Source organism: Oncorhynchus masou, chromosome 20, assembly GCF_036934945.1.
Source record: "Oncorhynchus masou masou isolate Uvic2021 chromosome 20, UVic_Omas_1.1, whole genome shotgun sequence".
Lineage (NCBI taxonomy): Eukaryota > Metazoa > Chordata > Actinopteri > Salmoniformes > Salmonidae > Oncorhynchus > Oncorhynchus masou.
In genome coordinates this window covers 574,621-635,568 of record NC_088231.1, presented here as the reverse complement: position 1 = coordinate 635,568, position 60,948 = coordinate 574,621, and the positions used below count along the sequence as shown (strand labels likewise).

At 42.0% G+C, this 60,948-nt stretch overlaps 1 protein-coding gene across 1 annotated transcript; it reads right to left on the bottom strand.

The window, feature by feature from the left end:
* Positions 1-327: 327 nt before the first annotated feature.
* LOC135506652 (storkhead-box protein 2-like) lies at positions 328-49,429 on the bottom strand. The gene is made up of 5 exons (XM_064925971.1): positions 48,039-49,429; positions 28,419-28,571; positions 16,575-18,007; positions 15,434-16,440; positions 328-6,571 (listed from the first exon to the last, which is right to left on the bottom strand). The coding sequence occupies exons 1-5, from the start codon at positions 48,220-48,222 to the stop codon at positions 6,367-6,369; spliced, it is 2,982 nt and encodes a 993-aa protein (XP_064782043.1). The 5' UTR covers positions 48,223-49,429; the 3' UTR covers positions 328-6,366.
* Between the last annotated feature and the right edge of the window lie 11,519 nt (positions 49,430-60,948).

The following is a 60,948-nucleotide window of genomic DNA, read 5'->3' as shown; positions in this document are numbered from 1 at the left end:
CATTCGCACCCCAGCCAACCACGCTCCTTTCATTTTTGCCTTAAGTACCCTTCTGTCTTATGTAACCCTACCAAATGTAACATACTGTTTCATATTTGAGTGTCTCGGATTTACCGTTTACTATGTAACGTCTAGTCTATGAGATCAGGCTGCACCAAAACACTTTTCAAGCATTATCCAATCATTGGACACAGGACCCCACCTGTTCTTTATTGTAATTCGAGCAGCAATAGCTGCACAGTTGAAACAGTGGGGAATATGCCCCTAAAATGCATTCATAGCACTGAATGCAAGCATAACTTTGGATCGGAGAATGAATAATCCATACGCGGTAGTGGGAGGTTTTATTGAAATGTATTTTACAAAGTTCGATATTGATGTCGTTATATAGGGTCACTCGATACAAGTCCATTACTTTGTACTGAAACATTGGCGAGGAGATTAAAACCTGTACCTTGTGTGTCCTCATAAACAAATAAACAAACATCACAGTAGAAGTGCAGTAGATGATGACCCGCACTGCAATGTCTGAAAGCAGAATTCCTCTTTGTCCCATTATCATCATCATCATCATCATCATCATCATCACACTACCCAATATGCACATTTAGATACATACTGCCATGTCTTCTGCAGTTGTATAATGTTTGTGCCAATTATTCACAAGGGTGTTTTTATTAAGGCAGCTTACTTCAATGCAAGGGGAAAAACAACACAAAAAAATGTAGTTAGTTGTATGATGTTTAGTCTGTACAGTAAAATAAGTAGTTTACGTTAACAATATAATTTCCATATAATGTTTTCATTGGAGGAAGTGTTGCATTCCTATTTTGTCTACTAAAACATTATAGTTTAGTGACAGTGCACAAAAGTCCAGGTCTACAAATGGAGACGGTAAAGCAGAGGAGCACTAAAACTTGTTTATTTATCACTGATGAAGGATTAGGTCACACTGCAGAAGAATGTTTGACCATAATAATGTAGTAGCTACATTATAGCTGGATTAACAAATGGTCCACTAACAATGAAAAAATTACTGTTGTAAGTGGTTTCAGTGTAATTAAATGCATTTGATTTCCCAATTTACTCATGTAAATGAGCTCTCGTGTAACAAGCCTACCATGTAGCCTAACTCCTTTGTCCATCTTACCACCTTCAACTCTACTGTTGAGTATGTAAAGGTTCATTACAATTCACTTTTATATGAATCCAACGGCGCCGTCAGTGAACTATTTGGTAATGCGCCACTAATGAGTTGTTGTCAGTCAATAATATACATTTTCCAGGAGGGTTGCCTTTAAATGTGCTTTAAAGTGCTGTGGTTTAAATTTAACTTAAGCCTTTTCTTACAACATGAAAATAATGTGGGAATCTGGATCCAGTCATCCTCTTTCTCCCATGACTTTCCTTTAGCAGATACTTCATAAGCTTTACTTGCCAGACATACAGTATACAGTCGTAGCCAAAAGTTTTGAGAATGACACTAATATAAATTTTCACAAAGTCTGCTGCCTCGGTTTGTATAATGGCAATTTGCATATACTCCAGAATGTTATGAAGAGTGATCAGATTAATTGCAATTAATTGCAAAGTCCCTCTTTGCCATGCAAATGAACTGAATCGCAAAAAACATTTCCACTATATTTCAGCCCTGCCACAAAAGAACCAGCTGACATGTCAGTGATTCTCTTGTTGAACAGGTGTGAGTGTTGACGAGGACAAGGCTGGAGATCAATCTGTCATGCTGATTGAGTTAGAATAACAGACTGGAAACTTCAAAAGGAGGGTGGTGCTTGGAATCATTGTTCTTCCTCTCTCAATCATGGTTACCTGCAAGGAAACACGTGCCGTCATCATTGCTTTGCACAAAAAGGGCTTCACAGGCAAGGATATTGCTGCTAGAGAGATTGCACCTAAATCAACCATTTATCGGATCATCAAGAACTTCAAGGAGAGCGGTTCAATTGTTGTGAAGAAGGCTTCAGGGCGCCAAAGAAAGTCCAGCAAGCACCAGGACCGTCTCCTAAAGTTGATTCAGCTGCGGGATCGGGGCACCACCAGTACAGAGCTTGCTCAGGAATGGCAGCAGGCAGGTGTGAATGCATCTGCACACACAGTGAGGCGAAGGAGTTTTGGATGATGGCCCGGTGTCAAGAAGGGCAGCAAAGAAGCTACTTCTCTCCAGGAAAAACATCAGGGACACACTGATATTCTGCAAAAGGTACATGGATTGGACTGCTAAGGACTGGGGTAAAGTCATTTTCTCTGATGAATCCCCTTTCCGATTGTTTGGGGCATCTGGAAAAAAGCTTGCCGGAGAAGACAAGGTGAGCGCTACCATCAGTCCTGTGTCATGCCAACAGTAAAGCATCCTGAGACCATTCATGTGTGGGGTTGCTTCTCAGCCAAGGGAGTGGGCTCACTCACAATTTTGCCTAAGAACATAGCCATGAATAAAGAATGGTACCAACACATTCTCCGAGAGCAACTTCTCCCAACCATCCAGGAACAGTTTGGTGACGAACAAAGCCTTTCCAGTATGATGGAATAGGGCAAAAGTGCCAACCAACTAAGTGGTTCGGGGAACAAAACATATATAGGACAAAACAGATATGTTGGGTCCATGGCCAGGAAACTCCCCAGACCTTAATCCCATTGAGAATTTGTGGTCAATCCTCAAGAGGCGGATGGACAAACAAAAACGCACAAATTCGGATAAATTCCAAGCATTGATTATGCAAGAATGGGCTGCCATCAGTCAGGATGTGGCCCAGAAGTTAATTGACAGCATGCCAGGGCGGATTGCAGAGGTCTTGAAAAAGAAGTGTCAACACTGCAAATATTGACTCTTTGCATCAACTTCATGTAATTGTCAATAAAAGCCTTTGACACTTATGAAATGCTAGTAATTATACTTAAGTATTCCATAGTAAAACCTGACAAAGATATCTAAAGACACTGAAGCAGCAAACTTTGTGGAAATTAATATTTGTGTCATTCTCAAAACTTTTGGCCATGACTGTAGCTCTCTAATATTCCTTGGCCAAAAACATAGCTTACCCCAAAATGGAGTATAGTAACATTTCCCGGAACCTTTGTCAATTGATTATAGTCAAATCACTCGAGGCACACATTCACTGAAAGAAATAACCCAATAATCATGAGGTACAGGTTCTTCAAACCTAGGTTTAAAATAATTTCAAATACCTTAATTGTGCTTGATTGAGTTTGCCTGTTGCAAAAGTCCCAAAAGTGCAAATAGCACCCTCCTGGTACACCAGGCAGGCTAATGCAAAACCTCAAAGTATTTGAGAGATTTCAAATGGTATTTGAACTCAGATCTGGTTCTTACTGACTTCAAAGATTTTCAACAATCCAATCCAGTTCTCTAGTACAGGCTATTGTAAATGTATTTTCATTGCTAAAATGTCTAACTTTGAACGTGGCATTGCATTCCCTTCTTTAAAAATAATTTAAATAAAAGGGCATACAGTATATTTCTTTCATGGACTTTGGCTAGTATAGCTTATTAGCCATGAAATAAATATCTTTAAACAAGTTACCAGCAGTTACACCTTAATGTTTTAATGAGATAAGATGCCCACTAGACCTTCAGGGCTAATCATCCTAAACTATGTCGGTAACGTTTAAACACTGTGGATTTTCTGATGATTGTTGCTCCCCTCACAACATTTATCTGTAAGCAGTTAGAAACAACTTTTACAAACAACCCTCATTATCTATAACTTTCTAAATGTTGCATCCTGCCTTTGGTGAGCAAGACTATCAATAAATGAGTATAGACTAAGGAAGACTCCTGCCAATCAAATAGGCTACCAAAAGGCCAGAAATTATTCCCGCACCATCTCTGATAGCAGACATCATGCTAAAGACACGTTAGGAAAACAAAACAAACTAACTACGGCCTCAGCAACTGGCTTGAATAGCAAGCTAGTTTTGTATGGAGGCTGCAAACAAAATCTATGCTTATATTGATTAATCTACATTATCCATTATTTAATCTTTCCCTTTGTCTCCACTCCGTCTCACTGTTACTAACTTGATCATAATCTAGGATTTCACAGAATCTTTTATCAAGTGTGATCATGATCATCCATTGGCCTATAGTTACCAGACATTGATTAAGTGATTGACATAGCATTTGTGATATATGACATTCACGAGCATGTTGATATGTCACTTGTTTTATAATGAACACCACTGTTTGTGTCATGACAAAAATGGAATCTTCTTGCCTTACAATCATCCCAGCGGGCAAAACCAGTTGTAGTGCCGTCAGGTTCACATTTTGTGATGTCATGGTCATATTTTGTTAGGTCATTAGCTAATGACTGTAAAATAATGTTTTTATATTTTTTTAACTACCATAAAAAGACGCCTTTACCTCGTTGTATTCAGGTTATGCAGTCTTTCCCAGGCATCTTGATGTTGTTATGAAAAAGGTATCTTTAACTGGTTGTAGTCAGGTTATATGACATAACTTTAATCACATTTCAACCAACATTTTTGCCCACTGGGAGGAGACTGTTGATAACTTTTTTTAAAGAGTTTCAAAGTAGAAGTGAATACAATAGTACAATTGGATGTGTAGTTCATTAATTGATCACTATCATGCAAGATTGATAAACTTACTGTGTTTTATGGGCATCATAAATATATCAATTCCTTCAATAATGCACATTGCAATTCTGCATGTGGGAGGTCATTAACTTAACCCCTAAAGTAGCTTTGATGCATGGACTTGTTTCAGGACAATTTACAATAAAGTTAAGTCCTTTCAAAACGTTGCCTTTAATTGTCAGTCACGCTATAAAGCAGATCTTCAGCGTTGCGGATTGAATAGAGCGTTTCATTATAGAAATCTTAGCACCTGTACAAGATAAACAAATTTCTAATACACGATACTTAGAGTATTGTGATACAAACAATATTGTGAATAAAGAGGCAAGACTGCAATAACTCTTCACTATTCTCTTGCAAGGTAGCCATCACTAGTCTGCATGCTCTAATATTTGGAGAGATTTTGCAATTTGCAAAACAATTTAGGAGCTGATCAATTTCATAAAACACTTCATTTCAGATAAACACTGCAGACATAAGTTGTATAAATGCCTTGATGGCTCTGGCAATGATAGTGATAAACATGTTAAGGGAAACAAGGTGTTTGTCTGTCCTATACCCCTGGGATATATAGTTACAATTTGCTCCCGCTGCAACCATTTATTTTATGGTCTATCTATGCATACTCTGGCAAACATGTTGTGAAAAGGCAAACACATCTGAAACAAACATAAAAGTAAAGGAGGAGTCAAACCAATTACAACACTCAGCAAGCCACTAATTAGCGAGGCCAACTCCTCACACACCTCCAACAAGATTACAGACAGAGTGTGTGTGCGTGTGTTCAAGAAAATATTCTTATGACCTGAGATTATATGTTGGATAAAGATTTTTTTTTTTAATTTAGTCTTAAATACCACAGAAAAGGCACATTAGTGCTTCAGGATGGAAACTTAATAATTCAACTAACAATGTAAAACAACTGTTTTCCATTACTAAATTGTCAATATTCGTTTTAACGATTTCATTTTGGTCATTTAAATATAAAAAAAAGATTTGAGTATACATTATTGTACTTATGAATAAATTATACTGTATGGATAGAACTACAATAGCCTATTTTGCTTTGCGCTACACAAATCGGAACCTCTGACATTTTGCCTTTCCACCTTCTCATCTCTTCCTTCATTATTTTTAATACTGTGCATCAACATACAAATATGATAATTCTCCTGATAAATTATTTCTAATTCTTGATAGAAAACATTTCATTGGACATGGATTGGAAATAACATGTAAAAGTATAGATTTTCCCAAATGTGACTCCAATCCTAAATGTATCAACATTTCTCTAATACCAACACTGAGGAATCTGGAAATCCCCCCCAAAAAAAATCAAAGTTGATATAATCCAAATCAAGATAATTCCTGATCGGCTCTCTTGCAATGGGAGACAAAATGAATCTGGCCAGGATAGTTTGTTATTTTGTGGTTGTCATTTTGTTTGTTTGTTTTTTGCAGTGAAGTTTTTGAAGCTGTGGGAACAGTCTCTGGAAGCCATGCCTGTGAGGTTAACAGTCCCAGTAGTAGTTGGATTTTCTGGGGGTTGGGTGAGGGAGGGTGGACATGTGTGTGTGGATGGGTGAGGAGAAGGTGGGGGCACAAAGTGACCCAACTTCTGCCTTCTACACCCCCCCGCCCATTACCCCCAATGGTCCCTACCATAACCTTAATAATCCACCTCCTCCATCTCAGGCCTTGATGTCTGTCAGTCTGTATATCAGGTCAGACGCTGGTGATGGACGCCAGGCAGGTTGAAGACTTCTGCAGTTTCTCAGGCTGTGCAGTACGGGGGGGTTCAGGAATGGCGCGAAAGCTGAACGGCGGACCGTTGCTGGTGGTGCCCATGTGGCCCGGACTCAATGCTGGATTCTGTCGTCTATTGCTCTCCATGATGCTCGACGTGTTGGAAGCCAGGCTTTCACGTGTCCTGCCACGACAGTAATAGGGAGACACGTCCGTGTAGTAAAGAGAAGGAGAGAGAAAGACAATTAGAGGATGGGGACAACGGAGACTTGCAATAAGTGGAAAGCAAACTAGCCACTGCCACCAACAGCTTCATTTTCTAACCAAAAATGGGATTGTGTAGCTCTATGACTAACTGAAGGTTTATTTGGGAGGATTTGGGCATGCAATTTACACCATACTAACTTGGGGACATTGTGTTTTGGTTAGAATAATATTAGCGGTTGGGTGCAAAGGCTTGTCCAAAGACTTCTTTCAAGGTAATGTGTAAAATTGTAATTTGGCTATCCAAAACCCCATGTGTCAAACACAAGGACCGCGGGCCGGAACCGGCCTGTGACACATTTCTATCTGGCCTGGGCAATGATTTGGGTTGTCAAATCATTTTGCCGTGAAGCATGCACAGCCAACATGCTGTGCTCCAAAGGCAGTACATTGCCACACATTTCTCTTCCTAGACACACACACACACAGCTCCTCCCAGACCCACAGACACCCATGAGCCAGCCAGCCCACTGTATCATATCATTACTAAACATTTGCAGCATCCCCAATTGTTCTCCTTAATGGCACTGATTGTGTTGTTGAAACTACGTTATTGCTGTACTACAGAAAGTGTTGTCAAAAAGTTGCATACATGAGTATAAATCAGGACACATGCAAGTATGATGAGTCAACCGTTTATGTCAACAGAAATTACAACCTGATACGCTCCCATATTGTGCTGGTTACAGTTGAAGTCAGAAGTTTACATACACTTAGGTTGGATTCATTAAAACTAATTTTTCTACCACTCCACAAATGTCTTGTCAACAAACTATAGTTTTGGCAATTTGGTTAGGACATCTACTTTGTGCATGACAAGTCATTTTTCCAACAATAAACAAAATATTATTTCACTTATCACAATTCCAGTCTGACGTTTACATACACTAGGTTCACTTGTGCCTTTAAAAAGCTTGGAAAATTCCAGAAAATTATGTCATGACTGTAGAAGCTTCTGATGGGCTAATTGACATCATTTGAGCCAATTGGAGGTGTACCTGTGGATGTATTTCAAGGCCTACCTTCAAACTCAGTGCTTCTTTGCTTGACATCATATGAAAATCAAAAGAAATCAGACAAAAACTTGTAGACCTCCACAAGTCTGGTTCATCCTTGGGAGCAATTCCCAAACGTCTGAAGGTACCACGATCATCTGTACAATCAATAGTACGCACGTACAAAAAAACATGGGACCACGCAGCTGTCATACCGCTCAGGAAGGAGACACGTTCTGTCTCCTAGAGATGAACGTACTTGTGCGAAAAGTGCAAATAAATCCCAGAACAATAGCAAAGGACCTTGTGAAGATGCTGGAGGAAACAGGTACAAAAATATCTATATCCACAGTAAAACGAGTCCTATATCGACATAACCTGACAGGCCGCTCAGCAAGGAAGAAGCTACTGCTCCAAAACCACCATAAAAAAAGCCAGACTACAGTTTGCAACTGCACATGGGGACAAAGATCGTAATTTTTTAGGAAATGTTCTCTGGTCCGATGAAACAAAAATAGAACTGTTTGGCCATAATGACAATCGTTGTGTTTGGAGGAAAAAAGGGGAGGCTTGCAAGCCAAAGAACACCATCCCAACTGGTGCACTTCACAAAATGAGGGAGGAAAATTATGAGGACATCAGTCAGGAAGTTAAAGCTTGATCGCAAATGGGTCTTCCAAATGGACAATGACCCCAAGAATACTTCCAAAGTTGTGGCAAAATGGCTTAACTTCTCTTGGGATAGGGGGCGGTATTTTTACATCCAGATTATATTGTTCCCAAAGTAAACTGCCTGCTACTCAGGCCCAGAAGCTAGGATATGCATATAGATGTGGCAGACAAAACCCAGAGGACAAACCATCCCCCCCAAAAAAATGTTCATCCTACCACTGATTTCAATGGCTGGCACTTTTATAATAGGGCAAAATCGTGCACGATTGCAGTTCCTAGGGCTTCCATTAGATGTCAACAGTCTTTAGAAAGAGTGTCAGACTGGTTTTTGTAAAAATGGCCCAGAAATTGTAGTTTTTCTAGGTGGCTCCCATTTTGGCTGTAGTGGGTCCAAGCGCATGAATGAGAGTGCGTTCTTTGGTATTTTTCTCCAGTAAAGACAATAACAATTCTCCGTCTTAAATTTGATTGTTTATTTGCGTATTAGGGTACCTAAGGGTTGATTATAAACGTTGATTGACTTGTTTGGAGTTTATTGGTAACGTTTGGGATTCATTTTGTATGCATGATGAAGGAGGGAAAACGAGTGGATTATTGACTGAAGTGCACCAGCTAAACTTTTATGGATATAAAGGAGTTTATCGAACAAAAGGACCATTTGTAATGTAACTGGGACATTTTGGAGTGCCAACAGAAGAAGATCTTCAAAGGTAAGGCATATATTATATCGCTATTTCTGACTTTCGTGTCGCAACTCCCTGGTTGAAAATGATTTGTTATGCATTTGTGTACTGGGTGCTGTCCTCAGATAATCGCATGGTTTGCTTTCACCGTGAAGGCTTTTTGAAATCTGACACGGTGGCTGGATTAACAACAAGTTAAACTTTATTTTGATGTATTGCACTTGTGATTTCATAAACGTTTAATAATTATCATAATTTAATTTGAATTGGCGCTCTGCAATTTCACCGGATGTTGGCCAGGTGGGACGGTAAACTGATCCACTGATCCGCAAGAAGTTAAGGACAACAAAGTCAAGGTATTGGAGTGGCCATCACAAATCCCTGACCTCAATCCCATAGAACATTTGTGGGAAGAACTGAAAAAGTGTGTGCGAGCAAGGAGGCCTACAAACCTGACTCAGTTACACCAGCTGTGTCAGGAGGAATGGGCCAAAATTCACCCAATTTATGGTGGGAAGCTTGTGGAAGGCTACCTGAAACATTTGACCCAAGTTAAACAATTTAAAGGCAATGCTACCAAATACTAATTAGGTGTATGTAAACTTCTGCCCGACTGGGAATGTTATGAAATAAATAAAAGTTTAAATAAATCATTCAATCTATTATTGTTCTGACATTTCACATTCTGAAAATGAAGTGGCAATCTTAACTGACCTAAGACAGGGAAATTTTACTAGGATTAAATGTCAGGAATTGTGAAAACTTAATTGAAATGTATTTGGCTAAGCTGTATATAAATTTCCGACTTCAACTGTAAGTGTTTCCCATTTATAGAGTGCAGCGGAGGAAACGCGCACAGACACATGCCACATCCTAGTCTATTAAAATGTTGCAGTCTGGCTTCTGTTTTTAAAGCTTTACAATGGATAACCAAAAAACGAAACCTGTACAAAGGGTAAATGTAGGCCTATTAAGGCAACATTTGAGCAGTAGCCTAGGCTGGCTACTCAACTACAATACATTTCCAGGGCACCATACAGCAGTGGTGTGAAGTACTTAAGTAAAAATACTTTAAAGTCCTACGTAAGTAGTTTATTGGGGTATCTGCACTACTTTACTATTTACATTTTTGGCAACTTTTACTTCACTACATTCCTAAAAAAATAATGTAATTTTTAGTCCATACATTTTCGCTGACACCCAAAAGTACTCGTTACATTGAGACAGAATTTTATTCCTTTGCTTCTATTGGTATGTAATTGACATTTAGTGGTAGTTGCAGGTGGAAATGCAACTACCACTAAATGTCAATTACATAACAATAGAAGCAAAGGAATAAGAATCAACAAGAGTAAAACATACTTTTTAAAATGCTGCTCAACACTGCTAGTGAGCATTTGTACCGCTAATTAGCATGGTCACCGCAACTAAAAGGTTTGGCTTAATTACGATTAGTTTGTGTTTACAAGGTTGACAACAATAGCAAAAAAAAATCTAAACATCCTTGCAACTGAAGTTTTTGGGTTTATGACAAAGTAAGAAACACTACTAAGCCATTTTATGCGTCCTTCAAAAAAACATTACTAAATCGAATATAGCTAAAATGTGACATATACAGTGGGGCAAAAAAGTATTTAGTCAGCTGCCAATTGTGCAAGTTCTCCCACCTAAAAAGATGAGAGAGGCCTGTAATTTTCATCATAGTTACACTTCAACTATGACAGACAAAATTAGAAAAAAAATCCAGAAAATCACATTGTAGGATTTATAAATTAATTTATTTGCAAATTATGGTAGAAAATAAGTATTTGGTCACCTACAAACAAGCAAGATTTCTGGCTCTCACAGACCTGTAACTTCTTCTTTAAGAGGCTCCTCTGTCCTCCACTCGTTACCTGTATTAATGGCATCTGTTTGAACTTGTTATCAGTATAAAAGACACCTGTCCACAACCTCAAACAGTCACACTCCAAACTCCACTATGGCCAAGAACAAAGAGCTGTCAAAGGACACCAGAAACAAAATTGTAGACCTGCACCAGGTTGGGAAGACTGAATCTGCAATAGGTAAGCAGCTTGGTTTGAAGAAATCAACAATTACTAGGAAATGGAAGATATACAAGACCACTGATCATCCCTAAAGCCAACACCTCATTTGGCCGCCTTTCGTTCCAGTACTCTGCTGCCTGTGACTGGAACGAATTGCAAAAAATCCCTGAAGTTGGAGACTTTTATCTCCCTCACCAACTTCAAACATGTGCTATCTGAGCAGCTAACCGATCAATGCAGCTGTACATAGTCTATTGGTAAATAGCCCACCCATTTTCACCTACCTCATCCCCAGACTGTTTTTATTTATTTACTTTTCTGCTCTTTTGCACACCAGTATCTCTACCTGTACATGACCATCTGATCATTTATCACTCCAGTGTTAATCTGCAAAATTGTAATTAATTGCCTACCTCCTCATGCCTTTTGCACACAATGTATATAGATTCCCCTTTTTTTCTACTGTGTTATTGACTTGTTAATTGTTTACTCCATGTGTAACTCTGTGTTGTCTGTTCACACTGCTATGCTTTATCTTGGCCAGGTCGCAGTTGCAAATGAGAACTTGTTCTCAACTAGCCTACCTGGTTAAATAAAAGGTGAAATAAAATAACAAATAAAAAAATAAAAAACTGATAATCTCCATCGATCTCGGGCTCCACGCAAGATCTCACCCCGTGGGGTCAAAATGATCACAAGAATGGTGAGCAAAAATCCCAGAACCACACGGGGGGACCTAGTGAATGACCTGCAGAGAGCTGGGACCAAAGTAACAAAGCCTACCATCAGTAACACACTATGCCGCCAGGGACTCAAATCCTGCAGTACCAGACGTGTCCCCCTACTTAAGCCAGTACATGTCCAGGCCCGTCTGACGTTTGCTAGAGAGCATTTGGATGATCCAGAAGAAGATTGGGAGAATGTCATATGGTCAGATGAAACCAAAATATAACTTTTTGGTAAAAACTCAACTCGTTGTGTTTGGAGAACAAAGAATGCTGAGTTGCATCCAAAGAACACCATACCTACTGTGAAGCATGGGGGTGGAAACATCATGCTTTGGGGCTGTTTGTCTCAAAGGGACCAGGACGACTGATCCGTGTAAAGGAAAGAATGAATGGGGCCATGTATCGTGAGATTTTGAGTAAAAACCTCCTTCCATCAGCAAGGGCATTGAAGATGAAACGTGGCTGGGTCTTTCAGCATGACAATGATCCCAAACACACTGCCCGGGCAACGAAGGAGTGGCTTCGTAAGAAGCATTTCAAGGTCCTGGAGTGGCCTAGCCAGTCTCCAGATCTCAACCCCATAGAAAATCTTTGGAGGGAGTTGAAAGTCCGTGTTGCCCAGCAACAGACCCCAAACATCATTGCTCTAGAGGAGACCTGCATGGAGGAATGGGCCAAAATACCAGCAACAGTGTGTGAAAACCTTGTGAAGACTTACAGAAATCATTTGACCTCTGTCATTGCTAACAAAGGGTATATAACAAAGTATTGAGATAGACTTTTGTTATTGACCAAATACTTATTTTCCACCATAATTTGCAAATAAATTCATTAGAAATCCTACAATGTGATTTTCTGGATTTTTCTCATTTTGTCTGTCTTAGTTGAAGTGTACCTATGATGAAAATTACAGGCCTCTCTCATATTTTTAAGTGGGAGAACTTGCACAATTGGTGGCTGACTAAATACTTTTTTGCCCCACTGTACAGTGCTATCATAAAGTATTAATACCCCTTGACTTTGTCCACATTTTGTTGTGTTACAAAGTGGGATTAAAATGGATTTAATTGTCCTTTTTTGTCAACGATCTATACCAAATACTCTAATGTCAAAGTGAAAGATAAATTCTGACATTTGTAAAAGATTCATTAAAGATACAACAGTAACATAAATGTTAGAATCACCTTTGGCAGCAATTACAGTTGTGAGTCATTCTGGGTTAGTCTCTACAAACTTTGAATACCTGGATTGCACAGCATTTGTCCACTAATACTTTCAAAATTCTTCAGGCTCTGTCAAATTGATCATTACTATTCAACCACTTTTAGGTCTTGCCATAGATTCTCAAGCAGATCTAAGTCAAAACTGTAACTCGGCCACTCAGGAACATTCACTGTCTTCTTGTTAAGAATCTCCAGTGGAAATTTGGCCTTGTATTTTAGGTTATTGTCCTCCTGAAAGGTGAATTAATCTCCCAGTGTCTGGTGGAAAGCAGACTGAGCCAGGTTTTTCTCTAGGATATTCTTTTTTATCCTGAAAAACTCCCCAGTCCTTAACAATTACAAGCATACCCATAACATGATGCCACCACTATGCTTGAAAATATGGAGAGTGGAACTCAGCAATGTGTTGTATTGGATTTCCCCCAAACACAACACTTTGTATTCAGGACAAAAATGTAATTGCTTTGCCACATTGTTTGCAATATAACTTTAGTGACTTATTGCAAACAGTGGATGCATATATTGGAATATTTTCTTATTCTGTACAGGCTTCCTTCTTTTGACTCTGTCAATTAGGTTAGTATTGTGGAGTAACTACAATATTGTTGTTCCATCGTCAGTTTCTCTTATCACAGCCATTAAACTTTAACTGTTTTAAAGTCACCATTGGCCTCATGATGAAATACCTGAGCGATTTCCTTCCTTCCTCTCAAAGATACAGGTCACCTGTATCTTTGTAGTGACTAGATGGGCGGCAGGGTAGCCTAGTGGTTAGAGTGTTGGACTAGTAACAGAAAGACAAGGTACAAATCTGTCGTTCTGCCCCTGAACAGGCAGTTAACCCACTGTTCCTAGGCCATCATTGAAAATAAGAATGTGTTCTTAACTGACTTGCCTAGTTAAATAAAGGTCAAATAAAAAAAAATGATAAACCATCCAAAATGTAAGGGATATTCAATGTCGTATTTTATTTACCCATCTACCAGGTGCCCTCCCTGGTCTTTCTGGTTGAATCTGTGTTTGAAATTCAGGGATCTTACAGATAATTGTATGTGTGGGGTACATAATGTAGATGAGGTAGTCATTCAAAAATCATAACTTATTTTGTGACTTAAGCAAATTTTTACTCCTGATCTTATTTAGACTTGCTATACCAAAGGGGTTGAATACTTATTGACTCAAGACATGTCAGCTTTTATAATTTTTTAGCCATTTGTAAAAATGTCGAAAAACAATTCCACTTTCACATTATGGTATATTGTGTGTAGGCCAGTGACAAAGAAAATCATAATTTTTACGTGTCTCTGTGTGCTAGCGTGATACCTATAGACCTCCAGTCATTATGCTAACGCTAGTTAGCTTACTTCATACTGGACTTACAGACATAAACATGGTATCCACGAGTTCATCTGACTCCAGGGAAGTAGATAAAGGACCTCATTGGAAAAATCTCGAAGTATCACTTTAATACCATTCTAAAGACAGCTGCTCTGAGCAAGTGTGTGTGGTAACATGATGCATGGATAGGATTGCCAAGCCACTGGCATGCTACTACTGTGTACATTGCTTAGAATAGGTATGTTCTACTAATGCTAATATGCTTGGAAAGCGGACACATCACAAACATCCAAATAAAACCTTAGTGGAGCCACCTTATCCCTTTGGGAGGCAACATTACGCTTGCTAGAAAATAGAGGTACACTACCTGGCTAACTAAGTAAGTGAAATGTTTTCCCCCACAGTTAGCGAGTTCTTTACAGTTAGTTAGCAACTGTTCCTACACTGTTTTGCCAGATAGGCAAAAGGCCATCAAGGTAAATATTAATTTGTTCTTAACTGACTTGCCTTAAAGGTTAAATACATTTTTTTTACAAGATACTGTAACAATGTTGTGCCAAAAACATACGTATTTATTTGGACAGTGATGCTAAAACTTTTAATTTGTCTCTATCCTCCAGCATTTTGGATTTGAGATCAACAAACTGCAAATGCGTCCAATGCGTTTGTAGAGTTGCAAGCTTATTGTAGTCATTGCATGCTAGGAATATGGGACCAAATACTAAACTTTTGACGAAATTTAACATAAATTAATTTGTCCAAATGACACCTTCAAATGGAGGGACTAGTTACATAAATTTCATTCATTATCTAAACAGTAAAACATGCATGAAAATACCCTCAGATAAAAGGTGACATTTTGTACTGTTGCCACATATAAAATATTTGATCTCAAATCCAAAATGCTGGTGTAAAGAGCCAAATTCAAATATTTAGTGTCACTGTGCAAATAAATACGAGTGTACAAAACATACCTCCAAAAGTTGTCTCCAGTTGTGTTTACATTTTACAGATTGTGATTATATCCACTTTCTATATGTATTCTTTGGTCATAACCCTCTGGTTGCCGTAGTGGACAGACTAGGTTCAGCTTACCTTGGGGAGTTGAATCCACTGTCTACAGTCACGCTGCTGCTGTCCATGCTATCCAGACGTGCTGAATGCGCTGACTTCTGGCTGCTACTGTTTTCTGTCTCCTTGGGGCTGAGCAGCGTGAGGTTAGTCTCAAACTTGCGCTGCAGATCATGCTCCTTCTCCCGCTCCAGAAGCCACTGCATGGTTCCAACTCCACCCCCACCCTCCCCGTGCCCTTTGCCCTCTGCCACCACTAACTCCTTCCGCGCGGTGTCCTCCGCCATCACCTCCTCGTCATCATCCGACACATTGTAGTAGTCAAAAGCGGCCTCGGAGGCTGACGGGACCACTGGCTCGGAGCCCTGGGGGACCAGGGCGGAAGCGGGGGAAGCTGCTGAATTCGAAGGCTGCTGGGCCTCTAGATTGTCAAGGACCTCGGCTGATTTGATGTGTGGGGTCTTTCGCAGGGTGCCCGACTTGGTGTAGGTGCCCTCCACGTAGCCTGCAGTCAATGTGTTGTGTGGAGGCTTGAACAAAGTGTCCTTGCTGAAGATCTCCTTCCTCTTGTCTGCCACGCCACCACCGCCTCCCCCTCCAGGGTCTACATTGTGTTGGTGTTGTGTCAAACGTCCGTTAGTCATGGGCTCTGGGGTCTGGCTTGGTGTTGATCGGTTTGAGCCGTTTTGCCCCTTTGCCAAAGAGTCCTCTTTGTATTCCATCGTGAGGGGAGAGGTAAGGTGAGGGATGTGGCGATCGGCTGGAGTGCCCTTCCGGATTCCCTCAGACGAGGTTAACGTGTCGTGGTCTGCTTTTGACAGAGGTGAAGGGGCGGTAAGGATTGTTTCGTTTGACGTATTGCACTGGAAGTAGTCGTCCGCCGAGGACTTGGGCGAGAGTCCCTTCAGATCACTGTAGGCCGGCAAGCTGTCTCTGCTCTTATTCCTTTCCAGTGGGCTTCGGATCCTAGACTCGTCCATGCTCCCCTTCCCTAGACTCCCCTTCCCTAGGCTCCCCTTCCCTAGGCTCCCCTTCCCTAGGCTCCCCTTCCCTAGGCTCCCCTTCCCTAGGCTCCCCTTCCCTAGGCTCCCCTTCCCCAGGCTCCCCCCCTTCCCCAGGCTCCCCCCTTCCCCAGGCTCCCCTTCCCCAGGCTCCCCTTCCCCACATCAGGCACACACATTTCAGAATTGAACTTAGCAGCTGAGAACATGATCCTTGAATAGTGGGGTGACTTCTGGGAGGCCCGCAAAGTCCCATCGTCTGTGTAGTAACGACTTCGTTCATCGGGACTACGCTCATAGTCCTCTGACATCCCCAAAGAGGAGGGGCCCATTCCATCCAGAGGGCTCAAAGCGTTATCCATGGAGCGGGACCTTTCCTTAGCCTGGTCGGTCAGCTCGTCGCGTGACTTCCTTCCTTCTTGAGTGTGACTGTGGCTTCGGTGCACTCTCCCGCTGGACGTCCCGCGCGAGGGCTCGGGGAAAGGCATCTCTGTCCTCCTTTTCGCCAACTCCCCGGACACGTCCCACTCCGGGGTGATGGGGAAGTGGGACTCTGTGATGTTAGGGTTGCTGTGGACTACGTAAGTCCCACCACTTCTTTTGCGCTCCAAGGTGTACATGGCCTCACGCGGGGAGCGCACCAGCGAGTGGCTGAAGAAGCGGCTGTAATCCCTGTCTACCATGGCCATGTCCAGGTTGGAACTATCGGAAGGGTCGCCCCGGGAGGCGCGCGTCTTGCTGTGTGAACGGGACTTGCCATGCGGCACCCGACGGTGACCACGACTCCTCCGGCTGCGTGCACTGTGCTCAGCCGAGCTGCCTGCTTTTCTCCTCTGGGCACGCTCCTCCTCCAGTCTCTTCATCACGGCCGTGTGGCGCGCCACATTTTCCACCGTCAGGTCCGGGTTGATCCGCCGGATGATCTCCATCTCCACAGTGCGGGGGATGGTGATGGCAGGCGCATCTTCATCGCGGAGGGGCCATTCCTCGGGAGGGAACTGGGCCGAGAACGTGGCCAGCTGCCTCAGCTTGTCCTTCTTGAAGCTCAACCTGAACAGCTTCAGCCCAAACTTCTTTGACTGCTTCTCGGCACTGCTACCGCCACCACCCTCCTTTTTTTTGGTCAGTGTGTCGGTCTTGTAGGGGAAGGGGGCATTACTCTTGCTCTTGTCCGTCAAAGGATCTTGCAACTGTGACGTCGGTATCTGAACGGGAGCCGGCGGGGGCTGAGGGTAGGAGGGGGGGTCTCCGCGAGGCTCCTTGGGAGACTTCCTCTGGTAAGTGGGGGCTTGAGGGATGGGCGTATCATCGCGGTACGTGTTGTAGGAGTCCCCGTGGTTCTTCTGGTTGGGCCTCTCCCTCACGCAGCCCGGGGTGGAGGGCGTGATGGTGCCCGACTGTGGGGAGGTACACTGCTGTTGCTGCTGCCAGTCGTCCAGGTGGTACCACTTGCTGTTGGATCGGATGAGGTTGGGGGTGATAAAGTAGGTCTGGGGAGTAACAATGAAGTAGCCTTCAGGTGTTGGGTAGATTTTCCTCTCTCGCACCAGCATGTTTAGGGTGTGTCGCAGAATCTCCGAGCTCGGTGTTGGAACACCTGAGAGAAACACAGACGGGGGAAAGACAAGTTTTACATTCAGCAGTTCAAAACCAGAGTTCTAGAACTTACATTTTAAGAGTAAAGTATTTTTAGGTGGGACTTGCAAAGCAAAAGTCCCAACTTTAAATCTTCGTCATACTTCTGACTTTTTATTATTATTATTTAGGTCGCTACTCCTCTTACACCGTTTAAGCTAGAAATGACATTCAAACTTTAAAATGAGTAGACTGTTCAGGACCAGTGTGCTGACCTACAACTTCTTGATATCTTTTATACTTTAAGTCCTCCAACCACTTTCATGGCATTTCCTCATAATTCTAAAGGCCCCATTGTGACATCATCACTTCAAACATTCCATTCACTGTAAATGCAACAATGTAACTTTTGAAACACATCCTCTACTTAGACCACTTGGCAAACAACTTAGACAAGTTAGAGGGTAAGACTTCTTTGTCTACTTCCCTGCTATTCAAATCTGAAAGCGGATAAGGAATAGCTTTTACCAATCAATAGATAGGTTACAGCTCTCTCTCTTTATAGGTTACAGCTCTCTCTCTTTATAGATACAGTAAGTAATGCCAAAAGCTAGCAGATGCATTGCTTACCAACAACAGCTGCAAATTCCAATAACAATACATAGCATTTTAAAGTTCACTTTCCTTGCTTTGTCTAACACTATCATGAATCTAGCAAATACATTTTGTAAGTCAGAGTGCAGTAATTTACTTAGTTTCAAAGCACACGTTCGTTCGCATGTTTCTCATACTGGCTTTAGCCAAGGGAACTGTTGCCTAGCAAAAACTGCCTTGGACAACAATTGCCAAGTTCACTCTAGATATTTCACCCGATCACTTCTTATTGCACTTCTTTCAGTTTTCAAACACAACATTTGTAGTTTAGACACTGACCACAACCATACAACTATTGACCACAACCACACAACTATTGCCCACAGCTACTGACCACTACTGACCACAACTAATGATCACAACCAACTACTACCCACAACCATAACATACCACAACCACTACACACCACAACAACACAGCTACAGACCACAACTAATGCCCACAACCACTGATCTCAACTAACTCAGGAGTTATGGTCTGTAGTTGTGTTGAGGTCTGTAGTTGTGTGGTTGTGGTTCAGTAGATGGGTGGTCAGTAGTTGTGTGGTTGTGGTCAATAGTTTTTGTCAGTAGTTGTGTATTCAGTAGTTGTGGTCAGTAGTTTTGTGGTTGTGGTCAGTATTAGTGTGGTCAGGACTCCTGACCACACTAATACTGACCACAACCACAAAACTACTGACCACAACCACACAACTACTGACCTAAACTAATGACTACAACCACACAACTACTGACCACAACCACTGACCAGAACTACTGACCACACAATTACCGAACCACACAACTAATTACCACAACCACAAAACGACTCGCAACCACAAAACTACTGACCACAACAACTACTGATTACACAACCACTGACCATAACTACTGACCACAACCACTGACCTAAACTAATGACTACAACCACACAACTACTGGCCACAACCACTGACCACAAAACTACTGAACCAAACAACTAATGACCACAACCACAAAACGACTGACCACAACCACTGACCATAACTACTGAACACCACCACACAACTACTGACCAGAACTAATGAATCACACAACTATTTAACAAAACTACTGACCACAACACACCACCTCTGACCACAACTATAGACCACAACACCAACTACTGACTCAACTGCTGACCACAACCACACAACTACAGTACACCACAACTACAGACCACACAACTATTGACCACAACTAGACAACTACTGACCACAACTAGACAACTATTGACCAAAACTACTGACCACAACCACACAACTACAGTGCCTTGCAAAAGTATTTGGCCCCCTTGAACTTTGTGACCTTTTGCCACATTTCAGGCTTCAAACATAAAGATATAAAACTGTATTTTTTTGTGAAGAATCAACAACAAGTGGGACACAATCATGAAGTGGAACGACATTTATTGGATATTTCAAACTTTTTTTAACAAATCAAAAACTGAAAAATTGGGCGTGCAAAATTATTCAGCCCCTTTACTTTCAGTGCAGCAAACTCTCTCCAGAAGTTCAGTGAGGATCTCTGAATGATCCAATGTTGACCTAAATGACTAATGATGATAAATACAATCCACCTGTGCATAATCAAGTCTCCGTATAAATGCACCTGCACTGTGATAGTCTCAGAGGTCCGTTAAAAGCGCAGAGAGCATCATGAAGAACAAGGAACACACCAGGCAGGTCCGAGATACTGTTGTGAAGAAGTTTAAAGCTTTAAACATCCCAAGGAGCACTGTGCAAGCGATAATATTGAAATGGAAGGAGTATCAGACCACTGCAAATCTACCAAGACCTGGCCGTCCCTCTAAACTTTCAGCTCATACAAGGAGAAGACTGATCAGAGATGCAGCCAAGAGGCCCATGATCACTCTGGATGAACTGCAGAGATCTACAGCTGAGGTGGGAGACTCTGTCTATAGGACAACAATCAGTCGTATATTGCACAAATCTGGCCTTTATGGAAGAGTGGCAAGAAGAAAGCCATTTCTTAAAGATATCCATAAAAAGTGTTGTTTAAAGTTTGCCACAAGCCACCTGGGAGACACACCAAACATGTGGAAGAAGGTGCTCTGGTCAGATGAAACCAAAATCGAACTTTTTGGCAACAATGCAAAACGTTATGTTTGGCGTAAAAGCAACACAGCTCATCACCCTGAACACACCATACCCACTGTCAAACATGGTGGTGGCAGCATCATTTGGGCCTGCTTGAGTCTGCAAAAGACCTGACTCTGGGACGGAGATTTGTCTTCCAACAAGACAATGATCCAAAACATAAAGCAAAATCTACAATGGAATGGTTCAAAAATAAACATATCCAGGTGTTAGAATGGCCAAGTCAAAGTCCAGACCTGAATCCAATCGAGAATCTGTGGAAAGAACTGAAAACTGCTGTTCACAAATGCTCTCCATCCAACCTCACTGAGCTCGAGCTGTTTTGCAAGGAGGAATGGGAAAAAATTTCAGTCTCTCGATGTGCAAAACTGATAGACATACCCCAAGCAACTTACAGCTGTAATCGCAGCAAAAGGTGGCGCTACAAAGTATTAACTTAAGGGGGCTGAATAATTTTGAAAGCCCAATTTTTCAGTTTTTGATTTGTTAAAAAAGTTTGAAATATCCAATAAATGTCGTTCCACTTCATGATTGTGTCCCACTTGTTGTTGATTCTTCACAAAAAATACAGTTTTATATCTTTATGTTTGAAGCCTGAAATGTGGCAAAAGGTCGCAAAGTTCAAGGGGGCTGAATACTTTCGCAAGGCACTGTACTTACCACAACACAACTACAGACTATAACTCCTGACCACACAACTACTGAACCACACAACTACTGACCACAACCAAAAAACTACTGACCACAACCGCAAAACTACTTACCAAACCACAACTACTGACCACAACCACTGACCACAACCACTGACCTAAATTAATGACCACAACCGCACAATTACTGAACCACAACCACTGACCACAACTACTGGCACAACCACACAACTACTGAATAAACAACTACTTACTAAACCACTGACCAAAACTACTGACCACAACCCCACAACTACTGACCTAAACTAATGACCAAAACCACACAACTACTGACCAGAACTTCTGACCACACAACTAATGAACACAACTATAAAACTACTGACCACAACCACACGACGACTGCTACTTACTAAACTACTGATCAAAACTACTGACCACAACCACTAATCACAAAACAACTGAACCACACAACTACTGACCACAACCACACAACTGCTGACCACATATAGACCCACGAGTACTGACCACATATAGACCACAAGTACTGACCACATCTATACTGTAGGACCCAATGATCCTGCAACACAACTACTGACCACAACTACCAGTCTGGTCTGCACTTCCTCTGACCCCAGCTCTGGTCCTGGGCATAGCTAGCTAGCTCTGGTTCTCACTAACTCTGGTCTAGCAATGGGCTCCACTATAAATTATAACTACTTGAAGGAGAATACATTAGCATATAATATAATTATTGTTGTTGGGTAACTCTTGAACCGTTCAAGCTAGAGACACAAACCCAATGATCAGTGCTAGAGGCATCACTACAGACCCTGGTTAAATTTCAGGCTGTATCACAAACGGCCCTGATTGGGAGTCCCATAGGCCGGCGCACAATTGGCCCAGAGTTGTCTGGGTTAGGGTTTGGCCGGTGTAGGCCGTCATTGTAAATAAGTATTTGTTCTTAATATCTGACTTTACTAGTTAAATAAATTGTACAAATATATAAATTTGCATACATTTCAATAAAATAATTCATCAACAGTAACTCATGAACCGTTCGAGCTAGATAAACCAAACCAACATTCATATATTCAGGCTATTCTATATTTTCATCTACCTACTTTTTCCAACTATAATCAGTCACCATCATTACTACTGCAGACACTACCACTACTATAACATATTTCAAAACCATACATACTTTAAACTTCTTATGGCTGCAATCCCGTTAGCGGGATCGATATGACAACAGCCAGTGAAAGTGCAGGGCACCAAATTCAAAACAACATAAATCTCATAATTAAAATTCCTCAAACACACATGTATCTTATACCATTTTAAGGTAATCTTGTTGTTAATCCCACCACAGTGTCCGATTTCAAATAGGCTTTACAGCGAAAGCACCACAAACGATTATGTTAGGTCACCACCAGGCCACAGAAAAACACAGCCATTTTTCCAGCTAAAGAGAGGAGTCACAAAGAGCACACATAGAGATAAAATTAATCACTAACCTTTGATGATCTTCATCAGATGACACTCATAGGACTTCATGTTACACAATACATGTATGTTTGATAAAGTTCATATTTATATAAAAAAATCAGAGTTTACATTGGCGCGTTACGTTCACTAGTTCCAAAAACATCCAGTGATTTTGCATAGCCACATCGATTCAACAGAAATACTCATCATAAATGTAGTTGATAATACAAGTTATACACATGGAATTATAGATATACCTCTCCTTAACGCAACCGCTGTGTCAGATTTTGTTTTTAACTTTACGGAAAAAGCAAACCATGCAATAATTTGAGAAGGCGCTCAGAAAATAAATAAAACAATCCGCCATGTTGGATTCAACAGAAACCAGAAATCACATTATAAATATTCCCTTACCTTTGATGATCTTCATCAAGAATGCACTCCCAGGAATCCTAGTTCCACAATAAATGCTTGATTTGTTCGATAATGTCCATTATTTATATCCAAGTAGCTACTTTTGTTAGGGCGTTAGGTACACATCCAAACGCTCATGCAGGTCCAGCATAACTTCGGACAAAAACTTCAAAACGTTAAATTACAGGTTGAAGAAACATTTCAAACTAAGTATAGAATCAATCTTTTGGGTGTTGTTATCATAAATATCACAATGCCCCACAACACAGTAGAAGCCTCATTCAAGTTTCTAAAGATGGTTGACATCTAGTGGAAGCCCTAGGAAGTGCAACTTCATCCATATCCCACTGGGTTGGGCCTGGGTTGAAAATCGACCAACCTCAGATTTCTCACTTCCTGTTTGGATTTCTTCTCAGGTGCCTGTTATACTCACAGAAATCATTCAAACAGTTTTAAAAACTTCAGAGTGTTTTCTATCCAATACTAATAATAAATATGCCTGTTTACTCTGGGCACCTCTCATCCAAGCTACTCAATACTGCCCCTGCAACCATAAGAAGTTAAAACAAGCTAGCACTACACACCACATTTTCTTCAGGAAATGTACTTTTAGCCTAAATCTAGCTATCAATAGGTCTACATACAGTTAGTTCAGAAAGTATTCAAACCCCTAGACTTTTTCCACATTCTTTTACTTTATAGCCTTATTCTAAAATGTATTAAATGTTTTATCATCAATCGACATATATCCCATAATTAAAGCAAAAACAGGTTGACATTTTTGCAAATGTACAATGTAAGAAACATACCTCATTTACATAAGTATTCAGACCCTTTGCTATGAGACTTGAAATTGAGCTCATGTGCACCCTGTTTCCATTGATCATCCTTGAGATGTTTCTAGAACTTGATTGGAGTCCATCTGTGGTAAATGCAATTGATTGGACATGATTTGGAAAGGCACACACCTCATGTGTGTAGGTCCCACAGTTGACAGTGCATGTCAGAGCAAAAACCAAGCCATGAGGAATCATCCATAGAGCCCCACGAAACAGGATTGTGTCGAGGAACAGATCTGGGAAAGTGTCCCAAAAAATGTCTGCATCATTGAAGGTCCCCAAGAACACAGTGGCCTCCATCATTCCTAAATGGAAGAAGTTTGGAACCACCAAGACTCGTCCTAGAGCTGGCTGCCCAGCCAAACTGAGCAATTGGGGAGAAGGGCCTTGGTCAGGGAGGTGACCAAGAACCCGATGGTCACTCTGAGAGTGCTCCAGTGTTCCTCTGTGGAGATGAGAGAACCTTCCAGAAGGACAACCATCTCTGCAGCACTCCACCAAATCAGGCCTTTGTGGTAGAGTGGCCAGACGTAAGCCACTCCCCAGTAAAAGGCACATGACAGCCTGCTTGGAGTTTTCCAAAAGGCACCTAAAGGACTCGCAGACTATGAGAATCAAGATTCTCTGGTCTGATGAAACTCCTTGGCCTGAATGCAAAGCGTCACACCTGGAGGAAACCTGGCATCAGACGGTGGCAGCATCATGCTGTTGGGATGATTTTCAGCGGCAGGGACGGGATCGGGGGAAAGATGAACAGAGCGAAGTAGAGAGAGAACCTTGATGAAAACCTGCTCGAGTGCGCTCAGGACCTCAGACTGGGGACAACGATCTGAAGCACACAGTCAAGACAACACATGAGTGGCTTTGGGACAAGTCTCTGAATGTCCTTGAGTGGCCCATCCAGCGCCTGGACATGAACCCGATCAAACATCTCTGGAGAGACCTGGAAATAGCGGTGCAGCGACCCTCCCCATCCAACCTGACAGAGCTTGAGAGGATCTGCAAAGAAGAATTGTAGAAACTCCCCAAATACAGGTGTTCCAAGCTTGTAGCATCATACCTGCAATCACTGCCAAAGGTGCTTCAACAAAGTACTGAGTAAAAGGTCTGAATACTTATCTAAATGTGATATTTCTGTTTTTTTACAATGGCAAACATTTCTGAAAACCCGTTTTTGCTTTTTCAGTATAGGTTATTGTGTGTAGATTGATGAGGTGAAATAACAATCGAATCTGAAACTTCTGAAAACTTTCCAAATGCACTGTATTCTACATAATTCCTAAAATATTTTTAAAGAGCTATCATCACTAGAGCTGTCATATTTCTCTACCCAAATAATAGCCAACAACCTTCGAATCATTACATCATCATTCAACTCAAATCAAACTCAAATCATTCACACTGAAAGTTTTACTAATGTAAATCGTGTATCTATTTACTTGAAACCCACAGCATGATTGAGTCAGAGTTGCTTTGCTTTCCTAAGATGATCCTGCTTTTTATTCCCATCTTCTGACAGAAGATCACTTTGTCCTATGTCTTTCTTATTTTACCATACTGGTCATCTATGAACATTTGAACATCTTGAAGAACAATCTGGCCTTAATGGCCATGGACTCCTATAATCTCCATCCGGCACAGCCAGAAGAGCACTGGCCACCACTCAGAGCCTGGTTCCTCACTAGGTTTCTTCATAGGTTCCTGCCTTTCTTCTACATCTGAATTGCTTGTTTAGGGTTTTAGGCTGTGTTTCTGTATAAGCACTTTGTGAAATCTGCTGACATAAAAAGGGCAATATAAATAAATGTGATTGACTTATTCTTTTAGTTTTCACATGCAACAACTGTAGTTTTGACATTTTGCGGCGGCAGCGTAGCCTGGTGATTAGAGCGTTGGACTAGTAACCCGAAAGGTTGCAAGATCGATTCCCCAAGCTGACAAGGCACAAATCTGTCGTTCTGCCCCTGAACAAGGCAGTTTACCCACTGTTCCTAAGCCGTCATTGAAAATAAGAATTTGTTCTTAACTGACTTGCCTAGTAAAATAGATCTAAATGCCCCACAAATTAATATGGTTGATATAAACTCAGCAAAAAAAAGTCCCCTTTTCAGGACCCTGTCTTTCAAAGATAATTTGTAAAAATCCAAATAACTTCACAGAGCTTCATTGTAAAGGGTTTAAACACTGTTTCCCATGCTTGTTCAATGAACCATTAACAATTAATGAACATACAACTGTGGAATGGTCGTTAAGACACTAACAGCTTACAGACGGTAGGCAATAAAGGTCACGGTTATGAAAACTTAGGACACTAAAGAGGCCTTTCTACTGACTCTGGAAAACATCAAAAGAAAGATGTCCAGGGTCCCTGCTTATCTGCGTGAACGTGCCTTAGGCATGCTGCAAGGAGGCATGAGGACTGCAGATGTGGCCAGGGCAATAAATTGCAATGTCCGTACTGTGAGACACCTAAGTCAGCACTACAGGGAGACAGGATGGACAGCTGATCATCCTCGTAGTGGCAGACCACGTATAACAACATGGTACATCCGAGCCTCACACATGCGGGAACGGTACAGAATGGCAAAAACAACTGCCCGAGTTACACCAGGAAGGCACAATCCCTCCATCAGTGCTCAGACTGTCCGCAATAGGCTGTGCAATAGGCTATGCCTGTTAGTGAACATTTCTCCTCTGCCAAGATAATCCATCCACCTGACAGGTGTGGCATATCAAGAAGCTGATTAAACAGCATGATCATTACACAGATGCACCTTGTGCTGGGGACAACGAAAGGCCACTCTAAAATGTGCAGTTTTGTCACACAACACAACGCCACAGCTGTCTCAAGCTTTGAGACTTCCATACCTCAAGCTTCTCTTCCTTCCATGCCGTCCCTAGGAGGGGTGCGTCACTTCAGTGGGTTGAGTCGCTGACGTGGTCTTTCTGTCTGGGTTGGCGCCCCCCCTTGGGTTGTGCCGTGATGGAGATCTTTGTGGGCTATACTCGGCCTCGTCTCAGGATGGTAAGATGGTGGTTGAAGATATCCCTCTAGTGGTGTTGGCAAAGTGGGTGGGATTATATCCTGCATGTTTGGCACTGTCCATGGGTATCATTGGATGTGGCCACAGTGTCTCCTGACCCCTCCTGTCTCAGCCTCCAGTATTTATGCTGCAGTAGTTTATGTGTCGGGGGAATAGGTTCAGTCTGTTATATCTGGAGTATTTCACCTGTCTTATCCAGTGTCCTCTGTGAATTTAAGTATGCTCTCTCTAAAGCTTTCTCTCTTTCTTTATTTCTCTCTCTCGGAGGACCTGGGCCCTAGGACCATGCCTCAGGACTACCTGGCATGATGACTCCTTGCTGTCCCCAGTCCACCTAGCCATGCTGCTGCTCCAGTTTCAACTGTTCTGCCTGCGGCTATGGAACCCTGACCTGTTCACCGGACGTGCTACCTTGTTCCAGACCTGCTGTTTTCAACTCTCTAGAGACAGCAGGAGCGGTAGAGATACTCTCAATGATCGGCTATGAAAAGCCAACAAACATTTCTCATAAGAAACTAGCTCCCTGGTATATAGAAAATACCCAAGCACTGAAGCAAGCTTCCAGAAAATTGGAATGGAAATGGCGCCACACCAAACTGGAAGTCTTCCGACTAGCTTGGAAAGACAGTACCGTGCAGTATCGAAGAGCCCTTACTGCTGCTCGATCATCCTATTTTTTTGAACTTAATTGAGGAAAATAAGAACAACCCAAAATTAATTTTGTACATTTTTTTTGTTCAGCATATAAAACATGCTGCTGCAGTGTGGTATTATGGTCTGTTTTCAGAATCCTGGAATGAGTGAAGGGGACAGGGATGCCTTAAACAAACTGCCTCTATACAACCATCAATGGGTCATGAATGCATACATTACCATAAGGACATTGTGCGTGCGTGCGTGCGTGTGTGTGTTTAGGGGGTAACAGGGGTTGTGTTAATTAGGGCACGCAACTGGAAGTGTTTAAAAATGTTTCACAATGGAAAATGAAAAATAATGTTTCTTATTGGAGAAGGCAAGGTAGTTCCTCCTTATTTCAGTCTGCTTCTTTAATTTTTAGTGCCTAATGAACACAGTCTTGGGGTGTATTATAGGCCAACTGTATAGGGTGAAGAAGTTGCCCTTAGACATTGTTCTTGGGTTAGTTTTGCATTTCTCCCACTGACTGCAGATACTAGCAGATACCCACAGTCATTGAGCTAATGCTAGAAATTTGATCCTGTAGCTACTGTACCTGGGAAGCATGTGGCGAGGTGTTCCATCAGGGCCTCCTGGTTGACGGGCTTTCGAGCAGAGTTCATGGCTGAGATAGCCAGACACAGGATCTCCCCCAGTGGGATGAACTGGGACTGGCTGATAGGAGACATGCTGATGGGAGACACATCACCTACAGCAGGGAGAAATAGACAACAGTCAGCGAATGAACTGTAGGAGAGAAGAGAAGAACCTGGGCCCATATCTATCAAGAGTCTCAGAGTAGGAGTGCTGATCTAGATATCAGGTCCCTCCTGCCAATAATAATCTTATAATTACTATGATCTAAACGGCAAAACTGATTCTAGATCAGCACTCCTACATAATACAGCCCCGGGACTCAGTAACTGATCAAATCTGAATGGTAGCAAAGCTCAGCTGATGCTGTGGGCGGTCTGTCCCGTTCCACCAGTTGGCTGTCACCTGATGACTGAGTCTCCTCCCAGAACTAATACTGCTCCATATGGTCATTTCCAAGTCATGTCAATTAAGTGTTTTATTTCTATTTTGGGGGGGCCCAATCAACCCCCATAAACATTGTTTAAAAATATCACTCTCCTTCTTGGTCAAATAGCCCTTACACAGAAAGGAGGTGTGTTGGATCACTCTCCTGTTGAAAAACAAATTATATTCCCACTAAGTGCAAACCAGATGGGATGGCGTATCGCTGCAGAATGCTGTGGTAGCCATGCTGGTTAAGTGTACCTTGAATTCTAAATGAATCACTGACAGTGTCACCAGCAAAGCACCCCCACACCACCTCCACCCATGCTTCACAGTGGGAACCAGACATGCAGAGGTCATCCATTCACCTACTCTGCGTCTCGTGTTTATTGGCCCAAGCAAGTCTCTTCTTCTTATTGGTGTCCTTTAGTAGTGGTTAATTTGCAGCAATTCGACCATGAAAGCCTGATTCACGCAGTCTCCTCGGAACAGTTGATGTTGAGATGTGTCTGTTACTTGAACTCTGTGAAGCATTTATTTGGGCTGCAATTTCTGACGCTGGTAGCTCTAATGAACTTATCCTCTGCAGCAGAGGTAACTCTGGGTCTTCTTTTTCTATGGCGGTCCTCATGAGAGCCAGTTTCATCATAGCGCTTTTTCTTTTTTTCGACTGCACTTGAAGAAACTTTCCGGATTGAGTGACCTTTATGTCTAAAAGTAATGGTGGACTGTTGTTTCTCTTTGCTTATTTTAGATGTTCTTGCCATAATATGGACTTGGTCTTTTCCCAAATAGGGCTATGTTCTGTATACCATCCCTGCCATGTCACAACACAACTGATTGGCTCAAACTCATTAAGGAAAGAAATTCGACAAATTAACTGTTAACAAGGCACACCTGTTAATTTAAACGCATTCCAGGTGACTACCTCATGAAGCTGGTTGAGAGAATGCAAAACATGTGCAAAGCTGTCAACAAGGCAAAGGGTGGCTACTTTAAAGTATCTCAAATATATTTGGATTTGTTTAACATGTTACTACATGATTCCATATGAGTTATTTCATAGTTTCGATGTCTTCACTATTATTCTACATTGTAGAAAATAGTAAAAAAATGAAGAAAAACCCTTGAATGAGTAGGTGTGTCCAAACTTTTGACTGGTACTGTATAATTTTTTTTAAATGCCCCCCTGAACACATAAGTAAATAGGTCAACTGGGATATGACTAAATAATTACACATGGTGATTTTTCCACAAATAGACCTTGGTAGAAAGATATTGTTTTGCCAACTTTTAGTTCAAATTTGTTGTAGTAAGTTCCTTTATTTCTTTAGGGATATGAATACCGGGTATGTCCACTTCATCATCAGACCATTTTATTGGTAAACTACATGGTAAAGTTGTATTTTTTAGCAATCCAATACGTAAAATGGTACAATTATCATAGTTCAGCTGTAATCCAGAGATGTTAGAAAAATTATCTAGATCCTCTATGAGGCTGTGCAGGGATCCAGATTGCAGATAAAAGAGGACATTTCAGTTGTTAGCGTGGAATGACACCTTTGTTTTTAAGCTCTGGATTTCTAGCCCCTTGAGTTTATTGTTTGATTTTAATAGCTAACATTTTGATGGCCATGATACATAGATACACCGACAGCGGACGACCTTGTTTTACTCCTCTTGACAGTTTAATAATTTGAGAAGTAGACATTATTTGTTATTTTACACCTGGGGTAACTATACATAACTTTAACCCAGAGATTCACCAAAATTAAAATAGTCCAGACATGTATATATAAATTCGGGTCAAACTTTATCAAAAGCCTTTTCAAAATCTTCTATGATTACCATTATTTTTCATAGTGTTCTGTTTCAATGAATCGTCTTAAATTATCTCCGATGTAACATCCATGTAAAAAAGCTGGGATGATCAGGATGACTAACATCCGACAACACCTTTGTAATTCTGTGCGCTATGCATTTAGCTAGGATTTCTGAATCACAACACCATTCTATGCGGCCTCCAGTTTTTTAAATTAACAGGATCTTTATACTTACTACCTGGGTCCTGTTTCAGTAATAGTGAAATCAAACCTTCTTGCTGCATACCTGATAGTTTACCATTTAGGAGTGGTTAAACATGCCAATAGTGGATCTTTGAGTAGATAGAAAAAAGGTTTCATATACCTCAACTGGTATGCAATGCAGTCTTTAGACCAGGGAAAACTCCAGGGCTGAATGGCATACCAGTTGAGGTATATGAAACCTTTTTTCTATCTACTCAAAGATCCACTATCAAGAAGTTCCCACTCTGCAATTTGGCCCTCACACAAGTCTTTCTGTACAGCTGTTCATTTTACACTATTATTGTAATAAAATTCCTTACAGTTAACTTCAGTTGGTGGAAATGGAGGAGACTGAAAAGAGAAGTACTTTGCTTACGCTTTCAAAATATAATTTAGTGAATCATAGATCATTTGTCTCTGTAAATTATTTTTGGTAGCATTTCTATGTTGAAGATTCCAAAATAATTTGGTGATATTTTATTTATTTTCCATCCAATTCACTTTATTTTTTAAAATACATTATACTTGATTTCCCAGAATAAGATCCTCCATTTCTTTTTGTTTTTCCTCCAATTAATTATTTGCCTTTATGGTACAGTTTTTATTGCTATCCATCTGTACTGTTATTTATTCTATTTCCTTTGTTAATATGAATTACTTTGACCGAAATTGTTTTTGTTTTAAAGATGAGTATTGAATTGCGTGACCTCTAAAGGCACATTTAAAAGTGTCCCATTCAATAAATGTTACCCAATTTCCTTCCTCTGAATGTATCCATATAAATGAGGAGGCACAAAGGTGATCATCTATAGGGGAGAATGGGGTAAATTGAGCTCTACTCTCCCCTTATATAATATCCCTGCCTTCACTCACCACACATTTAGCCAGATCCCACCATATTATAAAGCAGAAGCCTTCAGAAACCCAAGCGTGAATACTCTGAGCCCGGTTCCAAATTAACTAGTCCTCGCAAAGACAAGGGAGGTGTAACCAATCACAATCAAGTTCAGCATTCACAAGTTTTCAAAGCTCCCCACCAGTAATGCACACACATTCTCTCAAGCAGTTGATGTGACAATGCATCCCAATTGAGCTCTTTTGCCTTGGTTGCTTTTTTGGGCATCGCCATAATCTCAGATTAAATGTGTCTGACGTCAATTGAGGTTTGCTGTAGTGTAAACAAATACTTGTCTATTGTGGTTCTACTCATTTCATTCAGATATTAAGAATATTATTTATTTTCATGCATTGATATCAATTACATTAATTGCATTAACTGCCATTTTTATGAATATCTCTAGGGTATATTGTGTTAATTGATAACAATAGAATATTTTAAATGCTCATCTGACACTCTTAGAATGTGGTCAAACCAAAATCAGACTTGATTTGAAAAACCAACAACATTAAAAAAAAGACAAAACAAAGGACAGAATTGAGAAATAAAAGAGGGGAAACCAAAGTGAAAAGAGAATAACAAGACAAAATAAGAAAACAAGTGACATTATACACCTTCTTATAAAAATAGTGTGATGTTCATTCTGGGTTTTTGTAACCCTTTGTAACATGCCAGTTTCAAAAGTGGTGTATCACAGATCCATGCACTTGAACGACATGTGGATGAAATATAGATCAATCTTTGAATGCTGCATGAGCTATGGAAGTTCTGATAACTCTTCAGGACTCAACCTGGGTGATTATCAGGGAAGGGGCTCGCAACAGTTGAGTTCTGTGTGACTCAGCTGGGGCTCAGTTGGTAGAGCATGGTGCTTGCAATGCCAGGATAGTGGGTTCGAACTGCTGGGGCCACCCATTTGATGTAAGCACGCATGGATGTGAGTCACTTAGGATGAAAGTGTCTAATTAATGGCATATTATTATTATTTATACACACCAGTGGAGGCTCCTCAGGGGAGAAAATTTTAAAGAGTTAAACATTAAAAAATGTATCCTTTTTAGATAAAACTATACCAAATCATTTATTAAAAACACACTATTTTGCAATGAAGGTCCACAGTAGCCTCAACAGCACTCTGAAGGGTAGCACCATGGTGTAGCCGGAGGACAGCTAGTTTTCGTCCTCCACTTTCACTTACTTAGCTAGAAAATGCAGCTAGCTAGTTTAGCCTACTCAAACGTCCGGTTCAAACTGAGAAGGATGCTATGTTACCTAGCTGACTATTCAACACTGGAACTCTTCCAAGTTAAGGTAACCAACGAGGCCCGCAGGTGTAACTGCTTGCTAACTGTACACTGCACCGCATGATTGTAGCGGGTTTACTAAGGCATTCGTTTTAGTAGCTATGTTGACTTGATGTCAGCTAATATGGTGACAACGATGTAGGATGTGTGTAGCAATTAGTGGTTATGCTATGAAGGTTAGGCTTGGAAAGGTTTTTTCACCTGGTCACAGACAGCTGATGTGTTGTGTACTCAAGTCCAGAACCAAAGGGCAAAGGTGAGCGCGTAGATGTGAGAAATAACTATCCAATGATCAAAGGGATCATGCTGTTTGTATGTGGCGGTTATGAAAGCGAACTGTGTCTGCGTGTGATCAGCTGTGTATTCACGCCGCCGATTCTGTTAAATGTATTTTTGTTAAACGGAAGCAAACGTAACAAAACGTGGATAAACATAGCTGAGTTTGTTCAATAGAAACTCTTGTTTGCAACTGTTGGACTAATGGTTACACCCTAGATCAGCTAGATGCAGGCAAGAGTGTGCGAGGCGGTGTTGAATGTGTTGATGTCTGTTACCTTGATTATTCAAATTTCTCTCGACCTGTGCACCTACATTGTAAACTTTCAATCATAGGCTAGGTTGTATCAAACTCATGATGGTTATAGGGAAAATTTGAGTATCATTGTAGAAGCCTAAAGCTATCAATGTTACATTGAGCTGGGTGAATGGAATATGAATGTCATGCAATGTGCTGTAATAGAAATAAGGCCATGCTCATAACAATTTTTTATCGCCCTCCCTCATCTTAAATGGCACCGACCGCCACTGATACACACTGAGCGTAACCAACTTCATATAGCCACACAGAAGACACAGACACCCACACTTCAGATTGACTTTTTATCTGTAGTAAAATATATCAAACAGTGATGACAGGCATTGACAGTACGGTCACAGCCACATGCTCACTGCTCTCAGAATATCTCTATCAGACTGAATGCACAAAGTGATTGCATAGTATAAATGTGTTGTGTTTAGAAAATAACTAAAATACAGTAAGACATAACTGCAGTAAAAGACATCAACCAGTGATGACAGGCTGGTCACAGCCACATGTTCACTGGTTAGGTAGGACACAATATATATTTTAGATAGGAGCAACAGTAATGATACAAGCCCTCAATCTAAAGTGAAATAAATCCATAAATACAGAACACAAGTACAACAATTTTTATATAAAACCTTTTAAGGTAGTAAGAAAATAAACATTCACTTAATAGTTCAATAAAGAAGTCTTTAATTACCAATAAATCACCTGCTAGCAATCGTTAGCGTGACATTACAGTGCACTGACTGACGGTGCTAGTTAGCTCGTTATTAACATGGCTAGCTCCCGAGTGGCGCAGCGGTCTACGGCACTGCATCTCAGTGCTAGAGGCGTCACTACAGATCTGGTTCAATTCCAGGCTGTATCACAACCGGCTGTGCTTGGGAGTCTCATTGGGCGGCGCACAAATGGCCCAACGTCGTTAGGGTTTGGCCAGCGTCATTGTAAATAAGAATTTGTTATTAACTGACTTGCCTAGTTAAATAAAGGTAAAATATATATATATATTGCTAAGCCAGCAAACACGTGGTTAACTTGCCAAAATAGGCTTTAAATACATTAACGGCAACATAAATATATGCATAGTCAGGTTCGCTATTGACCTTGGGATATATGAACCAGTTTTCAAAAGACACTATTTATTGTGTTATACAGTTTGAAACAGTTTTTATGTAGAGGGAGACACAAATCTGCTCTCAGAATATATCTCTATCAGACTGAAGAGCAGGCAGACCAACTTTTCAAATAGGGGAGAAGCACTCAAAACCCACTAGCTGTTCTTTCAAGGAAAAAATACAAAAAAGTCTGAAGACCCCTCGTGTTGCCCACCTTACTACAGTGGCAGTAAATATTTCTATGAATTCGACAACACATAATAAAAAGGAAACTTGATGAATATCACACATTTTTCTGAAGTGAATGGTTTCACCCACTACTCTGCCGCGAACGGTGGTGTTCTTTAATATTTAGTCTATGATCCATTATTGATGTAATTTGTTAAATTCACTTCAGTCAGTGTAGATGAAGGGGAGGAGACAGGTTAAAGAAGGGTTGATAAGCCTAGCGACAATTGAGACACAGATTGTGTGTGTGCCATTCAGAGGGTGAATGGACATAACAAAAGATTTAAGTACCTTTGAGCGGGGTATGGAAGTAGCGGTTCATTTCGAACTGCAACGCTCTGGGTTTTTCACGCTCAACAGTTTCCTGTGTGTATCAAGAATGGTCCACCACCAAAAGGACATCCAGACAACTACTAGCACACATCATAGACCCCACAAGACCCCACAAGATATGTCACCAGAGGTCGGTCTCTTCACATTCCAAGTCCAGAACAGACTACAGTACTACATAGAGGCATGACTACATGGAACTCTATTCCACATCAGGTAACTGATGCAAGAAGTAGAATCCAATTTAAAAACAGATAAAAATACACATTACGGAACAGCAGGAACTGTGAAGAGACTCACACACACACACAGGTACAGACACAGACGTACACTCACAAATGCTAGCATATGCACTCTACACACACGTACATTGTAATATTGTTATATGGTGGTATTATACATTAGGTATTGTAGATATGTAGTGGTGTAATAATGTTTTATTATGTACTGTTTTATATTTTATTTTATGTGTAAGTGCCTTAATGTGTTTGGACCCCAGGAAGAGTAGTTGCTACATTGGTAGCAGCTAATGGGGATCCCTAATAAATACAAATAAATACAACTGTGGGAAGCATTGTAGTCAAAATGAGTCAGCATCCCTGTGGAACGGTTTTGACAACTTGTAGAGTCCATGATCCGACAAATTGAGCCTGTTCGGATGGCAAAAGGGAAGGATGCAACTCAATATTAGGAAGGTGTTCCTAATGTTTGGTATACTACATGTATATATATGTATATATATATACACACACACACACACACACACACACACACACACACACACACACACACACACACACACACACACACACACACACATACACACATACATATATATATGTATGTATATACAGTGCCTTGCGAAAGTATTCGGCCCCCTTGAACTTTGCGACCTTTTGCCACATTTCAGGCTTCAAACATAAAGATATAAAACTGTATTTTTTTGTAAAGAATCAAAAACAAGTGGGACACAATCATGAAGTGGAACGACATTTATTGGATATTTCAAACTTTTTTAACAAATCAAAAACTGAAAAATTGGGCGTGCAAAATTATTCAGCCCCCTTAAGTTAATACTTTGTAGCGCCACCTTTTGCTGCGATTACAGCTGTAAGTCGCTTGGGGTATGTCTATCAGTTTTGCACATCGAGAGACTGAAATTTTTTCCCATTCCTCCTTGCAAAACAGCTCGAGCTCAGTGAGGTTGGATGGAGGGCATTTGTGAACAGCAGTTTTCAGTTCTTTCCACAGATTCTCGATTGGATTCAGGTCTGGACTTTGACTTGGCCATTCTAACACCTGGATATGTTTATTTTTGAACCATTCCATTGTAGATTTTGCTTTATGTTTTGGATCATTGTCTTGTTGGAAGACAAATCTCCGTCCCAGTCTCAGGTCTTTTGCAGACTCCATCAGGTTTTCTTACAGAATGGTCCTGTATTTGGCTCCATCCATCTTCCCATCAATTTTAACCATCTTCCCTGTCCCTGCTGAAGAAAAGCAGGCCCAAACCATGATGCTGCCACCACCATGTTTGACAGTGGGGATGGTGTGTTGTGGTTGATGAGCTGTGTTGCTTTTACGCCAAACATAACGTTTTGCATTGTTGCCAAAAAGTTCAATTTTGGTTTCATCTGACCAGAGCACCTTCTTCCACATGTTTGGTGTGTCTCCCAGGTGGCTTGTGGCAAACTTTAAATGACACTTTTTATGGATATCTTTAAGAAATGGCTTTCTTCTTGCCACTCTTCCATAAAGGCCAGATTTGTGCAATATACGACTGATTGTTGTCCTATGGACAGAGTCTCCCACCTCAGCTGTAGATCTCTGCAGTTTATCCAGAGTGATCATGGGCCTCTTGGCTGCATCTCTGATCAGTCTTCTCCTTGTATGAGCTGAAAGTTTAGAGGGACGGCCAGGTCTTGGTAGATTTGCAGTGGTCTGATACTCCTTCCATTTCAATATTATCGCTTGCACAGTGCTCCTTGGGATGTTTAAAGCTTGGGAAATCTTTTTGTATCCAAATCCGGCTTTAAACTTCTTCACAACAGTATCTCGGACCTGCCTGGTGTGTTCCTTGTTCTTCATGATGCTCTCTGCGCTTTTAACTGACCTCTGAGACTATCACAGTGCAGGTGCATTTATACGGAGACTTGATTACACACAGGTGGATTGTATTTATCATCATTAGTCATTTAGGTCAACATTGGATAATTCAGAGATCCTCACTGAACTTCTGGAGAGAGTTTGCTGCACTGAAAGTAAAAGGGGCTGAATAATTTTGCACGCCCAATTTTTCAGTTTTTGATTTGTTAAAAAAGTTTGAAATATCCAATAAATGTCGTTCCACTTCATGATTGTGTCCCACTTGTTGTTGATTCTTCACAAAAAAATACAGTTTTATATCTTTATGTTTGAAGCCTGAAATGTGGCAAAAGGTCGCAAAGTTCAAGGGGGCCGAATACTTTCGCAAGGCACTGTATATAGTTCAATAAAGCTAAAAAAAAATGTATATATATATATATGTATATATATATATATATACATATATTATAGTATACATATATATATATACATATATATATATACATATATATATATATATACATATATATATATATATATATATATATATATATATATATATATATATATATATATATATATATATATATATATATATATATATATATATATATATATATATATATATATATATATATATATATATATATATATATATATATATATATATATATATATATATATTTTAGCTTTAAAACTAGGCAAGTCAGTTAAGAACAAATTCTTATTTTCAATGACAGCCTAGGAACAGTGGGTTAACTGCCTGTTCAGGAGCAGAACGACAGATTTTTACCTTGTCAGCTTAGGGATTCAATCTTGCAACCTTCCGGTTACTAGTCCAACGCTCTAACCACCTGCCTCACGAAGAACCCGCCTGTTACGCGAATGCAGTAAAAATCCAAGGTAAGTTGCTAGCTAGCATTAAACTTAATCAATCATAATCACTGCGTTGCATATAAATCAGTGCAGTGCGCATTTGTACCTAACCATAAACATCAATGCCTTTCTTAAAATCAATACACAGAAGTAAATATTTTTAAACCTGCATATTTAGCTAAAAGAAATCCAGGTTAGCAGGAAATATTAACCACGTGAAATTGTGTCACTTCTCTTGCGTTCATTGCACGCAGAGTCTATGCAACAGTTTGGGCAGCCTGGCTCATTGCGAACTAATTTGCCAGAATTGTACGTAATTATTTATTTAATTTTACCTTTATTTAACCAGGCAAGTCAGTTAAGAACAAATTCTTATTTTCAATGACGGCCTGGGAACAGTGGGTTAACTGCCTGTTCAGGGGCAGAACGACAGATTTGTACCTTGTCAGCTCGGGGGTTTGAACTCGCAACCTTCCGGTTACTAGTCCAACACTCTAGTCCAACGCTCTAACCACTAGGCTACCCTGCATAACATTGAAGGTTGAGCAATGTAACAGGAATATTTAGACTGATGGATGCCACCCATTAAGATAAAATACGGAACAGGTCCGTATTTCACTGAAAGAATAAATGTTTTGTTTTCGAGATGATAGTTTCACGGATTTGACCATATTAATGACCTAAGGCTCATATTTCTGTGTGTTATTATGATATAATTAAGTCTATGATTTCACAGAGCAGTCTGACTGAGCGATGGTGGGCACCGGCAGGCTCATAAGCATTCATCCAAACAGCACTTTAGTGCATTTTGCCAGCAGCTCTGCTGTTAATGAATTCAAGCCTATCAACTCCCGCGATTAGGCTGGTGTAACGATGTGATGCGAAATGGCTAGCTCGTTCGCGGGGAGCGCGCTAATAGCTTTTCAAACGTCACTCGCTCTGAGACTTGGAGTAGTTGTGCCCCTTGCTCTGCATGGCGAACGTTGGTTGTTGTCGATGTTTTCCTTGTTTGATGCCAGGTAGGAGCGAGGAGAGGAAGCTATACTGTTACACTGGCAATACTAAAGTGCCTATAAGAACATCCAATATATGAAATAGTCTTACAATTCCTACAACCTACATTTTTGGGGGGAATTTTACCCCCTTTTTCATGGTATCCAATTGCTACTATCTTGTCTCATTGCTACAACTCCCGTACGGGCTCGGGAGAGACAAAGGTTGAAAGTCATGCATCCTCCGATACACAACCCAACCTAACCTAACCTAACTGCTTACAGCACGCATCCAACCCAGCCGCACCAATGTGTCGGAGGAAACACCGTGCACCTGGCAACCTTGGTTAGCGTGCACTGCGCCCGGCCCGCCACAGGAGTCGTTGGTGCACGATGAGACAAGGATATCCCTACTGGCCAAACCCTCCCTAACCCGGACGACGCTATGCAATTGTGCGTCGCCCCATGGACCTCCCAGTCGCGGCTGGTTACGACAGAACCTGGGCACGAACCCAGGGTCTCTGGTGGCACATCTGGCGCTGCAGTACAGTACAGTACCAGCTTTCATATGTTCTCATGTTCTGAGCAAGGAACTTAAACGTTAGCTTTCTGACATGGCACATATTGCACTTTTACTTTCTTGTCCAACACTTTGTTTTTGCATTATTTAAACCATATTGAACATATTTCATTATTTATTTGAGGCTAAATTGATTTTATTGATGTATTATATTAAGTTAAAATAAGTGTTCATTCAGTGTGTTCATTCAGTGAGTGCAAGTAACCAAAAGGTTTCATGTTCAAATCCCCAAGCTGACAAGGTACAAATCTGTCGTTCTGCCCCTGAACAGGCACTGTTCCTAGGCCGTCATTGAAATAAAATAAAGCTAAAATTAAAAAATAAAATAAAAGTGCCAAGACTAGGGTGGGCAAATTTGACATTTATCGCAAGGCTTTTTGTGGCAAAACCATTGACAGAATAAAACAAAGAAATTCTGTTTTTTATTTGATCAATTAAACGTTATAGGACAAAGTATATAAGTCATTACACACAGCTTGCTATTCACGAGGCAGTTTGATGGAAACCCACCACTGCTGGTAAATGCACATATCTTTTTGTGGATGGAAACGTAGCTAGTGATGAAAACTGGTAGAACAAAAATATCTTAGCTAAAAAAATATTAGCTACACTTCCATTTACATACCAAAAAGACCCCATCATGTCGAACCAAAAAAATTCTGTCGACATTTATAAATTGTACCGGCATTTCCTGTTGTTTCCATCAGCCCATCGTGACTTTTTTCAAGTGTCAGGTAATTCATCCACATGAAATGGTTGGATGGAAACCTGGTTATTGAGGCTATCACAGGTCCAATGACGAAAACAGGGCAGTTAAGCTTTGCATTCAATAATTTATTCTTGCCTGACAGGACACCAGTTTTACTATTATTCATCTGTCACATTTTACCAAATTTCCTTCATTTTTCTGATGTCATCTAGAATTTACAGCTTCTCGTAAAAGCAAAATAATTAATTTGTACAGTAACAACTGGGTTTTTGCATTGTCATTAATAAGAACATCAACAATGATAACTCTGCTACCTGTGTACAGTCCATGTTTGAAGAATGCAGAGAAGAGAGAGCCATTAGTGCTTCCATCTCTCAAGCTCCTCTCTGCTACCCTTAATACAATCATCCTGAAGAAATCCTACAGAGGTTAGTCAGTGATGTCAGCATCTGGGATGGCCAGAATGAGGGTGATTATTTTTTATCCTCGTTCAAGTATATGAATGTGGAGCGAGACAACGAGATGAGTAGCTCAAACTGTCACACAAATCCTTCATTGATATACTGTATACTGAATATTTGAATGAACGTTCGAGTTGCACGTAACTGTAATTAGGATTTGGCCCGAAGTGAGTGAGTGAGTGAGTGAGTGAGTGAGTGAGTGAGTGAGTGAGTGAGTGAGTGAGTGAGTGAGTGAGTGAGAGAAAGAGAGATATACAGTACCAGTTCCAAAGGCTTAAGAGGCATCATCTTAGTGGCTGACTGATTTTCTACAACTCAAACAGCTGACTGGAGGCAGGGAACAAGGGCTTACTCATGCGCAGCCTCCTCTCTCTCCTCTATACGTATTACTACATAGAGGGCTGGCTAACACCGCAGCACTACCGTGGCCTGATTTCTCTACCCACGCCTCAACTGCAGCTGGGGCCCAGGTCCACATGGTCCTAGCCAAGAATTGAGCCAGAAATAACATTTAGCCTTCAGATGCTTTTGGGGAACCAGGCCCAGCTCTACTTCACAAAGACAAACAAATTTTAGAATCTGTTTGCTAGATTTCAAGCACATCTGCTTCTGCAGTGCATTCAGAAAATATGCATACCCCTTGACTTAGTCAAAATTGAATTGTGTTACAGCCTGAATTCAAAATTGATTAAATACACTTTAGAAATATTTGCATATGTATGAAAAAAATGTATACAGAAACATCTCATTAACATGTTAGATTCAATACATGTTAGATTCACCTTTGACAGCGATTACAGCTGTGAGTCTTTCTGGGTAGGTCTAAGAGCTTTGCACACCTGGATTGTACAATATTTGCAGATTATAATTTACAAAATTCTACAAGATGTGTTAAATTGGTTATTGATCATTGCTATAGACAGCCATTTTCAAGTCTTGCCATTTAAGTCAAAACTGTAACTAGGCCACTCAGGAGCATTCAATGTCGTCATCTTGGTAAGCAACTTCAGTGTATATTTGGCCTTGTGTTTTAGGTTATTGTTCTGCTGAAAGGTGAATTTGTTCTTCCAGTGTGTGCTGGAAAGCAGAATGAACCAGGTTTTCCTTTAGGATTTTGCCTGTTCTTAGCTCTATTACATTTATTTTTTATCCTAAAGAACTACCCTAATCCCTGCCAATGACAAACATACCCATAACATGATGCAGCCACCACCATGCTTGAAAAATGAAGTGGTACTCAGTGATGTGTTATGTTAGATTTGCCCCAAACATAACGCTTTGTATTCAGAGCATAAAGTTCCTTTCTTAGCAATTGTTATAGCCATTTAACTTAAATGCCTTATTGCAAACAGAATGCATGTTCTTTTCACTCTGTCATTTAGATTAGTATTGTGGAGTAACTACAATGTTGTTGATCCATCCTCAGTTTTCTCCATTAAACTCTAACTGTTCTAAAGTCACCATTAGCCTCATTGTGAAATCCCTGAATGGTTTCCTTCCTCTCTGGCAACTGAGTGACTGGGTGTATATTGATACACCATCAAAAGTGTAATTAATAACTTCATTGAATATCCATTTGAGCACAATGTCTGTTTTTTTACCCATTTTACCCTTTTTTGTGAGGCATTGGAAAAGCTTCATGGTCTTTGTGGTTGAATCTGTGTTCGAAATTCACTGGTTGACTGAGGGACCTTACATATAATTGTATGTGTGGGGTACAGATATGAGGTAGGCATTCAAAAAAATCTTTTCAAACACTTATTATTGCACACAGAGTAAGTTCATGCAACTTAATGTGTGACATGTTACACAGGGCCCCCCCAGGGGAGTGTCCTCAGCCCTCTGCTGTACTCCCTGTTCACCCACAACTGCGTGGCTTTGCACGACACCAACTCCATCATCAAGTTTGCTGATGACACCACGGTTGTAGGCCTGATAACCAACAACCACAAGTCAGCCTATAAGGAAGTGGTAAATGAACTGGCATTGTGGTGCCAGGACAACAACCTCTCCCTCAACAACATAAAAAAGGAGTTGATTGTTGACCTCAGGAAGCAGCGACCATGGGCCGATCCCCATCAACGAGACTGCAGTAGATAGAGTCATCAGTTTTAAGTTCCTCTGTGTCCACATCACAGAGGACTTGACATGGACCAACACCACCACTCTTGTCAAGAGGGCGCAACAGTGCCTCTACTTCCTAAGTGGGCTGAATAAATTTGGCATGCCACTCCCGGTTCTCTCCAAATACTACCACTGCACCATTGAGAGCATCCTGAACGGTTGCATCATGTTCTGGTACGGGAATTGCTTTGTCTACGACTGCAAGGCCCTCCAGCAGGTGGTGAAGACGTCCAAGTACATCAGTGGGACCGTGCTTCCACCCATCCAGGACATCTACTCAAAGCGGTGCCTGAGAAAGTCATGCAGCATCGAGGACCCCACACACTCCAGCTATGAGCTGTTTACTCCCTTAACGTCGGGTAAACGGTATCGGAGCATGAGGTCTGACACCAACAAGCTCCGAGACAGTTTCTATCTACAAGCCATCAGACTGCTGAACACTTGAACTGGACTGACCACCTGCACTAACTCGCCGCACCTTAGCACACACGCACTCACCCACCCACCCACACAGACACATTCATGTTATACACACACATCACAACTGCTGCTACCAGACTCGTATTATTATTGCTAAATACTGCAAACTTTTAGCACTTGTCCCCCAATCCCCAAAACCTGTGTAAATATTGTACTATAAATTGTGCCTTCCTGTACTATACTTCTGCTAAAATACTGAGCCATTTACTTTACGTTTGTATTCTTATCTTTTATTATTGTTTTTGCATTGACGAGAAAGAACCTGCTAGTAAGCATTCCGTTGGACGGTGAATACCATGCGCATCCTGTACATAAGACTAATAGAGTGGGTGAAAATTATGGGATCAATATCAAGCCAAATGTATTCGCAAATGTGAATCACCAATCCAAATAATACATCACTTTCCACAAATGTAAATCACTTTGATCCCATAGAAAATGGGACTAGTAAAGTTCTTATTTCCTCTATGATTTTGTGTACTTTTCAAATTCTGAATCAGCTAACAATCAGTTGATGGGTGGAGAAACCCTGTCAAAGTTATGATTCTCTAAAAATGTAAGTGAATTTCTGTGAGTAAAGGCTGATTATCATGTGTCACTTATTAAAATTCATCCTGTTACATGTCATTAATTATTCAAGTACTATCCAATGAGATTCAAAGTTGATCCCTACAAATGACTTATTTTCACCAACCTAATTGCTGGTTTGGCTGTCTTTTTCTACAGACCACCCATCTACACACCCATCAAGTGAGTACAGACTGACGCAGGACGTCCATGTAAATTGATAAATGGTTGAAATTAAGTTGGTCCACCCTGGCCTTTATTGGGCCGTTGATTTTTGGGCTGGCCTTGATTTGGACCAAAAATAGTTATCAATGCTTGGTCCACTTAGTCCCAAATGGACTGGCCTTGATTTGACCCATTGAACATGATTACTGCCAGTTCAGAAGCTTTTAAAATGATAACAGAAGTGCAATAATACATTTTCCATACGTTATTCTATCTAAAGTTGAATGTATTTCAAGGCCTACCATCAAACTCAGTGCCTCTACGCTTGACATCATGGGAAAATCAAAAGAAACCAGCCAAGACCTCAGAAGAAAATGGTAGACCTTCACAAGTTTGGTTCATCCTTGGGAGCAATTTCCAAACGCCTGAAGGTATCACATTCATCTGTACAAACAATAGTATAAACACCATGGGACCACGCATGGGGACAAAGATCATACTTTTTGGATAAATGTCCTCTGGTTTGATGAAACAAAAATATAACTATTTGGCCATAATGACCATTGTTATGTTTGGAGGAAAAAGGGAGAGGCTTGCAAGCTGAAGAACACCATTCCCAACCGTGAAGAACGGGGGTGGCAGCATCATGTTATGGGGTGCTTTGCTGCAGGAGGGACTGGTGCACTTCACAAAACAGATGCCATCATGAGGAGGAAAATTATGTGAATATATTGAAGCAACATCTCAAGACATCAGTCACAAAGTTAAAGCTTGGTCACAAATGGGTCTTCCAAATGGGACAATGACCCCAAGCATACTTTCAAAGTTGTGGCAAAATGGCTTAAGGACAACAACGTCAAGGTATTAGAGTGGCCATCAGAAAGCCCTGACCTCAATCCTATAGAAAATTTGTGGGCAGAACAGAAACAGCGTGTGTGGGCAAGGAGGCCTACAAACCTGACTCAAGTTACACCAGCTCTGTCAGGAGGAATGGGCCAAAATTCAGCCAACTTATTGTGTGAATCTTGTGGAAGTCTACCTGAAATCTTTGACCCAAGTTAAACAATCTAAAGACAATTCTACCAAATACTAAATGAGTGTATGTAACTTCTGACCAACTGGGAATGTGATGAAAGAAATAAAATATAAAATAAATCCTTCTCTACTATTATTCGGATATTTCACATTCTTAAAATAAAAGTGGTGATGCTAACTGACCTAAGACAGGGAATTTTTACTAGGATTAAATGCCAGGAATTGTGGAAAAACCGAGTTTAAATGAATTTGGCTAAGGTGTATGTAAACTTCCGACTTCAACTGTATTTTAAACTATTTCACATATAACTGAAAATGAACGTGGCTTAAATGTCAGACAAAGATGCCTTTTTATTGTATTGTCAACTATATTTTGCTTAGTGGACAGGAACCACCAGGAACTTCTTTCAATAATTTAGAAATGCATCCTTCCTTTCTTGTTTTCTGGAGGTACACACACAAGTAGCTGTAAGCAAGGTACCATCCTATTACTTTCACAGATCCAACCAATTCACGTCTGTGATTACTTCAAGGAAGGTAAGAACGAAGCATTCATATAGGGTACAGTTGTAATCGATCCAGAGCATCCCAAATGTGCTCAATGGGTGACATGTCTGGTGAGTATACTGTACAGACCATGGAAAAAGTGGGACATTTTCAGCTTCCAGGTCATGCTGAAACATGAGGTGATGGCGGCGGATGAATGGCACGACAATGGGCTTCATGATCTTGTTACGGTATCTCTGTGCATTCAACTTGACATCAATAAAATGCTATTGTATTCATTGTTTATAGTTTATGCCTGCCCATACCATAATCCCACAGCAACACAGGGCACTCTGTTCGCAATGTTGACATCAGCAAACTTCTTGCCCACACGATGCCATACATGCTGTCTGCCATCTCCCCAGTACAGTTGAAACCGGGATTCGTCCGTGAAGAACACACTTCTCCAGCATGCCAGTGGCCATCGAAGGTGAGCATTTTCCCACTGAAGTCGATTACAACGCCAAACTGCAGTCAGGTCAAGACCCTGGTGAGGATGATGAGCATGCAGATGAGCTTCCCTGCAGAAATTATTTGGTTGTGCAAACCCACAGTTTCATCAGTTGTCCAGGTGGCTGGTCTCAGACAATCCTGTAGATGAAGAAGCCGGATGTGGAGTTCTTGGGCTGGCATGGTTACATGTGGTCTGCGGTTGTGGGGCTGGTTGGACATACTGCCAAATTCTCTTAAACAACCTTGGATTCAGATTATGGTAGAGAAATTAGCATTCTGGCAAAAGCTCTGGTGGACATTCATGCACTCAGCATGCGTCCTCAAAACTTGAAACATCTGTGGTATTGTGACAAAACTGCATATTTGTCCCCAGCACAAGGTTCACCTGTGTAACGATCACGCTGTTTAATCAGCTTCTTGATATTCCACACCTGTCAGGTGGATGGATTATCTTGGCAAAGGAGAAATGGTCACTAACAGGGATGTAAACAAATTTGTGCACAACATATGAAAGAAATTAGCTTTTTGGAACATTTCTGTGATCTTTTACTTCAGCTCATGAAACATGGGAGCAACACTTTACATGTTGCGTTTATATTTTTGTTCAGTACAGGTTGCTGATGTTGGCTAATAAATTAGCTAGCTTGTCAAGCAGTCAAGCAAGGAGATCATGTAGCTAGTTAGTCTCATGAAACATCACAATTTAAACAAGTCACGCCAATGAAAGTCAAACTCCAAGGTTAGAATGTTTTTATATTTCATGCCAAAAACATCTATATAATGAATTATATTGCACAACAATTATTTGGTTTTAAATTATTTTGAGATGACTTCTACATTAAATTGAAAATATGCTAAACGGGAGAGATTATTTTCATCCGAAAATGTTTGTTTTTTTAGATTGGCTGTTTAAACAGAAGCAATGTGAAATATCCCTTTAAGACGTACCATGGTGTCATTAAAAACATAGACCATGAACTACATTATTGATTATACCCCATTTCACAGTCCTATCTGACACTTCACACAACAGTACCAGATGGACAAGCATCTCACAGAAATGTGCATGCTATATGGATATGCAGATCACTCACACCTCAACCCATGATTCAAGGGGAAAGAAAAATCTGTGATGGGAGGGTTTCAAAGCTGTAGCTCCAACAACATCCCATTTCTTACTATTTTAGCCCTTGGTTGTACTAAAATCCTAATATTACCGTTTTAATTCATAAATAACCAAACCGCAGTGATGCAATATCCTTGCCTGGGACCATTCAATTCCAATATTGTCTTTACCCTTTTACTATGTCACTTAAACTTTTTTATTTTTTATTTCACAAGCATTACAGAACACAGACACTCACAAACTCAACCCTTTGTCATCACATATTCCATATCCATAGAAACCCAATAGTAGCCTTGGAAAAAATGTGATCTTGGAAGAAACCAAGACCTTACTAATCCTCACGTACAACTTCACACATGCTTGCCAACATCTGACAAGATGTTGAATTAGGGATGGTAGTGGTTGTGGTGGGGGGTGCTGTCAGACTCACCTGACATTTGGTAGCCCCGGGGGGGACCTGGTGAGATGTGGGGTGGAGGAGGGGGAGTGTGGTGGTGTTTCTGCTGGAGACGGAAGTCCTTCTCGCTCCGGGAGCGGGTGCGCTCCGGCAGCCGCTCGGACAGGTCCGAACTGGGCCAGGCCCGCCGCAAATTAGTGCTGCGGGTCTTTTTCATAGCGACCCCTGGGGCAAGCGGCTTGCCACGGGGCTACTACTGTGTTCGGGGGGAGGCCGACCAGAGGCTTAGTGCCTCCCCCACACCAGGCTGCATCACATCCGGCCGTGATTGGGAGTCCCATAGGGCGACGCACAATTGGCCCAGCGTCGCCCGGATTTGGCCGGGGTAGGCCGTCATTGTAAATAAGAATTTGTTCTTAACGGACTTGCCTAGTTAAATAAACCTTAAATTAAAAATAAATTAAAAAATCATCATGGATGCCCGGTGCAAGGGATCAGGCGAGAGACATGACGGAGGACCAGCGTGCACGCTTGCATACACACACACGCACGTTTTCTCATTCACAGGCAAACTACTACAGCCGCCCCTCAATCCAGACTGCGGTGGATTGGCATCTGCTGCGTTTTCCCAGGCTGATCCATTGCGGCGGAGGCGGTGCTGGTTGCGCGAGGCATCACCCTTTTTTTATGTCAGCGATCAGTCCAAACCACCATTTGTAGCATCCCTGTTCGCATGCGTCGGGAGGCACATTACGTAGCCGCTATGCTGCGGGAGGGGAGGGGTGGCAGGGGTAAGGATGAAGGAAATGGGGCATGGGAGGCAAGGAGAGAGGATGGCGAGGAGAGATGGAGGTGTGGGAAAGGAAGGTTGGAGGGGGGTTGATTCAGGTGAATGGAGTTGTTTTGTGGAGGAGGGGGAAGAGAGGGGTAGAGAATCGGCAGTTTAGCTGTCGAGGCTCTTCTCCTCAATAGCTCAATTCACCATGGGAACTATAGGGCTCGCTCGGCCGAGCCCCGGAAAACAAAAGAGCCCCCCCTTTGAGGAAAAAATGAGAAAGAATAGCGCCCTTTACCCCGACCTCCACAGAAAAACTCTATAGATTGCAGAGTGTAGCGGAGGCCAAATCCACCGCGCAAGACCCGCTCGTCCTCGACGACACCACACCACACCGAGAAAGGGTGGGGAGAAAAAAAAAGATGGAGCGCATAGAAATAAAACAAATCCCAGAATAGATATCCTCCTCCTCTCTCGTGAAAATCCAATACGAGAATCCAATCCTAAAAGGCTCGTTGGAGCATCCATTCATTCAACCGACAGGGCTATACAGCTAACTCCAGTCAACGGCCAATGTCTTTCAACGGTAACCACCGCAGCTGCCACTGCTCCCAGAACCTCAAGAAAGGGTGTGTGTGTGCGTGCCTGCCCACTGTGCGAGATTCTGCGTGAGCATGCGTGTGTCTGTGTCTGGGTGACTGAGACAAGGGGAGGGGTAGGGGGAGCGAGTGAGAGAGAGAGAGACCGAGGACACAAGTATAGTGGAGAAGAAAGAAAATAACATCCACACACACAAAAATGCAGCAGCCACATGTGTCCTGCAAGCAATTTATTAAGGTACTAATGATGAGAGCCTCTGGCTGAGGTTTTTTTTTAACCACCCCCCTCACTCTTGCTCTCCATCCCTCTCTAAACTCTCTCTCTCTCAGCTGTGCAGTGCCACTGCAGGAAAGGGGGCAGGATAAGCATGAGACCATCTCCTTCGCTACCCTCTTGAGACATGTCCCATGCTAATTGTGGAACTGTCCTGCATTACATGCAACTGAACAACCCCCAAAGCTTGGCTCCGCCCCCAGCTTCTGGCCCAGCCTATGAAAGCTCTGCTGTTAGATGAAATTGTTCAAATGATTAGCCCCTCTATATAACCACTGTATAACAATGAATGATATTAAATAATACAACAGAAACACCATCAAGGATTTGCTTCATCAATATTATTTTCATTTAACTAGGCAAGTCAGTTAAAAACAAACTCTTATTTTACAATGACAGCCTACCCATTTACATTTACATTTAAGTCATTTAGCAGACGCTCTTATCCAGAGCGACTTACAAGTTAATTTTTTACCTTTATTTAACCAGGCAAGTCAGTTAAGAACACATTCTTATTTTTTCAATGACAGCCTGGGAACAGTGGGTTAACTGCCTGTTCAGGGGCAGAACGACAGATTTGTACCTTGTCGGCTCGGGGGTTTGAACTCACAACCTTCCGGTTACTAGTCCAACGCTCTAACCACTAGGCTACCCCAGCCAAACCCAGACTACGCTGGGCCAATTGTACACCACCGTATGGGACAGCTGGTTGTGATACAGCCTGGAATCGAACCAGGGTCTATAGTGATGCCGCTATCACTGAGATGGCGTACAATTTTTAAATGGTCTCCTGAGTGGTGCAGTGGTCTAAGACACAGCATCTCAATGCTAAGAGGAGTCACTGCAGTGCCTGGTTCAAATCCAGGCTACATCACATCTGGCTGTGATTGGGAGTCCCATAGGGCGGTGCATAATTGGCCCAGCGTTGTTGGGGTAGGCCATTATTGTAAATAATAATTTGTTCTTAACTGACTTTCCTAGTTAAATAAAAATATATTTTGAACAACAGGGATTCTTCCTTGAAATGTCATACTTCGGACTTCTTTCCCTTATTCCCACTTGTGAGTGATACCACTAAAGACAACTTAAAGGTGTCCCATCACGATCATAGAGTAAGACCCCATCTACATTTATGTAGCCTACAGAAGCCAATTTTTGTATTTAATAAATGTTGTATTTCACAACAATGTTTGGTAGATCAGTCAGTCCTTAGCTCTGAGGTTTGTATCTTTGAGATTCTACTGTAGATTAAATCATCATAGACCAAAAGGCAAGGATTTAAAGTGTTACTTAAAGTCAGGAGTTCCCCTGAAGTCTACATGAGTTTTCCAGATGTAATACAATTTCAGGCATGATGATATGCAGCTTCACCCAACCCACAGACACCATACACACTCAGGCTGAACAACTGATGTACAACTTACTTGATGCAAAGGTTTTGATACAACTGATATTGTTGTGATACAATGGAGAGTTTGTCTGCACACAAAATGTTTACACAACAATTGTGCTGTGTCTCCACAACACTTGTGTAATTAGTTTTATGCAGAAAAACTCTGTTGTATCACAACAGTTGCGCCACATGTGTTGGACATCAGTTGTACAACTTGAGTATGTACAGAGCCAAAGGTGTTTAATCCTTTCCCCTCAAAATTGTCTTTTTTTTGTAATTCAAGGACGTTAATAATTAATATGGGCCATGGCAGAGACAAATTAATGAGATCAGAGAGGCTTCTACACACACACACACACACCTAATTAGATTAAACTTTTTGGGGGGCGAATTCAATGAAACTTTGCTATTATCAGGCATCATCCTCCATGAGTCATGACGTGATGTCACGAGCGTCGTAAATAAATTCGGACCAAAGTGCAGCTTGAAATCGGTTTGACATCTTTTTATTAAAGTGAACCAAACAAAAACACGACCAGTTACGTTCATGCCGTGCTCACTCACAGGCAACTATACAGAAACAAGATCCCACAAAACACAGTGTGGAAATGGCTGCCTAAATATGATCCCCAATCAGAGACAATGATAAACAGCTGCCTCTGATTGGGAAACATACCAGGCCAACATAGAAAAAACAACCTAGATTACCAACCCTAGTCACACCCCGACCCAACATAGAGAATAAAAAGGCTCTCTATGGTCAGGGCGTGACACGTGAACTCTTGGCTATTCTTGACTACTTCTGCACCATGGAGTACATTTAATCACAGTTGAAAAACCAATATTATGTTATTTATACAACAAACAAAGAAATTAACATACTCAAAATTACATGCATGAATTTGGTTGTAACTGTCTAAATGTCAGGGGCACATAAGGCATTCAGACGTTTTTATCTCAATATCAAATCATTTCTGGGTAACAATTAAGTTCCTTACAGTAATATTTTTCCATTAAAATGGTAAAAAAAATAAACAAAAAAACACAAAAAAACAATTTCTCAGGCAAGAATTTAGCTTGGTACTGTCTAGGAGTGATCCTTATAGTGAGTGACCAACTTTGAGGGGCCAAATTGGAGGGACATGTAACCTGAAAACTAGCTGTTATTGGCAGATATATTTGGAAATCTTTTTGTAGTTGGTCTATTAACTTTCGCCGCCTGGTAATGCCACTAGGCAGGCCATAACTCCACCCATGCAAAGTCTGTTGTAGATTGTATTTTCAACCAGCAACTATCAGGAAATAACACTGATCAAATGTTCCACACTTGTGCAGTGTTAGTTTCAGGAAATCTGAATTTTAACTGCATTGGGCCTTTAATGTAGATTCAGCAAGATGACATAACTTTTCCTTTCTACTATGTTAAATCCCATCTAGGGACCGATGGGACTTAAATTAGTGCACATTAAAGCATGATGGTGCAATGCATCTGAATGTTAATGATTCAATGTGTTAATGTTTTAATTGTATCTGTCCCTTAACCAAAATATATTGTTATTATTATAAATAACAAGACCATATCTGTCCGAAACAGATATCAACAGTAACCAAATCTGCCAAGCTTTCCGTATTTGGCTCTTGCCAATTTGCATCCTCCCGCATATCCACAGCATAGGATACGCTCAAAGGAAAAAAGCTGAATCTTTAGCAACTATGCTTATTCTGTGGGTAAGTAAAGTAAACCATATTTAGGCTAGTAATACAGTAAATAAAAGGCACACTATACTATATTTATCTTGTGCCCCCAAATATAAACACACTTTTGGATATCAAATAAAATTTTATTTGTCACATGCGCCAAATACAACAGGTGTAGTAGTCCTTACAGAAAAATGCTTACTTACAAGCCCTTAAGAAAAATACCTTAAAAATGTAAGAAATAAAAGTAACAAATACTTAAAGAGCAGCAGTAAAATAACAATAGCGCGGATATATACAGGGGGTACTGGTACAGAGTCAATGTGCGGGGACTCCGGTTAGTCGAGGTAATATGTACATGTAGGTAGAATTATTAACGTGACTATGCATAGATAATAACAAAGAGTAGCAGCAGCATATAAAGAGGGGGGGCAATGCAAATATTCTGGGGTAGCCATTTGATAAGCTGTTCAGGAGTCTTATGGCTTGGGGGTAGAAGCTGTTTGGAAGCCTCTTGGACCTAGACTGGGCTCTCCGGTGCCGCTTGCCATTCGGGAGCAGAGAGAACAGTCTATGACTAAGGTGGCTGGAGACTTTGACAATTTTTATGGCCTTCCTCTGACACCGCCTGGTATAGAGGTCCTGGATGGCAGGAAACTTGGCCCCAGTGATGTACTGGGCAGTACACACAACCCTCTGTAGTGCCTTGTGGTCGGAGGCCGAGCAGTTGCCATACCAGGCAGTGAAGCAACCCATCAGATGCTCTCGATGGTGCAGCTGTATAACTTTGAGGATCTGAGGACCCATGCCAAATCTTTTTAGTCTCCTGAGAGGGAATAGGCGTTGTCGTGCCCTCTTCATGACTGTCTTGGTGTGCTTGGCCCATGTTGGTTTGTTGGTGATGCGGACGCAAAGGAACTTGAAGCTCTCAATCTGCTCCACTACAGCCCCGTCGATGAGAATGGGGGTGTACTCGGCCCTCTTTTTCCTGTAGTCCACAATCATCTCCTTTGTCTTGATCACGTTGAGGGAGAGGTTGTTGTCCTTGCGCCACACAGCCAGGTCTTTGACCTCCTCCCTATAGGCTGTCTCGTCATTGTCGGTGATCAGACCTACCAGTGTTGTGTCATCGGCAAACTTTATGAGGGTGTTAGAGTCGTGCCTGGCCGTGCAGTCATGAGTGAGCAGGGAGTACAGGAGTTTGAGTTTATTTTTATTTTTACAGGGACAGCGCACATTAATCAACGTTTCAGTAAAAGTGCCGGTTTTAGCCAGCCGGCTAATTTTCAAACGCAGTCCCTGGGCAGGTCATTAAAAACAATTACAATATAGACAATAGCAACATAGAACAAGCAAGACATAGCAACATAGGACAAGCAAGACGTAGCATACAGACAGAGCAACATAGAGCAAAAAGCAGCAAGACAAAATTCATAAAAGCAACAAAGTGTTTCCACACCTCACAAGCTACAGACGACAGACAACATGGAAAGCGGCAACACACAGCTAGGGACCATGTTCACAAATCTGATTGACCTTTAGCCATGTCTTCAAGCATTTTGTGAAAGTGTGATATGTGGTGCAGTTATGTGTGTCTGATGGCAGTGTATTCCAGACATGGGAAGCTCTCACAGAGAATGCAGATTTACTAAAGGTGCTTTTCCTTAGGGGAACTATACAGTCACCTCTCATGGCAGACCTTGTGGATCTGCTGCCATATGTCTGGGTTTTCTGTTTAACAAAAATATTGAGTGGAGGGGGAGCCAGGCCATTAAGGATCTTGAATACAAGACATGCGTCGGTGTATTGCACAAGATTTTCCCAACTCAAGAGCTCATGCTTTCCAAGGATGTGACAATGATGATGGCTATTGGGCTTCCTATCAAGCACTTTGAGAGCCTGTTTGTAGACAGACTGAATAGGTTTTAATGTTGTACAGCAAGCTTGGGCCCAACTAGTCAAGCAGTATGTTAAGTGGGGGAGTATCATAGAGTTGAAGTACAGTTTTGCTACCTCTGTAGTCAAACAATTTCGTATAAATCGGAAATTAGCTAGGTTGAATTTAGTTATTTGAATTACCTTTTTCACATAAAAGAGAGGTTGGAATCAAGTATGATGCCAAGGTACTTAAAATCAGATACCACCTGGAGCTTCTCCCCTGACACAGAGACATCTGGCTCAGTAGCATCTGTTGCCCTCTTTGTGAAGAACATGCAAACAGTTTTTTTCACATTGAGATGCAAACACGAGTCACTGAGCCACTTTGTAACCTGGACCATTACAGTAGTGAGTTCTTGTGCAGCTTGTTGTTTGCTCTTTGCATGCACATGTATCACTGTATCATCTGTATACATTTGAACTTCAGACCCAGTACAGACAGAAGGCAGATCATTAATGTACAGGCTGAACAGGAGGGGCCCCAGTATTGACCCTTGGGGCACGCCCAGATCATAGCTACAATAGGGCGACAGCTCATTGCTCACTCTGACACACTGAGTTCTGCCTTCAAGGTATGATTTCATCCATCTCAAGGCATCAGGGGAAAAGTTGAACTTTGACAATTTTGTGATGAGAATCTCATGGTCAACAGTATCAAAAGCCTTCCTTAGGTCCAGAAACACAGCCCCAACAGCACCCCCTTTGTCCATCTTGGACTTCACATTTTCCAGAAGAAAGCAGTTGGCCGTTTCTGTGGAGTGTTTCGCTCTGAAGCCAAACTGCATGGAGTGTAATGTGAAGGGGCTGTTGTTGAGGTGGGCAAGAGTGGACTGAGTACGCCCCCCTGAGGGGCCCTGTGTTGAGGATCAGCGTGATGGTTGTGTTGTTACCTACCCTTACCACCTAGGGGCGGCCAGTCAGGAAGACCAGGATACAATTGTAGCGGGAGGTGTTAGTGATGAGCTTTGAGCGCACTATGGTGTTGAAAACTGAGCTGTAGTCAATGAATAGCATTCTCACATAGGTGTTCATTTTGTCCAGGTGGGAAAGGGCAGTGTGGAGTGCAATAGAGATTGCATCATCTGTGGATCTGTTGGTATTACAGACTCAGTCAGGGACAGGTTGAGAATGTCAGTGAAGACACTTTCCAGTTGGTCAGTGCATGCTCGGAGTACACATCCTGATAATCCATCCTGCGGCCTTGAGAATGTTGACCAGTTTAAAGGTCTTACTCACATTGGCTGCGGAGAGCGTGATCACACAGTCATCCAGAACAGCTGGTGCTCTCACATGCATGTTTGAGTGTTACCTGCCTCGATGCGAGCATAGAAGTAATTTAGCTCATCTGGTAGGCTTGTGTCACTGGGCAGCTCGTGGCTGTGCTTCCCTTTGTAGTCTGTATTAGTTTGCAAGCCCTGTCACATCCGACGAGTGTTGGAACCGGTGTAGTACGATTCGATCTTAGTCCTGTATTGATGCTTTGCCCATTTGATGGTTCGTAGGAAGGCATAGCGGGATTTCTTATAAGCTTCCGGGTTAGAGTCCCGCTCCTTGAAAGTGGCAGCTCTACCCTTTAGCTCACTACAGATATTGCCTGTAATCCATGGCTTCTGTTTGGGGTATGTACGTACAGTCACTATGGGGACGATGTCATCAATGCACTTATTGATGAAGCCAGTGACTGATGTGGTGTACTCCTCAATGCCATCAGAACATATTCCAGTCTGTGCTAGCAAAACAGTCATGTAGCTTAGCATCTGCTTCACCTGACCAGTTCTTTATTGACCGAGTCACTGGTGCTTCTTGCTTTAGTTTTTGCTTTTAAGCAGGAATCAGGAGGATATAATTATGGTCAGATTTGCCAAATGGAGGGTGAGGGAGAGCATTGTACGCATCTCTGTGTGTGGAGTAACGGTGGTCGCAAGTTTTTTCCCTCTGGTTGCACATTTAACATGCTGGTAGAAATTAGGTAAAACGGATTTAAGTTTCACTGCATTAAAGTCCCCGGCCACTAGGAACATTGCCTCTGGATGAGCGTTTTCCTGTTTTCTTATGGCGGTATACAGCTCATTGAGTGTGGTCTTAGTGCCAGCATCAGTCTGTGGTGGTATGTAAAGACAGATAAGAAAAATACATATGATAACTCACTAGGTAGATAGTGTGGTCTACAGCTTATAATGAGATACTGTACCTCAGGCGAGCAAAACCTCGAGACTCCCTTGCCCTCCATTACATGATTTTTTACTTAACTTTTTTTTCCTTAAAACTGCATTGTTGGTTATGGGCTTGTAAGAAAGCATTACACCTGTTGTATTCGGCACATGTGACAAATACAATTTGATATTTTCTGTTTTTTGCTAACAAAGCCAGCAGTACCGCGGTCGGGCCTTGAACTCTGTGGCTTCAATGAGAGCGGGCAGTAGTTCTCTCATGGTATGGCCACACTGAGATGCTGTGTCTGTAAATTCTGATTAAACCAATGTTTTTTGAATGTGAGTCATCTATTGCCAGAAGAATATCAACAGAGATGATTGTCCATAAAATAGTTGCACAATATGGTTGCCTTAAAGTATACAACTGGTCCCCAAAAAATAGAGATGGGCTGACAGACAAAAACGGACAACAATGTACGTCATATACAATTTCATCTGTGTTCATGCATCTCAATGTGGTCGTCCCTGTAGGCCATCGGCACACTGGGACTTTGTGTCTGACAGTCCGTTGCCAAATAGTTGTCTTGAGTTGTACTTTTGACGAACAAAAATGGACAATTATGTACGTCAAATACAATTTTATCTGTGTTCATCATGCGTTTGAGTGTGGTCATAGCCTCCTCTCAGTAGCTTAATGTACCCTACTTTGCCCTCTAATGGTAGTACATGACCTTACGTGGTTCCTGCCATCACAGCAGATGACTGACTGTACAGTATGCCTAAAAGGCACAGCTATTGACACTTTTTTCACACTTTCAAATGTGTTTTGGATTAGACAAATTGATCAGTCACAGCTTAGCCTTCCACCTACAGTACCCATCAAAAGTTTGGATGCACCTACTCATTCAAGGATTCTTCTTTATTTTCACTAATTTCTGCATTGTAGAATAATAGTGAAGACATCAAACTATGAAATAACACACATGGAATCATGCAGTAACCAAAAAAGTGTTAAATCAAAATATATTTTAGATTCTTCAATGCAGCCACCCTTTGCCTTGATGACAGCTTTGCACACTCTTGGAATTCTCTCCACCAGCTTCACCAAGAATGCTTTTCCAACAGTCTTGAAGGAGTTATTGTTGACTGCTTTTCCTTCACTCTGCGGTCTAACTCATCACAAACCATCTTGTCACGACTTCCACCGAGGTTGGCACTCCTGCCTGTTCGGGCGGTGCTCGGCGGTCGTCGTCACCATCCTACTAGCCACTACCGATCCCTTTTCGTTTGTCTGTTGGTTTTGTCTGATTGGTTTCACCTGTGTGTAGTTTAGTTAATTAGTGTCTGTATATGTAGTAGGTTGTCCCGCCCTTGTTTTGTGCGGGATTGTTTTGTCTTCATGTTATGTTTGTGGAGTACTTGTGGTTTTTATTCTCCGGTCATTTTATGATCCTGTGTTGGATCATTCACCCGGTGTGTTGGGTTGACCGTCGTTTGTACATCGGAGAATAAACTGTCTATTACTGCACCTGCTCTCTGCGCCTGATTCCACTCACCTTAGTACTTCGTGACAGAATCCCGCACCCGCCATGGAATCAGCAGGAGCAGCCGCGTCCCCTCTCCCATCGATGGAAGAGAGGGTTCTCCATCACACCAGCATGAATCACAGGATTGGTTCCGCCATGGACCAAATGATGGACAAGATGGATCGATGGAGAGGAGTGGCCTTCCCACCTCATCTCCAGCAACCCCTTCTTCAGCACCTCCTGTTCCTGTGACCACATCTGGCTCCGGGGCTCTTCGGCTGACGCTCCCACGGGAGTATGACGGAACGGCGGCTGGGTGCCAGGGCTTCCTCCTTCAACTAGAACTATACCTGGCTACCGTGCGTCCTGCTCCCTCCGGAGAGGAGAGCGTGCTTGACTGGACGAGCCCTCGAGTGGGAAAACGCAGTGTGGAATGGTCCGGACTTGGCGAGGGATAATTACCCAGAGTTCACCCACCGATTCCGAGCTGTTTTTGACCATCCACCAGAGGGTCAGGCGGCGGGTGAACGGCTGTTCCACCTGCGTCAGGAGACGAGGAGCGTACAGGATTTTCCTCTGGAGTTCAGGACATTGGCCGCAGGATCAGGATGGAACGACAGGGCCTCCTTAGATAGCCGACCATTAGGGTCAGGAGTAATTATGGAGGCTACGGTGCTACTGGACATGGTAACGCAGGGGGATCATAAGGAGCAGATTAGTCTGTTCCTTATAGATTCACCTGCATTTCCAGTGGTATTGGGGGTTCCCTGGTTAGCTAAACACAACCCGGTGATTTCCTGGCGACAGGGGGCTCTTAGGGGGTGGACAGAGGAGTGTTCAGGTAGGTGTATAGGAGTTGCCTTTGGGGCGACTACGGTGGATAGTCCAGACCAAGTTTCCACCGTGCGCATTCCCTCTGAATATGCCGATTTGGCTAGCGCCTTCAGTGCGTATCCGGAAAGGAGATGTTTGGAAAACCGCATTTAGTACTACATCTGGTCATTATGAGTACCGTGTCATGCCATACGGGTTGAAGAATGCTCCAGCTGTTTTCCAATCTTTCGTAGATGAGATTCTCCGAGACCTGCTCGGGCAGGGAGTGGTAGTGTATATCGATGACATCTTGATCTATTCCGCTACACGCGCGGAGCATGTGTCTCTGCTGCGTAAGGTACTTGGGCGACTGCTGGAGCATGACCTGTATTGCAAGGCAGAGAAATGTGAGTTTTTCAAACAGTCCGTTTCCTTCCTGGGGTATTGTATTTCCACCTCCGGGGTGGTGATGGAGGATGACCGTGTTACAGCCGTGCGTAATTGGACAACTCCGACCACGGTGAAAGAGGTGCAGCGGTTTTTAGGGTTTGCCAATTACTACAGGAGGTTTATCCGGGGTTTTGGTCAGGTGGCTGCTCCCATCACCTCACTGCTGAAGGGAGGACCGGTGCGCTTGCGTTGATCAGCAGAGGCGGGCAGAGCTTTCAGTCGTTTGAAGGACCTGTTCACCAATGCGCCCGTGTTGGCGCATCCGGAACACTCTTTAGCGTTCATAGTGGAGGTGGATGCGTCCGAGGCTGGGATCGGAGCCGTGCTGTCCCAGCGCTCGGGCGTGCCACCCAAGCTCCGTCCGTGTGCCTTCTTTTCGAACAAGCTCAGCCCAGCGGAGCAAAACTATGATGTGGGGGACCGGGAGTTGTTAGCTGTAGTCAAGGCTCTGAAGGTGTGGAGACATTGGCTTGAGGGGGCTAAACACCCTTTTCTCATCTGGACTGACCATCGTAATCTTGAGTATATCCGGGCAGCTAGGAGACTAAATCCACGTCAGGCTAGATGGGCCATGTTTTTTACCAGGTTCCGGTTTACCCTCTCATACCGGCCAGGCTCCCAAAACACCAAAGCCAACGCTCTGTCCCGCCTCTATGATACCGAGGAGCGGTCCATTGAGCCAACTCCCATCATTTCACCGTCATGTCTCGTGGCACCGGTGGTATGGGAGGTGGACGCGGAGATAGAGGAGGCCTCACGGACAGAGCCGGCCCCCCCAAACTGTCCAGTGGGGACTCAGTACGTGCCGAGGGGGGTCCGGGACAAGCTGATCCGGTGGGCTCATACTCTCCCCTCCTCGGGTCATCCGGGCATCGAGAGGACAGTGCGGAGTCTGAGAGGGAAATACTGGTGGCCCACACTGGCTAAAGATGTGAGATTTTATGTCTCCTCCTGCTCAGTGTGTGCTCAGAGCAAGGCTCCTCGGCACCTGCCTAGAGGGAAATTACAACCCCTCCCCATTCCACAACGGCCGTGGACACACTTATCGGTGGATTTTCTTACCGACCTTCCCCCGTCCGAGGGAAGTACTACGATCCTGGTCGTTGTGGATCGGTTTTCTAAGTCCTTTTGTCTCATCCCGTTGCCCGTCTCCCTACGGCCCTGCAGACTGCAGAGGCCTTGTTTACCCATGTCTTCCGGCACTATGGGGTGCCTGAGGACATCGTTTCTGATCGGGGTCCCCAATTCACGTCCAGAGTGTGGAGGGCGTTTATGGAGAGACTGGGGGTCTCGGTCAGCTTAACCTCAGGTTTTCACCCCGAGA

Coding starts and splice junctions, on each gene's coding strand:
- LOC135506652 (XM_064925971.1), bottom strand. CDS start 48,222: ATGAAAAAGACCCGCAGCACTAATTTGCGGCGGGCCTGGCCCAGTTCG. Junction 28,572..48,038: donor CCGGGGCTACCAAATGTCAG/GTGAGTCTGACA, acceptor TCCCTGCTGTAG/GTGATGTGTCTCCCATCAGC. Junction 18,008..28,418: donor CCTCGCCACATGCTTCCCAG/GTACAGTAGCTA, acceptor TGTTTCTCTCAG/GTGTTCCAACACCGAGCTCG.